The 60,948-nt window shown below is 38.9% G+C and overlaps 4 protein-coding genes across 11 annotated transcripts; 2 read left to right on the plus strand and 2 right to left on the minus strand.

The window, feature by feature from the left end:
* Nucleotides 1-16,172: 16,172 nt before the first annotated feature.
* Nucleotides 16,173-17,947, minus strand: LOC131322475 (F-box protein At3g07870-like). The gene has a single exon (XM_058353805.1). The coding sequence runs from the start codon at nt 17,827-17,829 to the stop codon at nt 16,573-16,575; it is 1,257 nt and encodes a 418-aa protein (XP_058209788.1). The 5' UTR covers nt 17,830-17,947; the 3' UTR covers nt 16,173-16,572.
* A 1,319-nt stretch (nt 17,948-19,266) lies between these two features.
* Nucleotides 19,267-23,365, plus strand: LOC131322322 (chaperone protein dnaJ 6-like). Of its 3 annotated transcripts, none has more exons than XM_058353611.1 (9): nt 19,267-19,394; nt 19,442-19,598; nt 21,829-21,927; nt 22,025-22,126; nt 22,204-22,263; nt 22,350-22,456; nt 22,537-22,619; nt 22,829-22,919; nt 23,028-23,365. In XM_058353611.1, exons 2-9 carry the CDS (start codon nt 19,500-19,502, stop codon nt 23,230-23,232), a joined length of 846 nt encoding a protein of 281 aa, XP_058209594.1. In that variant the 5' UTR covers nt 19,267-19,394; nt 19,442-19,499; the 3' UTR covers nt 23,233-23,365. The 3 variants fall into 3 exon arrangements, with proteins under 3 accessions (XP_058209594.1, XP_058209593.1, XP_058209595.1); XM_058353612.1 differs by having other exon boundaries at nt 19,335-19,397; nt 19,445-19,598; XM_058353610.1 differs by having other exon boundaries at nt 19,307-19,598.
* Nucleotides 23,366-28,926: 5,561 nt separating this feature from the next.
* On the plus strand, nt 28,927-35,961 carry LOC131322734 (target of rapamycin complex subunit LST8-1). Of its 2 annotated transcripts, none has more exons than XM_058354155.1 (11): nt 28,927-29,153; nt 29,232-29,358; nt 30,594-30,695; nt 31,033-31,145; nt 31,280-31,349; nt 32,983-33,060; nt 33,323-33,439; nt 33,537-33,631; nt 33,724-33,803; nt 33,904-33,963; nt 35,550-35,961. In XM_058354155.1, the coding sequence occupies exons 2-11, from the start codon at nt 29,248-29,250 to the stop codon at nt 35,672-35,674; spliced, it is 951 nt and encodes a 316-aa protein (XP_058210138.1). In that variant the 5' UTR covers nt 28,927-29,153; nt 29,232-29,247; the 3' UTR covers nt 35,675-35,961. The 2 variants fall into 2 exon arrangements, with proteins under 2 accessions (XP_058210138.1, XP_058210139.1); XM_058354156.1 differs by having other exon boundaries at nt 29,235-29,358.
* Nucleotides 35,962-42,268: 6,307 nt separating this feature from the next.
* On the minus strand, nt 42,269-58,174 carry LOC131322154 (26S proteasome regulatory subunit RPN13). 5 transcript variants are annotated; one of them, XM_058353363.1, is made up of 14 exons: nt 58,049-58,174; nt 56,418-56,505; nt 55,888-55,980; nt 55,680-55,739; nt 54,079-54,117; nt 53,912-53,986; nt 53,747-53,813; nt 52,623-52,704; nt 48,478-48,593; nt 48,349-48,372; nt 43,896-43,990; nt 43,739-43,816; nt 43,601-43,655; nt 42,269-42,801 (listed from the first exon to the last, which is right to left on the minus strand). In XM_058353363.1, exons 2-14 carry the CDS (start codon nt 56,454-56,456, stop codon nt 42,653-42,655), a joined length of 972 nt encoding a protein of 323 aa, XP_058209346.1. In that variant the 5' UTR covers nt 56,457-56,505; nt 58,049-58,174; the 3' UTR covers nt 42,269-42,652. The 5 variants fall into 5 exon arrangements, with proteins under 5 accessions (XP_058209346.1, XP_058209344.1, XP_058209345.1 ...); XM_058353361.1 differs by having other exon boundaries at nt 48,349-48,378; XM_058353362.1 differs by having other exon boundaries at nt 48,349-48,378; nt 56,418-56,492; nt 58,049-58,142.
* Between the last annotated feature and the right edge of the window lie 2,774 nt (nt 58,175-60,948).

A 60,948-nucleotide genomic window follows, 5' to 3' on the forward strand; every position in this document is an offset into this window, starting at 1 on the left:
ATTGGGAAATCATTACCAGCAAACGAAAAGGCTGAATCAATAAGATTTCTAAAGGAATATATTGATGTTTTTGCATGGGTGCCAGAGGAAATGCCCGGGGTGGATGCAGACGTGATCTGTCATCATTTAAACATTGACCCTCAACACAAGCCGATCATTCAGAAAAAACGAAGGGCTGCCGTGCAGCATGTAGATGCAGTGATTGAAGAGGTCGATCGTTTGTTGGAGGCCAAGGCAATACGTGAAGTCTATTACCCAGAATGGTTATCCAACACTGTTGTGGTAAAGAAGAAGAATGGGAAGTGGCGTGTCTGTGTGGACTTCACAGACCTGAACAAAGCATGTCCTAAGGACAGTTTTCCTTTGCCTAGGATTGACCAATTGGTTGATGCAACCTCTGGTTATGAGCGAATGAGTTTTCTCGATGCATATCGAGGATATCATCAGATTGCAATGTTTGAACCTGATCAAGAGAAGACTTCGTTCATCACACCACGAGGGTTATACTGTTACAGTGTCATGCCGTTTGGGCTAAGAAATGCTGGGGCTACATACCAAAGACTTGCAACCATTATGTTCAAGAAGCTCATCGGGAAGACTTTGGAAGTTTACATAGATGATATGGTGGTAAAGAGTCGAGAAAAGGGAGGGCATATTTCTGATCTAAAGGAAGTGTTCGAAATCCTGAGGAAGTATAAATTAAAGCTCAACGCCTCGAAGTGTGCGTTTGGAGTTGGTTCAGGAAAATTCCTGGGCCATTTGGTAACTTTGAGAGGGATAGAGGCAAATCCCGATCAGATTGATGCCTTACAAAGATTACAAAGTCCCAAAACTACCAAGGAAGTCCAGAGGCTGACTGGAATGGCAGCAGCACTTAACAGATTCATCAGCAGGTCAAGCGACAAATGCAGACCCTTCTTTCAGTTATTGAAAAAAAGGGAGGGATTTGAATGGGGAGCAGAATGTGAACAAGCTTTCCAGGACCTGAAGAAGTACCTGGCTGAGCCCCCACTGTTGTCAACTCCACAGCCTGGTGAGTCTTTAATTCTGTACTTAGCTGTTTCCGAGCACGCAGTAAGTGCAGTCTTGTTGAGGGATTTGGGGATCGAACAAATCCCCATTTATTATGTTAGCAAGACATTGTTGGATGCAGAGACGAGATATCTGCCTTTAGAAAGACTTGTCCTGGCACTTAGGACAGCAACCAGGAAATTGCCACACTACTTCCAAAGCCATAAGGTTGTGGTTTATACTGAGTATCCATTAAAATCACTGCTTCGAAAGGCAGATTTCTCGGGACGGATCTCGACATGGTCCGTAGAGCTGAGTCAGTATGATCTCGAGTATCAGCCACGCACAGCAATTAAAGGCCAAGTATTGGCTGATTTTGTGGCAGAGTTTTCCCCCACTGTTGCTCCCTTGCCTCCTACGAGAAAGGAACAGGCAGCTAAGACATCATCCTTGAAGGATCAGCCCATAGCCGAACAGGATCCCAAAGAATGGAAGTTATTCGTTGATGGATCAGCGTGTAATACTGGTTCTGGAATTGGAGTTGTCCTCTTTCCTCCTCAAGGAGTTATGATTGAACTCTCTGTTCGGCTTGGATTCAGTGCATCGAATAATGTGGCTGAATATGAAGCACTCTTGGCAGGATTAAGAAGTGCAAAAACCCTTAAGGCAGAACGGGTCAGGGTGTACTGTGATTCCCAGCTCGTTGTGAATCAACTGTCCGGCGAGTACGAGACTCGGAATGAAAAGATGGTAGCCTACGTGCAGGCAGCAAAAGACTTGCTCGATACCTTCGAGAGGGTATACATTGAGCAAATAAGTTCTGGACAGAATGCTCATGCAGATTCTTTAGCTTGGTTGGCTGCGGCAGTACCAACAGAGTTTAAAAGAAGGGTGGCAGTAGAATACCTCAATGAGCCGAGCATTGGGAGGAGTGTAGGCTTGGTCTTGGACGTGAACCAAGGGCCAAGTTGGATGGACCCAATAATGGAGTTCTTACGAGACGAGATACTCCCTTCTGATAAAAAGGAGGCCCACAAGATAAGAGTCAAATCTGCAAGGTTTTGGCTGTCCCCAGAGGGTAAGTTGTATAGGAAATCCTTTACGGGTCCCTATTTGCTATGCGTGCATCCTGAGATGGTACAGAAGTTCCTTCATGAAATCCACGAGGGAACATGTGGGAGTCATGCTGGAGGCAGGTCTATTGCCCACCGAGCAATTACTCAAGGCTACTGGTGGCCACACATGCAAGAAGATGCAAAGGTGTATGTAAAGATTTGTGAGAAATGTCAAAAGTTCTCACCAATGATTCGAACACCCGCCGAAGATCTGGTGCCATTAACAAGTCCCTGGCCTTTTGCTCAATGGGGGATGGATATCGTGGGTCCATTGCACAAAGCAACTGGGAATCGAAAATTCCTGCTTGTTGCAACTGACTATTTTACAAAGTGGATTGAGGCAGAACCACTGGCCAAAATCACTGAGCCTATGATAGAAAGATTCGTGTGGAAAAGCATCATCACTCGTTTTGGGGTCCCTTATTCATTGATTACAGACAATGGATCCCAATTTCAAAAGAAATTCAAGACTTTTTGTGCCCAATATGGAATAAGAAATTTTTATTCCACCCCAGCCTACCCTCAGAGTAATGGGCAAGCAGAGGCATCCAATAAAACTATCCTAGATGGGATAAAGAAGAGATTGGACAAAGCAAAGGGAAAATGGCCTGATGAGTTACCATTAGTTTTGTGGGCTCACCGAACAACGCCTAGGAGGTCTACGGGAGAGACCCCCTATTCGTTGGCATTTGGAACAGAGGCTGTCATACCTCTGGAAGTGGGTCTGCCGACCAACAGGACAGCTTTGGTTGAGAGTGGAGGCAATGACAGGGCCCTTGAAATCGAGCTTGATCTTGCCGAGGAGAAGAGAGAAAAGGCCTTGGTACATCTTGCTTCTTACCAAGAACAGCTGATGAAAAGCTACAACAAACATGTTCATCCTAGAGAATTTGGTGTTGGGGACCTTGTGCTACGAAAAGTGCTCGGCAACACCAAGGTTGCAAACGAAGGCAAGCTGGGAGCCAACTGGGAGGGCCCATATAGAGTAACTGAGATTATAGGCATAGGAGCCTATCGATTGGCAGATTTGGATGGTGATCCAATTCCAAGGCCTTGGAATGTTCATAATTTACGAAAGTTCTTTGTTTAGAAGTATTAAATCCTGTTTTGGATTTACACTACGTGATTGTGTGGGAATTACGAGTATAATTCCTTTGTTCTAGTTTTGATTATTTTTTAAAAAAAGGGTACGGGTAACGCCCTCTTGCGTTTTACAGATTATGAATAAAATCACTTCTTTCGAATAACTGTTGTGGTATTTAAATACGAACTACGAGTTTGGTTCTCCTTATTCGTATTGGGGAGCAGGGTATACCTTTTGAGTATGTGAAACTTAAAAGTTTTATACATTTTTAAGTACGTGGCACTTAACGAATACAAGTACGAAACACTTGTATAGAATCCCAAGTATGTGAAACCTGGGTATACATTTGAAGTACGTGATACTTAGCAAGTATGAAAATACTTGTGTGTTTTCTTTTAACAAATACAAGTACGAAATACTTGTATGAACGTTCAAAGTACGAGATACTTATATGGTGTTTTAAGTACGTGATACTTGAGAACCTATATTGGCTTGACTTAAATGTAAGCCACATTTAGTTCAGTACGTGAAACTGAAACACAAGTATACTTGTAAATTTTCAAGTCTGAAACACTTGTAAGATTTTCAAAACGTTAAGTACGTGAAACTTAAACACAAGTATGAAACACTTGTGTGAAGTTCTAAATACGTGATACTTAGGCGATTTTGTGTGAGTACGTGATACTTAAACAGTACGAGACACTGGGAAACAAATGTTTTTTAAGTACGTGAAACTTAAACAACATTAAGTACGTGAAACTTAACAGGCGTGAAAGATTTGCTAAAAAGTACGAAATACTTATGCAAACGAATGATGGTTAACAGTACGAAATACTTAGACTAAATAGCATCCGAACAGATGCAGCAAACAGGGAAGTCGAGCAAAACATTAAAGTTATGCCACGAAGGGCCAAATTCCTGTATTATCCAGAGCATTACCAAAAGAACGTACTGGTACCACGCAGGGTTTAAAAGCTACGGCCACGCAGGACCAGCTCAACTGTTTTAAAGAAAGTATTTTTTCAAAAACTTACCAAAGGTTTAGTCCAGGTTTTGGACATCTGAGTTTGCCCTGACAGGTTCTTCAGTCGTGACATCTCCTACAGTCACATTCTCCTCCAAATTGATAGGTTCAGGATTTGAATCTCGAACAGGAGACTGGACAGTCTGAGATCCAGAGGGAATATCTTCTTCTATTCCAGTAAAGTCTTCAATTTGTTGTTCAACATCATCTTCCAGAGGAACTTCTTGCTCTTGGGAAGCTGCAGCACGGCTGCTCGGTAGTTCATTGTCAATCCAGAGAGGAGAGTCCTCAGCAACGCCAACTTTTGTTAAACGAGTTTCCCAGCAAGCAATCCAAATCTGATCTTGGATAGCAGGAATCTGTTCGACATAGTTAGCAGTTGTGGTGTCGAATCCCTTCTGGTACCCATCTTCATATGCAGCTTTCTTGGCATTGTCAATCTCTGATAGAGCCTGGTTGAGACTCTCTTCGGCAACTTCAAGTTTTTCTTTGGTTTGGTTGAAATCAGACTTGGCTTTGTCTCTCTCTCTTTCCAACCTGGCGATTGTTCTGAGCATTCGGGTGTTGTCATTCATCAGCCTGACTCTTTCAGCATCAGCTTCTTGGTATTTCTTACCCAGAGTAACCATCTTTTGAATAAACTGAAAAACGAATTAAATAGTCAGAAACAGTTGTACCAGTACAAGTTCGATAGCAAATACACGTATCGACCTTACAAAGGAAAAAACAAGTACCTTGATGCCGCTGACAAGTCCAGTAGAAACGAGCCGATCAGGTACAGATGCATTTTCTTTTTGCATATCTACTGGGAGCAGCAATCCTTGAGCAAGAGCAAGTGCGGTTTCAGATGAACCAGCACTGTCCCCGACGTGAACGGGACGGTCCCCCCTAGTGAAAGGAGGAGTCCACGTCTGAGGGAGGACTTGAGTGGTTGGTGAGATGGGATGATGGGTTTCGGTATCTGCTTGAGAAGCAGTACCATCTTGATCATCTACCCTAGGGCGTTTGTCTCTATGAAGGTCGGCAGCCTCTGTGGTGGTGTCCACTTCTCGAGGAGAAGATGATGACCGTGCGGATCCCCCCCTATTACGACGAGATCGTGGGGGAGGGGCTCCAGTTGAGGCCACCCGCCCAGTCCCACGTCCCCGAGAAGAGACGGTGACGAGGGAGCTGAGATTTATGGGTTGGCGTGTCATAGTGCTCGGGATAGGAGGAGATAGAGAATAACCTGAGGATGAGGATTGGCTAGTTACACAGATCGGAGCTGGCTGTTCGGGTAATGGTAGAGGAAGCCTGACTCCGTGAGGATCTTCGAACTCTTACTCGTGGTAGCGGGATTCCTTCGGAAATTGGGACTTCACCCGGTTGGCCGGCTACTGTCACTCCAATGTTAGCTCTGGTACTCCTAAACTGGGAAGCAGTGGAGGTGGAAGCAGTACTAGTGCTGGGGTGAGCGAGCCTTCTGTCTATAACCCCTCTATATGAAGGGTCGTATCCCAAAAGAACTTCTGCGTTGCGACCCCGACCAGCTGTAGAAGTGCCAGGTTCGCCTGTGTATTTTAGAACCTTGTTGATGTCCTCTGTTCGGATGTTACTCGGAACGCGTCTGGGACGATAGTTAGCGTTTTCAGCTGTCAGATCACAATTGTAACAGCAGGATTAGACACATGTAAAGGCTATGAGAAAGCGGTAAACGAAAATATTACAAACTTATTGAAAGAGGAGTATTACGTGGGTATCCCCATATGTGGGGGCAGTGGAGTCCCACCACTTGACCATCCTCTCCTAATGGCTCGAAAGCTCCAATAACGTATAAGAAGTCAATCTCATGATCCCGAGCAGAATCCGGCAGGTTGAGCACGAGACGCTTTTCTGCCCTTCTTACTTTGAAATAAAAGGTGTTATATTCAGGGTTCAGTACAATACTGTACCACCACTGAATGTCCCAGATCCCTAGCTGGGTCCCTAGAATTCTATTTAAAGCAATTACTCCATTTATCAGCCTAAAAACATTTGTTGATACTTGCATAGGAGTAAGGCGGTACCAATTTAGGATCTGACGTAGGAGTGGATGTAGGGGAAAACGGACTCCACCTTCGACGATGGCCACGATAGGGATGCACATTCTATCCCAGGAGCCACCATCCCTATCTGCTCCTAAAGGGGCGAGTTCGAGCCCCACATTATCAGGAATATTATACTCAGACCTAAATGCCGCCATGGCAGTTGGGGTTTCACAGAGTTTCCTAAACTTACTGGGTCTAGGAGGGGTATCACGTTCATCCGCCATGGATATACTCGAAGAAAACGTAAATGAAAGAATGGGCGTGATTGAAACCCTAGAAGTGACCACAATCTGAGAATGAAATCTCAGATGAAAACCTAAGCAGAAGAAATGGAGTTAGAACGAGAATCTTACAACGATACCGTGATGATTTCTTGGAGTGCAATCGAATTTGCAGATGGCGGCAATGGCGGAAAGCTTAGGACTGGAAGTTCGAATGTTTTGGATAAACAACCAAAAAGAGCCCTTCTAGCGGTTTAAAGGTGAGAGACGGAGACGAAACGTCTCCTCTCACACCGTTACAGGAAAAAGTAACGGAAAGCCGAAACCGTTCTGACGCCGTTTCATAGAACGTCAGTTCGAAGTTAATGCTAGGCATACGAAAACGTGCCACGTGGAGTCGTTTATCCCGAAATGGTATAATGACATAGGCGCCAAAATGCATCAATGAAGTATTGAAATTATGACTGCACGGGATCAAAAGAGTTTGGTCTAGATAGAATTCTGTTTCTAAGCGTCATATATTACCCCCGAACAGTGGTAAATACATGAAGCTGGGGAGCAATTGTAGGGAGGTATTCCCGAGCAGATACATTTAGTTACCAAACACGTGATGTTTGGGAACACGTGGTAAATACGACTGGACTTATCGCCGAGCAGTACGGTGAACAGCGATATGGAACAGTGATATGAGAAGTCATGGCTATAAATAGACTGTTCGGTTATGATATAGCCGAACAGATGATGTAAAGAACCTAGCACGTGATACGAGTGATCACGGGTTGAAAGCAATGCAATCGATATCCGAATAAATGGTACGTGGGACCATAGTTTGAATATAGACAGGACAGTCATCATGCTAAACAAGTGTTCGGCAATATGGACCAGTAACATGAGAAGTCAATGGTCCAGGAAGGTTGTACGGGCTCAAGGACCAGTTACATGTGAGGTAACTGGTCCAAGCCGTCTGTTCGGCTACGAGACAGCCGAACAAGGAAGGAGCTCTAAATCGAGAGTAGGAGCAAAGGGAATACTCTGGAAGATTCCAGAATAGTCATGTCCCATAAAGGGATAAAGATCCCAAGAATATAGGATCTGAGAGAGATACCCAACGAATATGGGATGTTCGGCTCTTAAAGGAAAAGAATCCTAAAAGGACTCTTTTCCATAAACTGATAAAGGAAACGAGACTCCTTGATATCCTGGGTTTCCTATACGAGTTAGGAATCCTATAGTAACATGGATGCTTGGACAGTAAGCATCCATAAATCTATAAATATGAAGAGAACCTAGAGGAAAAAGGTACGCAATATTGCATTATTATTGCTTTCCTATTGATGATTAGGGCTGAGTTTTTTAGTACGTGATACTAACAAAAGCATCGGAGGGCCTTTGCCACGAGAGGCAAAGGTGCACTCACCCCCTGTCTATTTTGCAGATTAGGGTTCAGACGTCGAGCTAGGGTTCCGGTGAAGAGGCACGAATAAGCCGTTGCAATCCAGTTGATCCGAAGCATCAATTGTTTTCATCCCCCTACACATCCTCTTGATCAACATATCGCAGGTGATTAGATTATCTTCCTCTTTCAGCATTTAACGTTTAGAACTGAGAGTTTCTCATTCACTCCTACATCACCTTGAAGAATTGCCTGACATCCTAGTTCGATACCTTGCATTGCCGTTTAAAAACACTTGCCAAATCTTTATGTGGTTGCAGTGACAATCAGGTTTGGTTTGAGTTTCTCCTGTCTAACAGTACCCTTTTCGTTCATATCACCATATCCTTATCCCGCATCTGTACCTGTGCTTCATCAGTTGAAGCACCTCTGGCTCCTGTTGACGAGAATGTGTATTGTGTATTGGCTGTTTGTGTCAAGAACCAATATGTTGAAATAATGGTGAATTATCTTCCTTTCGCTTGATATCTCTCAAGTTCTTGCGTAGCGCATATTCATCGGGGACAGTCCATCTGTAAGCTGATACGAAAAATATCCGAGACTTTTGAGTAAGTCATACATTGTTAGTTACATAGTCATTAGAGGTTTGGTCTAAGTACAATTTTAGTTTAAGTTTCTGCTGCTAAAAAAAAAAAAACTACTACAATTGTAGTTAAGAAGTTCGATTCTTTCTGCTCTATTCAGGATGGCCATTTTCCCAACTCAAACTGGTGCTCTCTTTATTGTTTTCTTGCTCAAGTGTGTATGTTTTAGCAATAACAATGTATATGCCCAGTGATGTATGTGCCCTAGTAGTTGTTGCCAACAACCTTTCTGTTATCCTCCTCAAATCCTTACATCTCTATGAGCAAAACTCTATATGAAGGGCCCTGGGCCACTGGAAAATTACATAGTTGTTAACTTTAGGGCTCTCGGATCAGTCGAGATGTCGTGCAAATTGGCCAAGACACCCAGTTTAACAAAAAAACATACATTAAAATGTGCGCTCCCAAGACAGAAGTTGTGAGAACCATGCTTCCTATTTCTTTCGATTGTCCTCCCAAAAACGGCAACAAAAATAATCAGTTTAGTGTCCGGTGAAGTTCAGAATTTGAATCATGAGAGATGTTCCCCCACGGGGACAATCAAGCTCACAAACGAAAATCGATGGTGCATATTTTCCTGGCAACGCCTCCGGGTATAACTTTGCTCTTGGAACTTTGTACTACATACAAATACAATGAGGAAATCTGACTTTGACGGAGACCCTTAAAAAAACCTCTAAAAAACCCCCCAAGTTTCCAATCGAATTTTGATGATCTGAGCCGCTCAATATAATCAGAATGTGATTTTAAGGGTACTTGCGAAAAATCAGCAAAAAAAATGACCGGGAAGGGCTTCATCCGAACAGTTTTTTTATTGAACTTTATTGAACGGTTCAATAAAAAACTGTTCAAATCAAGCCCTTCTTGGAGTATTTTTTTGCAAATTTCTCGCAGATACCCTTAAAATCATGTTCTGAACACATTGAGCGGCTCGGATCATCAAAATTTGATCGGGAACTATGAGATTAAGATTTGAAGGGGTTTTTTAAAGGTTTTTTCAAGGGTCTCCGGAACCGTCCCGTATTTCTATAAGGTGATTTCTTTTGCCTTGAAATAAAGCCAATCCAATAATGACGAAGAAGCTCCATTAAAACCACTCGTCTTATAGGCGATTTATTCTTTGCCTTGAATATAGCTACCAACACAATTATATGGATTGCAATTGTGTAACAGCGAGACAATGTTGTCCTCATGTCCAGAAACACAGATGGAGGGGATGCGCAATGTACATTTTTGGGGAGTGTCCAGTAGACGTGTCTGCAGCATTATTGCTGTGAGCAACTATACATGAAGGGCCACAGGGCCACTGAAAACTCAAATTAGTCGAGATGTCATGCAAATTGGCCTGCACACCCAGATTTTTTTTAAAAAAATACACATGAACATGCATGCATCCGCACAGTTCATTTCTATCTCTAATTTTTAAAATCTAATTCATTCCTCCCAAATTGTACTATTTTATTTCCTCAAATATTATGTAAATATATTGAACTAGTCATTCTCGTAAATACCATTCCAGCACTAGTACTTTTAAAAGAAGTCGGATCACGGTCTCATATGCTATACATACCTCAAGGGGTAAAATTAAAATCAACAAACTTCTTCATATCTTGAAATGGAGACTCAAATTTAAGACACAATTCTGAAGAATTCAAGAATGCTTTTGAAGATATGAAGAGGATGGATGCTTTTGAAGATATGAAGAGGATGGTTGGAGATGCTCTCTCAGTGGGATGCTGGTTGATGCCTGTGGGGGTTTACTGTCACTTGGCATGAGCAAAAAGACTCTGGCTGTCCAAATCTACTCCAAGCAGACGAATCTCATAGAAAGGACGAATCTCAATCCTTAGGCTATGAGGAACAGTTTCTCGGAATCCCTTAAAGCTGATGAGCTTCCTTTGCCTTGCTTGAAGGTTGTGGACATGGAGTTGATGGATCTGAACCATATCCAAGTTGGGGGGACGACTGCTTGGTGCTGCTTCTAGTTTTAAACTGTTTTTAGTCTAAGCAGCTCAAAGAGGTCCCATCAAGATAAAGCCAAAACTAAGGTTAGGATTCACACAGAATAGCAGCACAGGAATTCAAAGTCATCACCCTTGAAGCAAGTCTATCTATGAGCCATTTACGTTATCAAGTTACAATTTGACAAATGCGACAAAGTGGTGCTCCTGTTGCTGTCCATAAATAGCAGAGCCATTTTTTGCCAAATTTGGTGGCAACTTAGGCTTTGCAAAATCTACCACATTATCCGGGCCAATAAAACTACAGTTTATCAGAAAAATGAGAGGGGTTGATTTTGAGACTGGTGCTAAAATGTCACTAAAATGGTACTACTACATTACGGAGTACTATTTTTTAGGTTTTTGACACTATAACAAACTCGTATTAATAAATATGACAAAGTCGTTTTGACACCAGAAGATGTACTTGCACTTTGCAGCTATAAGTCTTGCCTAACATTGTAACCTCCAAGGAGAGAGTCAAGAATGTATAACGGCCACTACCAGAGATGGATGAATTCCTCATTTAAACTGTTTCAGTCTCATCATTTGACTCATAGATAATAGGTTACACTGTCATAATCATGCAATACGCAACCGGTCTTTGTTTTCTTCCACACATGAACTTTGTTTATTTAGCACTCATACATGACATCAGTGGCTTGAAGAGGGTGGATTGAACTTTACCCATCATATGTGATCAATACAATGCATCTAAAAAATGCAAAACCTAACAGTAGAGAATATAAGCTGCTTTCAAAACTAAAGTAAGATCAAATATCTTTCCTTTTCCTCCTCTGCTCTTTTTGGTAGAGCTTCTTGGTTTCGGAGCTCCATTCTTTCATTCTGCATAAGATGACATCTAGTCTTCTATATGTTCCATCCAGTCTGCATATCTATCATTTTCCTCCTCCGATCTTTTTGATAGAGCTTCTTGATTTCTCAGCTCCATTCTTTCATTCTGCGTAAGATGCCATCCAGTCTTCTTCAACATCATTCTCTTCATTTAAGCTTCTCAGTTTCCTCAGCACCATTCTATTTGTTCTAAATAAGAAGTGATCCATCAGAAGTACCCATATGCACAGGTGCGCTCGCCCCCCTGTCAAGCAAGACAAGGCTTTCCACATATTTCCCTAGGTAAAATGAATCAATGGCCCAGTTTTGTGTTTTACAGCCATGGATTCCAAGATCCTTGACCTGTTTGTTTTTAGGGTCATAGGAAACCAAGGATACTGCCCTTGTCTCCATGACCAATTCACCATTCACCTTAAAGCCAACCGGCCAATGCAATACTCTACTATGGTCAACTCGGAACAATAAAGACCAAGACTCCTCCACACTATAATTTTTCATCATCCAAACCCAACAACCAGGAACTTCACCATCTCCGAAGTTGTAATCAATATAGATAACAGCAAGCGAGTTCTGCAAGACAGTCACCATGATCTCTGTTTGCATAGTTCCCGCCTCCGGTAACATCATCTCACCAAACACCTCATCCTTAATGCTGAATGTCAGGATACGGGAACGTTTCGCGTTGCTCCTCGGTTTTCTATAATCGGTTGCAACCCAATGTGCAATCCCATTCAAATAGGCATGTGATGCTCCCAAGGGGAGAGTATATATTAGGCCCTTAGGACTAATTTCTCGCCAAATGCCAGAGTTGAGAGAGTAAACCTCAACCCTGGGCTGATATAAATTGCCCTGTAGCGACATAATTGCAACCACCTTGTAATCATTCCTCAACTCATCAAACCCAAATCCAAAAGTATGAAACCAGGGCTGTTGTCCCGATGTAAAACTGACCCCCGGTCTTGGAACGCACTTTTCCCGACCAATGGGTTCCATAGAAGTAAATTATCCAAATGGTTTCCACACATTTCATCGAATAGACAGAGCAATCCGTTACAATTACCAACAATACGGAAACAAAAAACCGAGCTCTTGAACGGGAGTTCGGGTTTTGCGTTCTCGTCAAAAGCATTGTTGTTATCGAATCGGACCGAGTAATGCTCTATCAAAGAAAAAAGATTGTCATTCGGGCTCCGGGTGCAGTACCTAACGAGTGTATGGGGAGCTGCTAGTGATCTATGGAGGTGTTGAGAAATGAAATGAGGGTTTGTGATGAGAGAATACCATTCCTGGCAGACGCTCCTGAATCGCAGGAGGGACTTGACCGGTAGCCTCCTCAGGACGTTCATCCACACTTCCGGAGGCAGATAGTCGGACATTGTCTCTTTGGTCTTGGTATTCAATCGTCACAGAGTAGTAGTAAGCTTGAGCGAGGACCAAAACCCAAGAATCTAACGCCAGAAACCCCAAATCTTGTCAGAATGAATGTTGCAATGGAGAACCCAAAACCCAAGAATCTAACGCCAAAACCCCAGTTGCATCACAAAAAACCCTCTTGCAGATTATCCATACAGCAAGTTTATGTACTGCCCATCCTCCCCGACTTGCGGTGCTGTGCACTTTTGTGCAGTGAAATCGCAATCTCAGTTGTTGTTCAAAAGTATTTTTGATGGTTCAAATTTTAAGACAAACTCTTCGTTTGTTGTAGAATACGGATCGCAATCTCAGTTATTATTCAAAAGTGTTTTGGATGATTTGAATTTTAAAACAAATTCTTCGTTTGTTGTAAAATACAAACCAACAATAGCCGGACGGTCCAAATGGTGCACATCACCGTGCACAACACGCCCCCGTTCCTTTTTGGAAGGAGTAGTATTTTTGTTCACCCATTTTGAATATTACTACCATTTATTAGATTCGAGTCACATAAAAGTAGTATTATTTTTAAATTAATTATTCATCTAGACGAGATAAGTTTAAAAGATACTAAAAATTATGATCAAAAGTAAAAAATATCAATTGAAGTTGAAAAAAATACTTCCTCTGTCCCATTCTATTTGCTCACATTTCCTTTAAACCGTTCCAAATTATTTGCAATTTTTTAAAATTAAGGTGAAAGATTTAACACAAGACCAAACAAAACGGTATTTGTGAAAATTGAAATACTTTTCAACCCAAAAACTTTTCATCAATAGACAGAGAAAATTCAGAAAACAAATTGGGACAGAAGAAGTATCAAAGTTTCAAATAGTTGTCTTTTTTTTCTTTTTTTTGCCTATTGTGTCGTCCTATAGGAGTTTTTTTAAACTTCAGTCTACGTTTTTATACTTTTATGATTCCTTTCATTGAGACAAATAATTAATCCCAAGATTTGCAATGAAAAGATGAATAAAAATTATAAAACTTAAAAAATACTGACAAAAAATATTAGATAAAAAGTACTATAAAAAGCTCTCTCCTTAGATTCTCTCGCCTAAGTAAAATGTTTTTTGCTTCTTCATATAATTTTAAATCGTACATAGATGAATGGAGTATCGTTTTCCATTCAACTAAATGAATTAAAACTCATATGTTCTGCACTATAAGCCTTGGATCTTTGCCTGTAGAATTGGATAAGGAAATTCGATCTAGGATCATTTAACAACTTAACACCCCTCTGGGTGCAAAAAGTACAGTTCAGCTATTCCGTTCTTGGGCAAATTTTTTATCACCTCCATCACATCTTTGATCAGACTGCATATAGGCCAATGCTAAGTCCAAACTTTCCCAGAGATTCTACTGCAATGGCGCACGTATGGTGCATAGCCCAGTTTTTCTGCTATGTCATCTAATTCAAAGAGAGACATTTGGTCTAGATCACAATCAACAACATAGTGAACTTGGGGATTGGGTCTCGGATGGACATAGAATTATTCTTAACGTTGTAGATTATTTGGGTCTCGGGGTAGGAATTTGATGCCATCATTCTTTGTTCCTATTAATCTTTTTAAATTTCAGAGATCAATGAAATTTTTTTTTGCCTTTCAAAAAAGAACTTGACCTCCAAAATAGACAAATTTTGAGGAGTGTCTAAAAATCAAAACAAGAAGTTGCAAAAAAACCAAACGTTCGTAGAATGAGTACCAAGTGGGGACCAACCTTTCGAAACCAACATACATCTGCACTATTCTTCGAGAATGGAAACCAAAGTATGGAAACTAGCAACACAGCCAAAAACTGAAGTAAAATGCTGAATCGTCCACTCTTGTCGTTGACGCTAAACAATGGAGCCATGACAAAAAAACCACCATTTAAAAACACACCAAAGAAATACGCCTCTCACAAAATAAACTCTATCCGATTCCTAATAGACATGTATTTAAGTCTATTGGATAACCAAATTGAGGAAAACATACACCATGCGCACTTTTTTTTTTTTTTTTTTGAACAGCGAAGAAGAATTTTATTAATAGAAGAGGAAAGGATAGTACAGATAAAAGGCAAAGAGAAAGCATCACAACGCAAAGACAACATTCCAACTATGTTGGCACCTTGCCCCGTGACAATCATTTGTATCTGTTACAGCATGCGCACATAACAGATACATTAGCTTATTCATTCTTTTTGCTAGTCTAGATTGCTCAATTTCTCAAGTTAAACTGGTGTTTTATGCTTTTTAGTTTTTCTTGCTCAAGTGTGTGTGTGTGTGTGTCGTAGCAATAACAATGCATATGCCCAGTATCTGCCCTAGTAGTTGGCGGTAAGAACCTTTCTATTCTCCTCCTCAAATCCATATACAAACTTCTCTGTGAGCAACTATACATGAGAAGGGCTTTGGGGCCACTGGAAAACTACATTACATTTGTCAACTTTAGGGCTCTCTCGGATTAGTCGAGGTGTCATGCAAATTGGCCTGAACCATGCTTACTGTTTCATTTGATTGTCCTCTCAAAAACGATGATAATAAAAATACCCGGTTTAAACTTTGGTCAAGTTCAGAATTCGAATCATGTCTCTTCCAAAAGGAAAAAGAGAACTCAAATCATGAAGATGAAGATGCTGCATATTTCCTTGCAAACACCTTTTGGTAAATTTGCTCGTAGTTTCATATATTTCAATCTCCTTGCAGGCATGAAACAATCTATACACTGACAATAAAGGGATTGAACATGTTAAAACCATGTCCATTGGGCAATTTGTTCTTGCTTTTAAGAAAGAAAAAAAAAACCTAACACAATTATATGGAGACTGCATTGTCTAACAGCAAAACCAATTGTGAAACATCTCTTCATTTATATATCGGCTCTGGAAACTTATTCATTTCTCTCCAAAACTCAATTTTTTCAAGGTTTAATTTAGTTTCGTCCAATATTATGAACATGTATCAATCATTGGTCTCATTTCAAAGGCATCACCAACAGTAATAATTTTTAGAAATTTGAACCATTAATTGTATGCTCAAGGGGTAAATTTACTGATCAGCGCAAAAGAGGAACATCCATAGAAATATGGGAAGTGATTTTCATGCTCCTTTTTTTACAATCCACACTCCTATTTTTGTCTTTATCCACATTAATTTGCTATGTTGTCCTTTTTTCAATACACTTATTCACACATCCAAGGGCAACATCATAAATTCATGTGGATAAAGACAAAAAAAGAGAGTGTGGATTGTAAAACGGGGAGTGTGAAAATCATTTCCCTATATATAAGGATGGTTGGAGATGCTTTCTCAATGGGACAGGTCGATTCTTGTGGGGGAGTAGTCACTCAGCATGAACGATTACTCCAAGCAGAAGATTATCATACAAAGAAAAAAGTTGATATTGGCATACATAACTCGGGTACCACAATGTTCTAATGGAAACATATCAACCCTTGTGTTTCTGATTTGGCTTCTAAAGAAAACAAACAGAACACGACCAGCTTGTTCCCTTCAATACGAAAGACCGGTGAATTCATCTACAGATAAACTGTCTTTTTAGCATTCAAACAATGCATCTCACAACCGCAAAACCTAACAGTATAAAATATAAGCTGCTTTCCATACTAAAGTGAGGACACATATCTTTCCTTCTCTTCTTCAGCTGTTTTCAATAGAGCTTCTTGATTTCTGAGCTCCATTATCTTCATTCTGCATAAGATTCCATCAAGTCTTCTTGTTGTTCTACAAAAGCAGCGTATCAGTCTTCTTCTTCCCCCGTGAGAATCCTCAATATAACATCCACTGCCCTTTTGAACTCCGCAACAAATAGTGAATATTCATCAATGGTACCCGTATGCTCAGGAGCGCTCGCCTCCCTTTCCAGCAAAATAAGGCTCTCCACGTACTTCCCCATGTAAAATGAACGAGTGCGCCGTGCGTTTTCATTTTGTACTAGTTCACAGCCGTGGATTCCAAGATCCTTGACTTGTTTGCTTTCAGGGTCATAGGAAACCAAGGATGCCTCCCTTGTCTCCATGGCCAATTCACCATTCATCCTAAAGCCAACCGGCCAATCCAATACACTACTAGTGTCAACTCGGAATAGTAAAGTCCAAGACTCCTCCCCACCATACTTTTCCATCACCCAAACCCAACAACTGGGATGCTCACCATCTCCCAAGTCGTTAGCAATATTGACAAAAGAAAGTGAGTCCTGCAATACAGTCAGATACTCCATCGTGATCTCCGATAGCATACTTCTTGTCGCTGGTAATGTCATCTCACCAAACACCTCATCCTTGAAGCCAAACGTCACAATACAGGAATGTTTGGCATCGCTACTTTGTGTTCTAGGATCGGTTGCAACCCAATGTGCAACCCCATTTAAATAGGCCTGCGGGAATTTAAAGGGGACAGGACATCGAAGGGCCTCAGGACTAATCTCTCGCCACATGCCAGAGTTGAGAGAGTAAATCTCAACCCGAGGCTGAAATCCTTGGATGTCTAGCGCCAAAATCGCCACCACCTTGTGATCGTTTCTCAACTCATCAAACCCAAATCCAAAAGTTTGAAACCAGCCACCGGCTCCCAGTCCTGGAACGGCCAAGCTTTTCCCGACCAATGGGTTCCATAAAAGTAATTTAGGAAAAGAGTTTTCCGCCAGACAACCATAGAGACAGAGCAACCCGTTACAACTACCAAAGATATGGAACCGAGAACCCGGGTTCTTGGTTGGGGACTCGTGTTCTGCGTACTCATCAAAACCATGGCTGTTATCTAATCGGAACGAATAATGCTCTATCAGCGGACAATCAGGGGGATCCGGATTCTGGGTTATGTACCTAACGAGTGTGCGAGGGGTGGCCAGTGATGCGTCGAGGTGCTGAGAAATGAAATGAGGGTTTGTGATGAGAGAATACCATTCCTTGCATACGCTCCTGAATCGCAGGAGGGACTTGACCGGTAGCCTCTTCAGGACGTTTATCCACACTTCCGGAGGCAGATAGTCGGACATTTTCTTTGTTTTCTCTTCCGTCTGTCTTCTGTAGTGAAGGCTTGATCAATTCAAGGACCCTTTTTTCTGCAACAACTTTGACTGATAAAGACGAGATCTTTCTAAGGAGAAACCAAACCCAATGCTAATAATGTTTCTCAAGAACCCAGTTAGTTGCATTACCCAGATGGTAAATCCCGCCAGACAACTCAAATTTCCAATAGTACTTACTGTTGGAGGGTTTGTTTGGATGATGACATCATCAGTTGCAATTCTAGGAGTAAGATGGAAGCAAGAATATTGCTGGGAGCCTGGGCCGGTAGATGGCTGAAGCCGCTGAACTGAACCGTCGTTAATTCCCCTTATTACATTCTAGGCGTGTTTGGATATTAGAGCATGTACACCAATGAAAATGTAAAAATATTAATTAATAGTGCACTTTTTTCATTTTACCTACTCACATCTCTTTCAATACTATACTAATATTATCTATTTTACCTAACTCCAATTAAAATATATATTTTTCACTCATTTTTTTATTATCTTTATTGTTTAAAGAGAGGAGAAAGGAGGGAGGAGAGAGAGAAAGAAATAATAAAAAAAGAAAGGAGTATGAATAGTGCATAGGTAAAAATAGAGAACAACTATTCACAAATGCGAGGATCAAAAAAAACTATTCACAAATGCATTTTAACTCATCTTTTAGCTCATTTGGTGTAGACTATTTTTTATGTTTCTCTTAGGTAAAATAGCAAAAACTGTATTTTTGCTCATCTAGTGTACTTGCTCTTAGTAATTTATTTACAGTATATATATCTTTTAGTACTAGTATTTTAGATAGATTATGACTGGAATATATTTTACTCCCTTAAACTGTTTTCTTGTTCGTTTTGGGTTTTGAAGAAAGTTTAGAAAGAGATTTGAGTGGAAAAAGATAAATAGAGAAAATATATTGGGGATCGTGCGCAGAAATTTTAAAGCCCCAAACGAACAATTTCTTTAAGTTCTGCTTAAGATTTTTTGATTTTTTCTAGTTTTATTCTTATTAAAATAATTTTTTTTGTTGCGTTCTTGCTTTCAATCATCACTCTCTCTAATTTTATAATTTTGGGATGTTTCTAAGACTCTTTTCCGCGCGCTCTTATGCTCATGCTCGTTCATGCGAACACTGTGAGTTAGGTTCCAATTCTTCATTCCTATCTCCACCCAGCAAAAGATTTACTCCATTAATTCCTCCAAAACTCAAATTTCCTCCCATAAGCTGACCATTGGTTTCCTAATAACGGGGTTGGATTTTGAGTCATGCCAAAAAAAATTAATTTCTTGCGAAATTTTCTAGTCTCTGCATGATTACTGTCTGAATTAATTTTTTCCAATTTTATCTCGGATGTCCTCGAAGGGACATGAAAGAAGTGAATTAGTTTAAGTGTTCTTAAGTTGACTTAGACGACTGGATCCGTCAAATTTAAAAAAAAAAAGAAAAAGAAAGAAAAGAAACAGAAATCCCGTAAGTTGGATGTTCATCAGATGGCGGGACATTTATAAATTTCATCAGAGATATGGCGGGAACACAGCCTCGATAGTTTCTCCTTAACGAAACTACATAAAGAAATACTCCTACACACAAATACACAGCCAACTAGAATTGCTCTCCATATCGTCAATTTCGTCAGTTTCGCGTCTATCGTAAGATGGGGAAGAGAAAGAAAACTAGGGTTTCGGAAGAGGAAGAAAATCAAGACGACTTCAACCCATCTTCTTCTTCTTCAACCGAAAAGAGCTTGTACGAGGTATTGAACGGTTCTCTTTGTATAGATGAGATTACTCACTTGCCTGATCTTGGTAATTACCAACTCTCAAAACCGTTTCATAGACTAATGTTTTCCACAGAACATGATTAGGGTTTCTATGTGATTGAAGAGTGCGTGTCCCAAAATAGATTAAGGTGAAAAAGGATTAATGTAGCCGACCCTGATTTATTGGGGTAAGGCTCGGTTTTGGAGAAATGATAGTAAATCTTGCGAAGAAAGGCTTCCAATTTTTGCTGATACAGAAAGGGGCAGCCAATTTTCTGCACTCGCGTAGATACCCAAAAAAAAATGTGGATGACCCTGGAGGGTGCATCTGAGTTGTGATTCGGACCCAAAAAATTGGTTCTTTTCAAGAATGTTTGTTAGATTTAAAGATGCTGTTTGGTTTTTCAACTAGACAATGTTGATTGGGTGAATAAAGACAGATAATGAACTGTTTGATTGCTTTTCAAAGATGGTGTTGAGTTTCTGCCCGGGAGTCCAAGTGGTTATTGTGGTTTCTTGTTTAGTTGTTATTACCTGAATGTTTGGTTCAACTTCGGTTATTCTAGGAAATTGATCAAGAAGTTTCAAATATAGGCACCAAGAAAAAAGGCAAAGAGTTGTTGATATGTTACTAATTTGTCCTTTGGTTTGAACTATTTGATTGCTTCAATGCTTGTTTGGGCTGTGTAGTTTATGCTTGTGAGCTAAGATGGGTATTATTTTGAGTTGATGATACGTAATGTTTGGTTCAAGTGAGGTTATTCTATAAAATTGAGAAAGAGTTGCTGGACCACCCCACCATGTGCTGCCTTACGGGGATTAGAATCCCTCTCCATCTGCGATCCCAAATCTAGGCTTGGAAAGTCAAGGTTTTTTTTATGTTTAGTTTTGGTGTACTATGAAATTTCATATCCTTGATGGGCTTCAAGCATTTCCGTTTGCAAGATGTAACGGGTGTAGTGCAGTTAATCCTGTTATCTTGGATAATTCTGCCCTCAAGGTGTTCTTCAACAATTGTCAATGGAATAAGTTTGTACGAAGTCAATCGACTATTTTAATTCAGGAAAAAAAAAAAGGATGACCATTTGAGTCATGGTGTGACTAGTGGTGGAGCTCTACAAGTTCTCGAAAATTACAGATCTGTTTACAAGTTTCAACAGTCTACCTCCTTTTCTGTTTTTTCTCGTTATAATTTCTTCTAACCTCCTTAAATCTTTTATAGCTCCTATTTTGTCCTTGCAATTCGCTCCTTTCAATTTTTAGTGTGCTAAAGATTCCCCTTCTCATAGTTAGTCTCCATTCATACTACGCTCCCATTTTCTCTTTTTTTTTTTTGTTCCATACTATCTTTTATGTGCAACTGAATTGGTGATCCGTGTATTCCCACTTTTAGCTCCATCAGTAGTTTGTTCGTGCATATTAGACCTCTTGTAATTTCACTCGTGGAATATTGAACGGACAATATTACGTGCTATGGACAAGGATTTGTTCATCTTTGGGTTTAACCTCATTTCAAGTTAATTTTGTCCCTCCTGGATGGATGGCTCTGATGCGGTTACTGTATCTTCTGTTCTTGGTTGCAAGATAACTTATCATTTGAAGATGATTACATTGTTCTTTTTCCACAAATTCTAAGTAACATGCGGACTCTTCTTGTTAACTATAAACGGAACCAAATTGAGCCGTAAGTCCCAATCAATTGGGGTCAGGCGGTCAGCTACATCAGTTCATTTTCTCCATTGAGCTTTGTCAAGAGCAGTGTTTTACGACTCTTCTTGTTAACTATCACTAGGAAAAATTAGACCATACTTGATATATTACGTAAAGGTACCCAGCCTCACAATGTTTACAACCTTTACATAATTTTTGCTTGACTCTCGACTAAAATCCAATACAACTCAGGCCGGCCTGACACTCTTGACATAGTTGGAGGATCATCTCTTTTATGGCTGTCTTTATGATTATCAGTCAATAATTGGAGAAACCATGAGGATCCGGTGCTAATCTGTCTGTGGTAGTTGCCAAATAGAGTGTTTAAGGGTTGAAAGCATCTCATTATTTTTAATGTAGTGGTTTACTGGGTTTTGCCGTTGATTGATCAGAAGTGGAACACGTGTTATTGCATGGATGGTTCCTGTTTTCTTTTGGTTTCAAGTGCTCTCCACATTTGTCAAATTTGACTCGGAGCCAGTAAGTATTAAAAAAGTGATCAAATGCCTTGCAGGTGCTTGGCGTGGAAAAGACAGCATCTCAACAAGAGATAAAGAAAGCATATCATAAGTTGGCATTGCGATTACATCCGGATAAGAATCCTGGAGATGAGGTGAGAATTGATTTCCCATGGCCAAAAACTTAAAGTTTCCATGTGACTTTCCCCCTGATTTTTTCTGCATTACTAACCTTCATTGCATTATGTATAGGAGGCAAAAGAGAAGTTCCAGCAATTGCAGAAGGTGGTATCAATTCTTGGTGATGAGGAGAAAAGGGCACTCTATGATCAAACTGGTTGTGTTGATGATGCCGTGAGTAATTATCATCATCATTTTCTGCTGCATTTTTGTTGATCAAGAGGCAGCTGTCTCATTTCTTCCTTTGGCAGGACCTTGCAGGAGAGGTGGTTAACAATTTGAAGGAGTTTTTCCGAACTATGTACAGAAAGGTTGCTTTGGTTTCTTACAATTGTGTCTCTTTTCGAACTGCAGGTTATGATATTTGCTTTATATAAAACATCTACATTGTTTGCAGATCACTGAGGCTGATATTGAAGAGTTTGAAGCAAACTACAGAGGATCTGAATCAGAAAAAAAGGATTTGATTGACTTGTACAAGAAGTACAAGGGTAACATGAACAGGTGAATCCCTATTTGAGTGAAATAATAATATTTTCCTTCTATAGGCTTGCATTTTGTGCCTAAACTGTTTTCCTTATTAGACTTTTCTGTTCGATGCTCTGCTCGGATCCTAAGCTGGATTCACATCGATTCAAGGATGTTCTTGACAAGGCTATAGCTGCAGGTGAGAATTTGTATCAACTCTCCGTATACTCAGATTTGATAGCGGAAGTAGGAGACTTGTTTCCAATGATTACTTAGTAAAGAGCAAACCCCTTCCTCTTAGCATTCAAGATTAGCTTCTTCTATGGCCGGGGATTTTCCATTGGTATTGTTTTTTTGCTTGCGATTAGCCTTTATTTTGCTTCTATGTCTCTTATTTCTCTCATGTAGGAGAGCTGAAGTCACGGAAGGCATATCAGAAATGGGCTGAGCAAGTATCTGCAACAAAACCTCCTACTAGTCCTTTAAGACGCCGGAGGAAGTAAGTTATTTGTGTTTGAGTTTTGACTGCTACAAGCAACTTTTCCTCCTTCCTCTGCTGGACTGAACCGTAAATTACAATCCGGTCATAACGTAAATTCATTTGCAGGTCGAAGAAAGAGTCGGAGGATCTATATGCAATTATTTCTCAGCGTCGAGATAAGAGGAGAGAGCAATTTGATTCATTTTTCTCATCGATGGTGACAAAATATGGCAGAGGGGAAGCAGTTTCGGAACCAACTGAAGAAGAATTCGAAGCTGCCCAAAAGAAGCTTGAAAGTGGGAAGACCTCCAAAAAATCCCGCCGGAAGTAGTTTGATATCTAAAAAGGCAGTCTGATTCTGTTCTGTTTTGTGTAAACCTTCGACTAGTCCGAAACTTGTGTCCTTAGTTTTCAACTTGATGTTTATATTGCTGCACCATTCTATCATTAATTTTTGTTGTGTTTTTGTTTTCTGTTCACCCCACAGAGAATGAGAGGAAAATAGTGATAACAGATACTTCTGGGGACCAAGGCATTCATCTAGTGGGCTCGGTCGAGTCCGGTGATGTTTGAGTTCGAGTCTCATCATTGCGAATTACATCCTTTTAATTTCCCTATTTGCTTACTGATTGGTAAAATAATTGGTAGGATAAGATGAAAATAGTTTCGGAGTCTTGTGTCAATTTATTTCATCTACATAAAAAATCAGCTTGATCAGACAACCATAGCCGCATGAACAAAAAATAACAGTCTAAAGTTCCAAATGATCTTTTTTTTCTGTCTACAAATATGTTTTGCTCGTGCAATTATAAACATTCGGTCAAGCTGATTCTTTAAGTGATCATATTTTGATGAGTTCTACAAAATAAATAGTTCTAATTGTTATTACGAGTCCAGATGGAGTCCACAAAAAGCCAAATCGGATCGGACTGAACCCTAAGAAAACTGGATGGGAGCTTGGTCTCACATGATAGGAACATGTAGTTTTGTGCTATTTCATACTACTAAAAGAGAGGTTTCCTTATTGCTCAAAATTTTGTCAAAGGAATGAATCAGAGTAGGTTGAACTCGTTAAAAAAACACAAGATTTTAGGCGTTTACTAGAAGTTCCCCTGGTGACTTTGGGCATCTACTTCACAAATGAGTTTCTAGCATTAGAACTAACAAATTTAAGATTTGAGAGAACTTGACAGCTACCTTCGCACCTAATTTCAAATGAATATCAGAAACAAAAATGCTATGGACACAAAGGGAAGTGTACAAGTTCGGGCACATTTGACATTTGTGTTTGTAATTGTCCGAATGTCAATTAATCCCATGTTTACGGTGTGAGATCTCATGCATCAGAAAATCCAGACATATTTGTATCTAAATTTGTGCGCACTGTAATCGAAAGGTTACCTGCGAAATAAAGAAAAGGGAGAGGTATTGGGTTAAATTTTATCACGCCTACACTTGTGGACTTAGTTTTTTTCTTATAAATCACATTATACGATAATGACACTTGCTATCATCTACTCTATTGGAGGGTATATTCTACACATGTCATTCAAACACTTTATCAGATCCATAATTCTTACTATAATACAAAATTTGTACTCCCTCTGTCCCATTTTGTGTACTCGTGTTTCCTTAATGGATTGTCCCAAATTGTTTGCAATTTTCTATATTTGGAAACCACCAAAAGGGCAAAGTTCCAATTATACCCTTTTAGTGTAAAATTCTAACACAACTATTAAAGCAATTGTGTTGTTTTAGAGGGTATTTTGTGAAAATCAATACACTTTTCAACCAAAATCTTTTGAGCCAATATTATGGGGGACCCTGCTGTCCTTAGGGAATAACATGGGTATTGGTCTCATTCGGCGACAGTTAAGATTTCATCTCGGTTGAACAGTTCTTAGCCGTTTAGCCGAGATAAATCTGAGTCATCCATTGTCGAGCATAGACGGCTTGGATGGGGCCAACACTCATGTTGTCTCAGGGTCCTCGGGTTCAAGGAGAATTCCCGTAACGAGCAAGTAAATTGGGACGAAGGGAATATAATTTACAATTCAAAATTTATGATGTAAAAGATGTGAGGACTCCTGAACCTCCGGTGTTGGCCAACACCCATGTTGTTCCAAGGTCTCTAGGTTCAAGGAGAATTCTCGTAACGAGCAAGCAAATTGGGACGGGGAATATAATTTACAATTCAAAATTTATGATGTAAAAGAAGATTTGAGGTAGACTCCGGAACCTCCCGTGTTGCGGCTTCACATCGACCGGACAAGATTTGCACTTGCGTCACAGCTGCCTGATTTGCCATTCACAACCACATGGGAAGCAATGGGCTGTCTATGGACCCCATGATCGTGGGTAGCTAATTAAGCAATCCCCTCAACTTTTCTTTAAAGCGAAAACTTTACATCCTAGCATTGTTTCTACGATTTTTAGTCTTTGGATCACGAAAAAACTTCATCAACTACAACTATCAATGCTGATTTTCACTGAGCAAAAACGATTATATGCAGTGACAAATTAAGCGGATGACTTATTTCTATCTATAAATATAAGGGAGAAGTGATGACTCACATAATATTTGTTACGATTCCTCTACTGGGTAAACAAGAACGTCACAAGGTAATACCGCATGGTACTCCCAAACTGCTTTATTTTTATTTTTTATCCTAAACTGCTTTAATTAGGTTTCATGATGGTGACCCAAGGCCAACCTGTTCTCACATTTCGGTCCCACAAATCGTGACAGAAAAGGCATAGGACTAAACAATTAACGTTTCACCAAAGACGGTACTCTCCTATAAATTGAGATTCAGTCCTCCCCGACTGCTCCACAAGTCCTTCCTCCTCCTCCTCTCTCCCAAAACACATACCCAAAACAATGGCACACTTGGGCACCTCTGCAATTCAAATACTCGTTGCCGTGACAATGGCATTGCTCTGTGCATCCGTGGTCGTGGCGGCGGCTCAAGTCGGCTCGATCGCTCCTATCCCTGCATTGGAAACTGGAGTCGGATTCAAATTTCCAGTTTCCGGAACGTTGATTTGTTCGTCTGTGTTGTTCTCTCTCGCGGCTCTTTTCTTGCACTGAGATTTGTCATTTCTCTGTGTTGTGGTGATGGGAGATGATCGTGGTTATTGTATTGGATTTTGTTCTCTCTCGTAATGTATTGTACTGTATTTATCCACTTGATCGCATAAATAAACTTGTACACTTTTGAGCTCTTACTCCACTGCTTAATTTGAAATTCATGTGTGAATAATTTTAGTGGCAATCTGTTACTACTATATGCCCAAGGGCAGCCCAAGGATTTTATGGCACGATGGTCAAAAAATATTCACAACAAAAATAATTCTGTATTCGGAAAGCTACAATTGATTCCTTGTCAGGCTGTTTGGTTCGTTTGAGGTGGCATATGATTGTTGGTAATCATGGATGCCAACTTAGTTGGAATTCATTGGAAGGTGCGCGCTTCTCGTTGTGATGTTATCACGTCTAATCCTGTAACCTATTAATCTTTGTAACTTCTATTCAATTTAAATTAAATATTAATAAAAAATAAAAAGATATATGCATTACTTGATTTAAAAAGTAGATGGGAATAAAAAAATATAAAATATCCTGTACTTGGTGAAACAAGTTAGGCAAGATTGTAATATTCTAATACTACTTGGGGCAAGATATTGAGATGAGAGTATAATGTCACGAAGCAAAATTACCAAAACATTCAAAAATATATGCATATCTTTGTGGAGAATGCCAATTGAGTGAGGGAGTTAGGTAATCCTGATTGTCTCTACGTAAGTCCGCCCATGTATATGCCCCGTACCGTTTACACAATATGAAGATATGGATCAATATTAATTTCAGAGAAAGCAATAGTGCACCATTAAAAAAATGTTACTACTTGTTTTTCTCGTCGAGAAGAAATAATTCATCAAAAAAGTTATGATGAAAAATTAAATAAAAGAACGCTCCAAGTAACAATGCGGGCTCTGTTTAAGATAAATTAACTTAAACCAAATTCATCTGGGTGAATTATGGAGTTTCTATTAATTACGAATGGATTCCGTTTCTCTATTTTGCAATCCGACGGCAGAGAAGCTTCTACAGTCTCATCTCGTCTTTTCATTTCAACAATCAATGATTTAGATTTTAAAAAAACTATTCTTCCCGCGAAGAGTCTTTCAACAAAATCCAATATATAATATAAAAACAGTATGGTCATATTCACTTAGCATCTAATACAAGACCAAAAGCAAAATGAAAAGACCCAACAAACTACAAGACCAAACACAATAACTGAGTCACAAGAACCAGAGGTGAAATCAGTCCATGGATAGCTCGACCCTGAGGAACACGAAACACGTGAGGGTCGTGACAACTATCCTCTATAACCCAATCTCGTTTGCGCTTAGTTCGAGCGTAAGTGTGAAGGGTCTTGCCATTATCACAATGGACCTTTTGGTGGACCATGCACATCCGTTTCCACTCACCTGAATGTAAAATAGCCAAATAATCAATATCCTCCACCCTATGCCGCCAAAGAGCCAAAACTCTCCTAGAACACAAATTCCTAGTTCTTGAAACATTATCCACACGATCAAGCGTACGAGGAGTAATTGGATCAGGAGACTCACTACCGGCCAAAACGCATGGAGAAACAAAAAACCGTAGAGAAACCATTTCCATTGCGAATTATGGAGATTTATACATACACTCATGTACATACGCACTTTAGAGCCCGCTCGAGTCCTACAAAAAATATCTGAGCCGCTTAGGGCCCGTTCCAATTCGGAATAAGAACTTATTTTTTATCTAATAATAAGGTGTGTTCCACAAAAGGGTGAATAAGTACTTATTTTTTAAAAATGTACTTTCAAGCTCAAAAATCATGTGCTTACGCAAATAATTTTCCTATCATTATAGAGCTTGTTTGATAGATCTCATTGAGATCTTTAATACAGTGCAAAAAAAATTGAAAAATTATTTTTCATTTACATTATTTTTGAGTTTGAAATTGTGAAAATAAGCTGCTTATTTTGATTTTGTGGAACAAAGCTCCAAAATAAATACCTATAAAATAAGAAGGTTTCTGGAACGGGCTCTTATTTTGTTCAAAATAATTTGCTTATGATCCCTGTAAAAAATTACTCAATTTGATATCGGTAAAAGCATTAAGGGAACATCCACTTTTGCTACAGAATCCATACATGAATTCTAAAGCAAAGTTGGATATTTCGTAAACGTCTATACCGATATCGGGTTGAGTTGATTTTTTTACAAGGACTGTAAATAAATTATTTTAAACAAAATGAACGATTTGGATCATTTTTATAATCCAAAGTACATATGTACATGGTATACGTACATGAATGTATGTACTCATACACTTCCATATGGACTTGATGGTCAGGTTGAACCCATCCCCTAAGAGCATCTACACTTTTTACTCTAATTTGAACTCAAACTAAAATTTGAAAAAAAATCACCCAAAACACCACTCCACTCCTCACTTGAACTCATACCAAATTTGAGTTTTACTTGAATTGTTTTTTTCAAATTTGATTTGAACCAAATCCTTATTCAATTTTCGAATGTTGTATTTGGATGAGTTTTTGAGAAATTTTTTATGAGAGTAATGATTGAAAGTAGGGTTAATAAATGGAGAGAAATGAGAATAATGATTAGGGATAGAGACAATGAATGGAGAGTAATGATTGGAAGTAGGGATAATTAGTATTTTTTGAGTTAGAAATTTTTTTTCAAAAAGGAAACGAACAAGGCAAAAGACTATTTTCTCCTCCTCAAATTTACAACTATGCTATTAAAAAAACTTTTATTCAAATTTATGCCTAAATTTGCATTTGCCCATTAAATTGTTTTATACCAAATCAGATTTTTATCCAAATTTTAATTTAAATTTATTCCTACCTTTTGTATTTGCCCATTGAATTGTTTTATACCAAATCAAATTTTTATCCAAATTTTTATTCAACTTTAAATAAAAAATTGAGTAAGCAGGGGAGATGATGAAAGCCTCAAACCCACCACATGACCTGAACCGGCTCAAAAAAATACCTCGTTTCATTGTCTTCAAGATTGATACTATGCTTCATTCTCTCTCTGTTGAACACTCCAATAACCCCCGTCAAAACCCTAATCTTCATTGATGATTAACGATCCACACTTCACTGGAAAATATCCACCCTTTTGTCGTCAATCAACACACCAATGAATCCTTAACAGAGGTAAAAGTGTCAAGGTTTCTACTTCTTCCATATCTCTGTTTGTTATGGGTTTGAATTTATTATTGGATTGTTGATCAGTAGAAGAAGATTGAAGATGACCCAACAACCATCGGTGATCCTAGCAACTGCTAGCTACGATCGCTCGATTCGATTCTGGGAGGCCAAAAGCGGCCGGTGCTATCGAACTATCCAATACCCAGAAACTGTGAGTCTTTAAAAACCCTCAATTTATTCTTATTCATAGTCTCCCTTCCCATATGTACCAGTATAAACAGTCTTCTTGGATAGAGGGATGGAGGTGTTTGATCAGAAAAGAAATGAAAATTCAATCACTTGTTTGGATGAGTAAAAGAGGCGAAAAGGGTGGGGGAGTGAAAATCAAAGGCGGATACCAGGTCCTTTGGATTGTGATTATGAGTAAGTGAGAGAAAAGAAAAAATGGTGGGTTTCTCACCAAATTTTATTAAAAGTAATTATATTTAATGAGAAACAAATTGGAGCAATTAAGATCCATTCTTTTTTTCCCCTCTTTATTTGTCATGCTTTGTCGCGATTTCTCATACGGTTTAGTTATTCAGATAAATGAAGGGATTCTCCTTTCTTTTTTCTCCCTTTTCTCACCATCCAATGTAGGAGGACTTTTCTTTTTCTTTTTTTTCGAACCAATTGTTACAATGGATGGTGAGATTGGTGAGGATGTGCAATCCTTTCTTTTCTCACCAAACCCCTCCGTCCAAACGGACTGCAAGTGTTGAGTAGCAACCTCTAGTGGGGTGAGGAATGGAAGTAACCACTGGTCCACCCCGTGAGATGCGTTGGAAACCCGGTAGCTCACGATGTGAAGTCCAGGTTCTTCAAGAAGGATCTAGGTTCTTGCCACTAAGGTGGCCCCATTGTGTTGTCATTTAATTCTTGCTTTAGTCACATGTGTTTTAAGTACGGTTTTGATGCAGTTAAAAGGGATTCATTTATTGAACATTGTAATGTGTAGTGTAGTATTTGGGATTGAATCAAGTAATCAGTTCGAGTAATGTGGATGTTGAGTAGGCTGTTTTGTCTTGCTTGTTTGGCCTTAATTGGTCTTGGATGTTGAGTTTGAGGGTTGCCCCCCCTTGTTTCTCTCTTTGGGCTGTTTCTTAATACAAGAATCTGTTCCAAAAAAAAATTTGTCAAAAGATGAGGGAAGCTTGTGAGAATTTATGAGTGAAATATTTTCTTGAAAGCACTGAGCTAGCCCAGTTTCCTGAGTTTTATTTTGTATTCTTGTCTCTTGTGTTGTTTAATCACGGTCTTTATGAAGTCAAAGGGCATTCATTGGCTAGAACTTAATAGGTACTTGGTATTACATAGCATTTTTGTGGTTTATATGTGAGAAAAAAGGGGAACCATGTGACGATTTTGGTATTTACTTAATGAAATTTTGATTTATGATGTGTGCAGCAAGTTAATCGGCTTGAAATCACACCTGATAAAAGGTTCCTGGCTGCAGCTGGAAATCCCCATATCCGATTGTTCGATGTTGAATCAAACAACCCTCAGCCGGTATATCTTCTTCACTTCCTATTTTTTTTTCTTCTGTGGTCATGTATCAATATACACACACATCAGGAACACATACATTATATACTTTGCATAGAAACACATAAATGCATGCATAGGCATTTTCTTAATGTATTCAGTAGTAATTTATAAGATCACGACCCCTAATTATAAGGGGGAAAATTAGTACCGCTGGTTGGATCCAACCTATTCACGATAATAACAACTTGCAACCAAAATGATTAATAGTGAGTACTCATGTTAGTTTGCTAAAATATCTTCATTTATAAATGGTTTTCTGGCTTTTGTTGGCTGATTAGGAAGACTGTTTCCCTGGCAGGTGATGAACTATGAGTCACATACTAATAATGTTATGGCAGTGGGTTTCCAATGTGATGGGAAATGGATGTATTCTGGTTCTGAAGATGGGACAGTAAAGATTTGGGACTTGAGGTGGCTGAAAGATCACTATGCAAATAGAATATTCATTTTTTACTCTCTCTCTCTCTCTCTCTCTCTCTCTCTCTCTCTCTCTCTCTCTCTCTCGTTTTTGCTTTGATTGGATATAAACCGAGAGATATTCTCAGGGCACCCGGTTGTCAGAGGGAATATGAAAGCCGTGCAGCTGTCAACACTGTTGTTTTGCACCCAAATCAGGTACACTCTCTCTTTCAGTTGATGCATCTTTTTGCCACAGTTCTACAAGGACATGTTATAGTTCAGAAGCACGCAAAGGCAACAGAACTTGGAGTGTTATCATGGGTATATGTAGCAGTTGGTTGTTTATGGGGGATTGAAGTTTTCTTTTTCTTTTTCCTCTTGTGGAATTATTGGTAGTAAAATGTGGCCCTCTTGTATTGTCATATTAGTCTCAGTGACTTGAGAAGCTTTTGCTTATGGGGTTTGCCAACTTCATTGTATATGTTAGCTTCATGCACATACATTCTTGGGCCACTTAACCTTTTTAATCTTTTGGGGCAATTGGTGATCTAACTTGATTTCAAAGTTTTGGTTCCACAAGATCCTGTGTTCAAGTTTTGTTAGTCTGTTCTTCTTCTCCCCTTGTCATGCATGCTAGTTTGCACCTTATTCAAACTATTTGCCATCCCATGTTCGGGACAGGCTCGCTCAACTTGCTCTGCATATTTGCCTTTTCACAGGCGGCACAAAGTAGCACATGAGGGGAGTGTTATCTTGATATACGTTGCTTAGTCAATCTTTAACTGCTTAAGCTTTTGGGACGAATGGTGATCTAACTGTCTAATTAGCTCATTTTTAGGGAGCTGGAAAAGCATTTTCTAATGGCATTGATGTGACATGGCAGAATGTTTCATGTAATTGTGAAATGGTTTTGGGATAATAAAAAGAACTCTCAGGGGCTTTTGCAAATCAAGACTGAAATAGCGATGGCATTGTAGAACATTGAATTGACTTTTCCAATGTCTGTTTTCCTGATGTTTTTTTTTTCATGCACTGGCTTATGCTGACAACTTTTGGTTTATGATCTTGATAGTCACAATAGGGGTTTGATTTGGTGCCTGTCTTAAGATAATAGTCACTTTGATATGACTAGGATCATTGATTACTTCCTAAAACAATAGAATTGTTTATGATGCGGTGCGCATAGAGGAGGAGTTCCACCTCAAGCCTACTAGTCGGTCTTTTCGTAAAAAAGTGACCGAGGCCTTTGGTTTTGGGCCCACTTGGATTCAATCCGGAACGGCCCAACGGTCAGGACACATCGCCTCCGGCCATGTGCCGCGTGTTTTTTAACCTGTTTCGGCTGTTTAGGGCTCCCAATGGCCAATTTTGCCGTTTTAGGAAATAATCTTTTTGCTTATAACTTTTGATAGGAAAGTCCAATAACGTTCGTTCTTGTTGGAGAAGTTTTATGTTTTCTTATATTTTCAGAATATGTAATAATTTCGGAACTTTCCGAAATTAGTGTTTTTTCCTTTTCCTAGTAGGGTTAGGGTTTGTTTTCGTATTTATAGTGTTTTTTCCTTTTCCTAGTAGGGTTAGGGTTTGTTTTTGTATTTAAGGAGTTGTTAGCCTTAGGGCTGGTCAGTTTTTGATATTATTGAATGACAAAGAGTCTAGAGAGAGTTTCTCTATATCTATCCCGTTTGTGATTGTCCTTGTTGCACGTTAGTTCTTTGATTCATAGTTCTGCCCTGCATCAGTTTCCCTAATTATTAATTCTTCACTTTATTTCCTTCACGTAATTCATTTTGAAATGAACTGCTTTTGTCTGCTTATTGGTTTCATTCTCACGTTTCACGGTTTTCAGACCGAGCTTATATCAGGGGACCAAAATGGCAACATTCGTGTGTGGGATTTGACAGCAAATTCATGTAGCTGTGAGTTAGTAAGTGCTGGTACTCGTATTTTCAATTTTACGTTAATGGATCGGATTCAGAATCATCGTTTACACCACATAATGGCATGAGATTTCTGGTGTTGCTTCTTTTTGTTCCAACTTGGAGACATGTGCTTGGGTAGACTTGGAAATATAGGTTGTAAAAACGTGAGAGAGATTTCCCAGTCAATCTTGTCATGTTAAGTGAAAGCTTCGTTTTTATGCACGTGTATGGGAAAATCAGTAATTGATATCTATGGAGTTCACTCAGGTGCCGGAGGTGGATACAGCTGTGAGGTCTTTAACAGTAATGTGGGATGGAAGCTTGGTGGTTGCTGCAAACAATCGCGGAACATGTTATGTTTGGCGATTGTTGCAAGGAACACAGGTAGTCATTTGATCGATTTGGAGTTGTTCTATTATTTTGGTTTCCCTACCACCTCAACCTTTTGCAATTGTCGAATCTTATTTGTCTTTTACGGCAGACTATGACCAATTTTGAGCCGCTACATAAGTTACAAGCACATGATGGGTACATCCTCAAATGCCTCCTCTCACCTGAGTTGTGTGAGCCCAACCGGTTAGATTTCTTTCTGTCATATTTTCTCCCTATCTGTTTTAAATCGAGGATTAAAATAGTTCTATTCATCTCCTTCTGGATTATGTGTCTAGGTATTTGGCAACTGCATCTTCAGACAATACAGTTAAGATATGGAACGTAGGTGGTTTTACCTTGGAAAAAGTTCTAGTAGGTACGTAGCTTATGTTTTGACTAATTATATTCCTTGGAACAATAGAAACTCTCTTCTTCAAGCTCTATTCAATATTGATCTTATCTATGTATTTTCCCAGGACATCAACGCTGGGTGTGGGACTGTGTTTTTTCCGTGGACGGTGCTTTTCTCATCACAGGTACTTGAACTCTTTTAACTTCTGGGAAATCCTAAAAGGTGAATAGTCACCTCGTTACACACTGTATTCCTTATGAAGGTGCTGGAAACTAAAAAATTAGTACCACATTATTTAAGTCTTGATTACAAAACAACATAAAGAAGGTATCTAAACAGTTTTTTTTAGGGGTGTGCAAAAAATCCGTCAAACTGCGAAACCAGTCCAAACCAATCCAAGCCAAATGATTTGGTTTGGATTTTTAGTAGGGTGGTCTGGTTCTGGTTTAAAAAAATTAAAAACCGCGGTAAATGGTTTGGTTTGTGGATTTACGTTAATGGTTTTAGTTCCAAACCGATACAAACTGTACATTTATATATCTCATTTAATTTAGATACACCAAGTATACATGAGAGTTATATATAGTCAACTAATTTTCTAAATTACTAATCTATTCAATTCACCGTCCTATTCCCAACATCTATATATCACAACTTACTCCTATAATTAAATTCTCCATTTTACGAGTTGTATTCTGCCCGCATTTAATTCTATTTTGATTAAGGACTTTTCCTAGTTTTTATTAAGGACTTTTTCTAGTTTTGCTTGTTGTAATCCAGTGATGTTATCCAAAAAAAAAAAAAACTTATTCCTATAATTTTGGTACACCAAAAGTACATAGTATATAAATATATAATGCTTTATTTAGTGAATAGTGGTTCCACGGTTCAATTAATTCCTAAATTTTCCTATATTTCTATAAATGAAAATCAATTCTTAGTTATCTCCATAATTTTGAATACTTCAAATAGTTTACGAAGACGATATTTCAATGCTATTAAAAAAAAGATGATATTAAAAAGTTTTAAGTAAACCGTGGTTTGAAACCGAAACCAAACCGTAGACTAATGGTTTGGTCCTGTACTTTTTGTGTAGTGATTTGGTTCTTGGTTTACTATAAAACCAAACCAATCCTGTCCATGCTCACCCCTAGTTTTTTCAACTTTTTTTAAGTCAATTACTCGTACTCCCCCAACACCATAGCAACGGTAGAACTTGAGATGCCTAAATGAATCTCCTATTTAAGTTGCGTTAATGAACCTTCTGTATTATTTTACTGTTTGTAATTTTTTGTTTAGCTTTTCGTCTTGATTTTTAGAATTAATCAGTAGTCTTGACTAGAGGAATCAGAAAAGTATAAAAATATGGACCGAAGTTGAAAAAAGTTAAGATAGTATGACACTAAAGCCAAAAAAGATACTTGTTTCAAAAATTTTCCAGTCTTAAGTGAACATTGCTTTTGCTTTTGGTCGTAATTTATTACTTTTTAGACTCTTGTCGAGACGAATGACCAATAAAAAAGTTTGACGTGAATCTTACAAGAATTCAAAAAGACAAAAATAAGACCAAAACAATAATTTTAAGGAATAACAGAGCCTTATTAGACTCGTTCTCAGGCAAGCTCTTGGTGTTTAGCTTGTTCATATCCAATAGTTATTCTGTATGTTGGAATAAGGCCAAGAGGGTTGCCATGCATTGATCACCCCCTCCTACCTTATTCCGCCCCCAGCTAATGCTTATTCCCATATGCGGACTTTGTGTATATGCAGCTTCTTCTGATACAACGGCAAGACTGTGGTCAATGGCAACCGGTGAGAACCTTAAAGTGTATCAAGGGCATCACAAGGCTACCACTTGTTGTGCTCTCCACGATGGAGCTGAGCCTTCTTGCTGATTAAGGAATCTCAGTTTCAACACCTTGGTTAGTTTGTAAATTGTGTAGAACAACAGGCGTAAGTGTAATATTTTTCTTTTTTGTACCTAATTATTTTCGTTACGAGGATTGGAGTCATCAGCGGTAGTCAAACTCAATATTTCAATGACCAGTCATCCCGAATTAAGCCCCCTTTACCGCTAGGGTACCCCGTTCACATGCATCCTTTTATGCAGACGACATATTCACAATGATTGTCGTAGTTGGTTTTTTCTTTTTCCCCAATAGAACCCTTTCTTGTTTATTTATTTGGTTGAGTAGATTTAGTCATTTTGCAAGTAAGAGAAAGATATTCTTGAAAGTTTGGGATGTTGCAGGTCCAACCTGGATATCCTTTTTACTTGGCAAGAATCGTTTCGTTTTCACTTTTCATTACAGTAGAAGATTAAACCATTTATGGTCACAAAGCTGGAACACCGCACCAAAAATTTGACAAAAGGCCGACCTCCCATGGTAGCTCAAAGACGTCAGGTGGGATCGGTCCCGGAATCTCAGTATCCCACATCCACGGTCTTGAAGAATCCTCCGGTGCCTCCTCGGACGCGGGATGAAGAGGAGGCAAGTTTAGTTCTATTGCCCTTTCCTCATTGTTCCTCTCCTCTTTGTCAATGCAGCTACGCAATTCTTCCGCTTTCGGACCATCCAAAGGCGTTCTCTCCGCACCATCGGGTAATTGTGCAACACTTGTCCCACTCCAATGGGGCAGCTCTTCTGTTTTTTGGGCATACGACGGTGGTGTTCTTTCATCGACTAACTTTGGAAGCTCAATAGTAACAATTTTCTTTGTAAGCGTTTTCGTTCTCGCTTTCTTAGTTGTTGGCTCCCAAAGTGAGCACGAAAAAGGCCGGAGACTGTCATTGTTCGGTATCTTACGCGGTCTTCCACGCCCCTGCCGACATTCCAAGGTAGCCTCAGGAGGTATTCTTTCCCTAACATCTGATGATTCTGGAGTAGCTTCAGGATAGGACTCATGCGGGTTTCGAGCATTTGAAGGAGGTGTTCTTTCCTCAACTGACCCTGAAATATTGGAAGTAGCACATTCCTTCGGAAGAACCATACGCGTATTAGTTCTCGGTTTTTTAGCTATAGTCTGAGAAAGTGCACACAAAAGAGGTCGAACACTTTCATTGTTCGGTCTCTTCCGCGGTCTTCCTCGGCCACGCCGACGTTCCACGTTATCTTCAAGAAGTGTTCTTTCACCAACATCTAGCACCTTTGGAACACAAATAGTAATTAGTAACGCTTCCTTCCACAAGATAGATTACCGTACTAGTTCTTGGTATCATACTTACCGGCTGCAAATCGAAACTCGGAAGAGGTTGAAGATTTTCGTCATTCGGTCTCTTCCGCGGTCCGTCACAATCCCACCAATACTCCACGGCACCTTCAGGACGTGTTCTTCCGCCAGCATCGGATCCCGTTTGAACACCAAAAGTAATGCTTTCTTCCAAATGCGTCGTTGTCGTGTGTATTCTTGATTTTTGAGTTATCGGCTGAGGAAGGAAACTCGGAAGAGGTTGAAGACAATTGTCTGTCGGCCTTTTCCGAGGTCTTCCGCGGCCACGGCGGCATTCCATGTTTAATTCGAACGTTAATTCAAGTAGTTGCGAAGAAGAGTTTAGAGTTTAGATGGATATGAGATGAGATGAGATGGAAGGGAATGAAGGTTGAAGACTAAATAGGAAGTTTAATAACTCTCCATATCTGGAAAGGAAAGTGTTTCAATTGCTAAAGTTTGAACTGGGTTCACAATTAGGAATTGGAAATCCTACCTGGACTTGCTTTCCTCTCTAAAACAGAAACCAATTAACTTTAGAAAACAAAAGTCAAAGCATTAAGCATACATACCTATACCAGGACCCTTCTAATAAGGGCGTTCTTATTAGAGTTAAATGCGGAGTCACTGGTAGCCGTTGGATCGTGATTTCAATGGTTCAGATTTTAATGAAATTTTTTTCGGGAAAAAGTTAATTGTGACCGGTTATAAACCATCAGCAAATCCGGACCATTGAAATCACAATCCAACGGCTGACCACAGAAGTCCGCAAATAACGAAAATAAGGACGCCCTCATTAGAAGCGCCATGCATACATATATATAGATATGTGTGTGTATAGAGGGCTTCTACTAAGATCGACCTTAGACTGCCAAAATGCGGACTTGTGATCTCAGCCGGTGGATCGTGATTTCAATAGTCCGGACATAAATGGTTTATGACCATCAGCAGATCCGGATCATTAAAATCACGATCCAACGGCTGCCATCGATATCCGCATTTAAAGAAAATAAGGTCGACCTTATTAGAAGGCCCCTGTGTGTGTATGTATGTGTGTGTGTATATATATAGTAAGGGATTCCTTACTTTCCTACGGTGCGTACCTCGTATTTTGGTGCCCCGCACATTTTTAAGAATATAGGGGCCGGTTCCTCCCACACAAATTGTGACATTCCATCTCAGTTATTGAAATCAAAGGCTGAGATTAAAACTTTACAAAAACAATATCCCCCTCCCAAACATTCCCACACCCTAAAACTACTCATCTTCTTCCCCAATACATTCACACACCACCATCTCCAAACCGTAACCCTAGCTGCTGCCGCCGCAGCCGCCGTATATATGTATGTATCCTAGTCCGAACTAAAACAGATAAAATTAAGCGCAAACAAAAGCTTAGAACAGTCCCGGTTAAGTTCGGATTGTTCTTTGCTACGAACAATGGCTCCTACAGTTTGCACAACAAGTGCAGTGGGCCTCGGGGAGTTCTATTGAAATTTCATTTTCATGATTTGGACCGTTAAAATTTCTAAAATTCACTGGGTAGTTCATTCATAATTTGTAGAATTTGTTGATCGAATATTCGTTATTGAAAATAATGTACTCTTATTAGTCTTATATGATATGTGCATTGATAATGCGGTTATGAATGTCTGATGAGTATGTAGAAGCTTGAAGCTTCTGAATTTGGCTTATGTGAGGGTGTTATGTTCGGCCTTGTTTGTTTGTTTAGTTTTGTTGGGTTTTTGTTTTGATTGTCGAGTGGTTTCAGCTAGGGTTCCGGAAAAATTAGCCATAAGGATGGTAAAATAGTTTTTATTAAGAGGAGCAACATAATTTTTAGTGGAGGTCATTTAACTTTTTGAGTTTTTTAAAAATTGGGGATGGTTTTGCGCACCTCTGAGCCGTCGAATTGTGCATTTGACTACTCGTATCTCATATCGGCAATGAACAACTCTCGATCGTTAGTTGCCGATATGAGACCCGATCCATCGGATGGATGATCCGACGGCTCAGAAGTGCGCAGCACTGCACCAACTCAAAGTCCGTTTTTTAGCCATAGGGCCAAAACATATTTAGGTACTTTCATAGGCCATAACCCCGATTATATAAAATGAGGGAGTCGGTGGCCACTACCATATTTGGTCTTTGCCAAAATTGCCCCCGTCCCACCTAAATTTTTCTTACGTAATTTGTTATATAAAACCTGTGGTCAAAGTTTAAAAGATCTTAAACTTCACTTCTTACAGTAAGTTGACTTCTAATTTGATAGGATTATCTTAAAGGTCATTTTTCGACCTAAGACGTTTCCTTTGAAGAAGAATTAGGCCCCGTTTCAGAAACCTTTTTAAAAAATAAGCAGTTTATTTCATATTTTTAAACTAAAAAATAATGTAAATGAAAAATAATTTTTCAAATTTTTTTGCATCGTAGATGAGATCTTTCAAACAAGATCCATATTACATATTTTTATATTTCAATAAACTCATAATTTTTGAGCTTGAAATTGCCTTCTTAAAAAATAAGGGCTTTTTTTGCTTTGCGGAACGGACTCTTAGACTTCTCTGTCACCTTTGTTTGGATTGCAGAAAGCAATCCGTGTATCCTTTGAAGAAGAATTAGACTTCTCTATCATCTTTGTTTGGATTGCAGAGAGCAATTTGTGTATTCTTAATTGTCCATAAGTGTTTTTAATTGTTAGATTTAGTTGAATGTTTCTTCACGAGAAGAGTAGTTTCTTCTGCGGGGAAGAATCTTTATAAAATTTAGACTATTAATTGCGGAGATGAACGGTCAAGATGGGACTACATAGACTTCTTTGTAATTGGATTGCGGAGGAGCGGGATCCCCTTTAAAAATCAGACTTCGGACTTGGATTCAGTATAAAACTATAAGACGAATGGGAATAAATTTCAATGCTTCAAAAATAGTTCTTTCTAATCTTATCGAGCAAATTTATATTTAATGTTGTCCATTTCAATTTTTTCCTTTTTTGCTATTCATAGGAGTTTGTTCAAAAAAAATCAATTGACAGATAGGAGAGAAAAATGATAATGAGGTTTCTAGTTTAAAAACGAAATTACATTTCTATTCAATGTAAGCATTTACTCTATGCAATTTATCTACATGTCGTGTATCAACCTTTCTTAATTCTATTTGAAACTTACTATTAAGGCCCCGTTTTTCCACTAACAATTTTGCACTACAATTTAGATTCTTTTGTCAAATTGTTTATATTAACCCATAATTTCTTCATCTCCATTTCCCCCCTCTATTTTCTCCTTTGACCAGCCCATGTACCATCTACAACTTATGAGTGGAAACAACTTGACATTTTTGAACTATAAAAAGTAGTCCATAACTTTTTGGTTAACGAAAATGCCCCCTAAATCTTGAGTACGTTTCCGTTGCAAACTTTCATGTATAAAATTACTATAAACCTCAAATAATCTCTCCCGAGCGAGGTGGAATGTCACACTTTCGGTCAAAACCTGCTCTGATTGACTGATACCAATTAGGCAATTACCAACCGTGACCACCCAGATTTATGCATTGCCACAAAACAATCAAATTGTAGTACCATAAAATATGTCTCTAAAAAGTTTGGCGGTTAGTAGCTCTCACATGCCCCACCTTTCATCTCGCAGTGCAAACAGCGGACCCGAGCCCAATTCATTTTCGAGAAAATTACACACACACCCCCCCCCCCTCCCCCCCCCCCCCCGCCCGCATTTATATATTTTAGACATGAACATCTCATAACCTTCAAAAATGCTCAAAAGCACCCCCTCATCATAACTGTTAACCAATCAGTACCCTTCTGTTAAAAGAGCGTTAAGATGAGGACAATTTTTTGTAGATGAGGAGGTCAGTGTGGGTCAGCACTTTGCTCATTCCGTTAACTGAGTTAGCCAATTTTTTATTTTATATAGATGAAGGGGTCTAAATGGACAATTTTAAACATTAGAGGGTCTTTATGTTCAAAATGTATAGTATAGATGAGGGGGTCTCCTCGTAGTTTCACCTTCATTTACAAACAAACTGAGCTTTTTCAGGCCTAGCCAAGCTTTAGAGTATTGAGCTCAGCTAGTTTACTACACGAGCCTAAAACTTGAACTTGAACTCGAACTCGAGCTTGAGCTCAGCTCGGTTACTAAACTAGTCGATTCGTTTGCAGCCCTACTTCCATTGGCCCACGTCCCAATGTGACATCAACACATTGGTTGAACGGATCCCACATTTCAAAATCTAACCAATCTCAAGCATTAGGGCAACGGAGAAGAGCTGGTACAACCATATCATGGTTTTACATGCGTTGTTGCATGTTTCCATCAACTCGTCTACGCAAAGGACACACACAGACTAGCCTGGTAAAATGCAAACTTACACACCATGAAGTGGACAAAATGTTGCAGAAATGTGGCAATATGTTGTAAATTGGAACACAGTAGCAGTCCATTGACTTGGAGTCACAGACAAAACAAGGATACGTATCCATAGTCGTTAAAAACCAACGATACACGATACGTATTCTACAATTTGTATTGTCTCTTTCGGGGAACGATACGTATCCCATCATGTATCATTTTTGTATAAAAATCATACGATACAACCGCGTATCCTACGATTACTTATTCGAAAAAGTCGGATCTTATTTCAAGAAGCGGAACCCCAAATGCATTAATCTAAGTCTTTTGATCTAATCGTGGCATCTTTCAAACCCTTTGATAGAAATTCAACCTCAATTTTGATCTTGTATAAAAATAAGAACCATACTATGATTGTTTTTTGTCTTACTTTTCTTTTCCTAACAAAAGAAACATAAAGCCTTAATATAATAAGCCCCTTGAGAGATTTAAAATTTTGCATCTTAATTTTTTTTTAAATATAAGCATAGTTTGTTGGTATTATTAAGTGCATCTACTTTTTAATTATGATTAACGTTGTTAAAATATAAACTAAATTTAGTATTTTGACAAAACTCCAATTGACAAAACCCAAATATGATAGATATTATCAAAAGAGAAATAAATATCTAGTTTTTAAAAACTCTAAAATATCTAGCTCTACAAGCTCTAAAATATCCTTGTGAAATATCTAAAAAAAAATTGTGAGAATTAAACTCGTGCAATTCTAGAATTACCTCAAAATTTATTATGTATAAAAATATCTTTGCACTAGAGTCTTCCATGGAGTAGTACAAATAGGGATGGGATCTAACTATTTTGTACCCAACCAAAAAAAAGTCAATACAAATACTCTCCTACTCCACACTTGTCTTTAGTAGTCTCCATCTTCCAAAAATATTGTCCAACTACACAATAGAAACTTTTACTCTTCCAGCAAATGTATCTCAAAATACACGATACGTATCTCAACACGAACTAAGTGAAAAACAATACACGATACATATCCCAATTTAAAAACATTATACGTATCTATACCAGGCACCAATAAAATTGGTGATCCTCCAAAACATTTTCAACATCTCAATTTCCGAGCAATTATAGTGTATCAACTAACTGAGATTTAATTAGACAGGTGACAATTTGTAATAAAACCAATCCCTAATCGACTGCTGCTTCTCTTTGACTTCTGTGACAATGTGACTATAAGTAAATGAAACTCCATACTTCCACAACAAACACCAGCAGTGGCTTCAACTATCTTCCCTCATCCATAGGATCACCACGGTTACTAGTCTCGGCTATTAAATCCTTTTCGCCTTGTGTAGAATCCTCGGGCTCGGGTTCTGAAATCTTCGGGACAGAATCTTCTAGTGCCTCAAGGAAAGAGAGCACTGTAAACTTGTCTGTCAAAAGTGCAAAGATAATTTGGGATCATGAAAAAGCATTTTCAATGCATAAAAATGCAACAATTTATAATGATAGACCATGCACTAGTAGTCTTTTTGTAAACCCCTGAACCAAATATAGAGTCCAAGGGTCTCTCTCAGTGTCAAGATGCCACAAGTTTGATAACAGCATGATATTCGATTTCTAGAAAGGAAAAATAGAACGTAGCCAAAGAAAATGAAGTAAAAAAAAAGGGGTGTTTTTTGGTTCTATCACAAGTCTTTAAAAAAAAGAACTACTAATTTTACCAAACCAAACAAATTTTCCTTTTTCCGTTAACCCGAGAGAATCATTATGTACAAAAGTGTTTCATGTCATATCACTTCCCTTCCATTGACCATCCCCATAAACAAAAACAGTGCTAAGCCAAAAAGACATCAAAGTAAAGGAAAGGATATGATAATTGAAGCTAAAGTTATGGGCTTTTAACCAGTATTTGATCTGTGATTTACAGGTGTTTTTTAGAGCCAAGTTTGTTATTCCTCAAACTAACAAAGCCAGCCAAAGGCAAAATTACTTATCTAACTCCTTTTTCTTTCTAGAGACAACCCTAAAATAAATTGCATTCCTTTCCTCAGCAAGCCGCAGATTCAGGAAATCTCCAAGACTACCATAAGCGATATAATGAGTAAACTAATTATTTTCTTCCCCAAAATGAGTACCAAAAAGAAATGAGATAAGCTAATTTTCTATGCAACTGTTACTGGCTTAATGATACATCCAGTTATTGGGAGGTTGAAACCGTTGCTGGCTTACATTTACTTGGGTCAATTCCAAACTGTGTCAGATCTATCTGCCCGGTTCGAAGCACCTAAACAAAGAACAGATCACAAAAGCTCTTAAAATTGGACAATATTTCATTGGGAAGAACATAGAGGTGTATGAATGTCTCACATAAGTAAATGAATCCACTTGTTGGCGAAATGGAGGGCTCTGAAGTAAATCGATTAGCTCCTCTGAAGTCCATTGGCCCTATAGGTCACAACAATTATCAGAAAAAAACATCAACAGAAAATTTAATGAATCAAAAGAACCAAAAAAACATACTTACCTCGGGTAAATAGGACACCAGCCGCTCCTCCAATGGAATATTCTCCAGCAAAGGGAATATCCAATCAGGCTTCAAAATATCTCCTAATCCAAAACCTAAAGAGCAGTACAAATGTCCAGAGAATTACATTCTGGTAGTTTGTAAATTATCCATGCATAGGAGGTTAAGACCGCATAATCTTTTAAGTCAACATGATTCATAGTCTTGCAAAACAATTTATCGACTCTCTTACAGGTCATAAACAAAATATTTCTGAGAAAAAATTGAAATGTTTACAGTCCTCAAGTCTCTCATCCAACTCTAAATGCAGGATCTATAGAACAAGGATTACAATGTCATATGTCTAAGCATTGGATTCATCAAATCTCCCAAGACACCAGTCTCCAGCAGTGTCGTCAAAATATCGAATCCTACAATACATTTGGAGGTAAAATCAACAAGATCTCCAAAGGCATAATATGTATAAACAAATATTTGTATTCCATAATATGTATAACTATATTTGACAAATACTTACACTGGTTGACATATCTTAAGGGGCGCCATCCCGATACAATTCGTAAAATGAAGACAATAGTACACAATACGTATCCTGTTTTGACAACCTAGGTCACCAGACCCCACTAAATATTTGAATCGTCCTGGTAAGCTGTTGTTACCCAGAAGTGAATGGTGTTCTTAGGTACCATAGAGCACAAGCACCATGCCATATAGGTAACACCTAATTAGGAATCTTTATGGAAAGTATAAACCAAAACATACATGCTTTCTTGTGAATGTCCAACGAGAAAGGATGTATACCCGCCAAGTTCTCATTTTCAGCATGGAAAATCTAGTGCATTTTAGGACTGTATGCAACATAGGGTATGAGTCGTATGACGTGGGAAAAGGAATCTTAAAGCACACCCACATTCAGCATTTTGCTTCATGCATGTCAACTTGAAATTTGTTCATCTGTTGGTTAAATTGCATAATTGAAAAACAATGAGCACAAAACAAAGAAGGGAAAATCATTTGAAAGGAGCTTATTTGCTCAAACATGAAGCATGGGTCCTTCAAAAGACATTCGGTACCCGTAACAGGTTCTTTTTCTGTACTGGTACACAACATGCTAGTTTTACCTGGGTACATGCATGCACGCCCAACGGACTTTTTCCAAGTGTTTCCATACCCCAGAGGTACCAGTACATACCCAATCTCTATTCTACTCTACTCGTAATAGCAATTCCTACTATACTGAGATGAAGTCAGCTTGATGAGACCTTTTTCTTTATCGTAATTTAATGCTTCTAGTTCTACCGAACACATTCTTCATGGTGATTAATTGGTTTCCAACCTCCTGGCCTTCAACGATGATCTGTAAATTAGATCCTTGATCACTTAAACCTTCTTTTTTTTTAAATCTATTTGATTTTAATATGCTACATAAAATTCATTATTTCTAATAGGAAAAAATTATATTTCTGTGGACAAATCCCAATTGTACTTGCACCCTACTCTTGGTAAGTCTAGTCATATCAACGTACCTGGACACATGCTTCACAACTTTCTGAAAGTATCCAGAGGGTTAATAGCACGAAGAATATGAAAAACCAAAAGCAGCAGCTACTGGATGGAACATCATAGGGTGAGATCCACAACAGATACTTAGGTTCAATTTCGCAATTGAGATGAAATGATGAAACACAAACTTAAGCAAGTTCCACATAATTAACAAGTACAATTACTCTATTCCCCTGGCAAGCACTCCTCACTTCATTTTTTATGAATATTCTTTCCTACTCAATTTGGTGTGAACCGTGTGACATAAAATATATCAATTTTGAAAAAAAAGGAGTACACGTTTAACTTGCGTTTCACGTCATGCGGACCTTGAATTTCATTAATTCACAAATATAACTATATAAGTACCAACGGCGTGTTATTAAAAATTCTAACACTTCTTTGAGTGTTTTGAAACTTGGGGTCCCAATTAACCTCTTTTTTGTTTGGTTCTTCTATTAAAAAATAGTTGGTTAGAAATTATTAAGATGACGATTTGAGAAGTTCTCAGGTGCAGTGATTGAAAAGTGTGAGGCGAACGCGAGCCGACAAAGCCCATAAAAGACGAGGCGACGAGGCGAGCGCCTCATTGAAGCGAAGCTAGCATTTAAAAAGAAAAAGAAAAAGAAAGATATACTACATAATAACATAACCGACAGCCCCTGTTTTCACTATTTCTCCCCTCAATCAGTCTTTTGCAGCACCAATCTGCCTCCGGCAACTCTCGCCGGCCTTCGTCTGTCTCCGGCGACACTTGCCGGACCTAGCCTGTCTCCGGCGACACTCACCAGACCCTCGCCTGTCTCCGGAGACCCTCGTCGGACTCTCTTTTGTCTCCGGTGACCTTGCCGGACCTGTGTTTGCCCTTCGGTAACCTCTGTCAGTGCTATGAAGCAATTGTTTTGACTGTTTTGATCTCATATTTGCAACACCCAGCCACCGGTGACCATCGTCGGACTCTGTTTTGTCGCCACAAAGCTTCAGCAGATCTCTGGAAGCTTCCAGCAGCATCCCGACAGCTTTGAAAGCCCTAAACGGCGCCTAGTCACGATTTTTTAGAGCGTCATGCCTAGGCGAGCTTCTTACGCCTAGTCAGCCGCCTCCTTCAACCTCGCCTAGGCACGCTTTTTCAATCACTGATCAGGTGATTCATAGAACCGAGAGGGAAAGTTTCGGGTTGGTATTCAAGTCCTTATAATGAGATGGAGGGGCATTTGGCCAGATATGAAGTTTAGGAGTGGGTACGTTGGTATTAGGCTTAGTTGCAGGGAGCTTACAAAGTGGGTACACTCCTGACACAGGAGATTGAATCAGCGCTCTGGAGTAAGGAGCGTGCTCCCATCTCGCTCCTATCGAGACGGGAGCACGCTCCTAAATAGGATGGGAGCTTCCACACTAATCTCAAGGAAGAAATTCGGACTTCTCTTTGCAAACATATGCAAGTGAAAAGAAGAGAGATTTAGGACTAAGTTTCGTATTTGACTTATCGATGTGTTTAGTCCATAAATTTAATATAAAAACTATATTGGGCAGTCTTTTCTCACTCATGTTTATATATAGTATATACGTATATACACACTCCTTTCGGCGTTCCCAACTTATGATCTCCAACAAAACCCCAGCCCAACCAGCCCCCTGCCCGCTCCTGCTCTCGTTCCCTCTTCGTGCAACTTAGTATTCAGGTCCTTATATCTAGGGAGAGAAAATAAACCCCCGAGTAGGAAGTAGGAACCACAATGAAAAGCTAAGAGTACACAACAATAAAACCCCAAGGCCCAGCGACTAATCTTTAGGCCCAGATTAACCGGCCTAGGCACTAGGCGATGCTCGGGCCCCCAAGGCCCAGCGACTTTTAGAACACTACTACAGAGGCGACCCTTGCTGCTAGGTGAAGGCCCAACCATACAGAAAGGAACTTGGTGACTAATGCTCAACAGTTGAAAGGGACATTCAATATTAACACGGTCAAGCGACCTTGACCGGATTGGCTCAAGGAGAAACCCAAGCACCAAACCCACAGTGACTCTTAAATGCAATGTTGGGTCCAACATGGCAAAATCCCAAGACTTGATTGGTTACTCAACATCTGGGTGGTATGGCAGCAAAATTGATTGAAAATAACACCTATTACCGTTGTGATACATGGTGTTCTAACTTGAAATTTCAGATACTGTTTACTTTCGGGCTATGAGATCTGTTAACTTTACTTTGAGATGCACAAATTTTTTTCCACCAAATTGATCTCAAGTAGTACCTCTAGTTCAAGTTCGCTCATAGTACACCATTATGCTCTTTTTATAAGTTATTATAGATCTCTTGTTTTGAACCCATACTCTACTATGCATGCTTTACCATTTACTCAACTGTAAGATGATGTAGCATTTAAAATTTCAGATGAGTAATTGAAAGCTAGCGAGGTGGTTAGTTACACTGGGGGACCCATTGTGAGTTACCTCTGAGGATTATACATGTGACATTTCTTCGAGACTGGATCTTGTTTCAGCTTGATTTTTGTATCACCGATCATTATGCGACATTGCAGATTACGTATTTTGGAACAGTTGGCAGTTTAGTAACTTGTTTGCCCGACAATTTCAGTTTTTGATTCTCCACTGATTCATATCTTGCATGGGTTAGCATTTAATGCATACTTAGCTGTTTGGCTTGCCCTTAGAATTTCATGATCCATACAATAAAGGCTTTGGGTTGTGATATAACGTTCAAAATTTCGAGCCTAACAAATGTTAAGACATGATGAATAAATTTATGGTCCCAGAGAATCTAAGAATATATTGCATTGCCAAAAAGTACATGGTATGTACAATTCCCACGTGAGCATATGTTTGCCTGAAGTTCTCCATTTCTACTATAAAACAGAGGCAATCAAACATTAAAATCGTGCGACTTATACCTGCATCTGGATCTTCAACTTCACCTACAACACAATAACCAGGAAACAACAGTTTGTTAGAAGCTCAAGCAATCCATAGCAAAAGGATATAGCAAAAAGCTTTCCCTTAAAGGAAGAACTGAGTTGCACCTGCGGGCCCAATATTACTCAATATTCTCTGCAGATCTGCCAATTTTACAGGTCCCGAAGAGGTTACATCACTAGTTACTTCTGTGCCCATGCTTGAACCAACCAAATTTCCAGCCCTATAATTGTTTCAAATAAAAAAGAAGAAGAAAGGAATAAGGTAGTTTATATCAAGACAAGGTCCAGATATGGCAAGTCATATCTCGGAAAGATTATGCACAATGGAGAAGGAAATATGCAAGTCGGAGATGTAAGAGAAAATAGTATGCGTACATCAGGACATGCAAACTACCCACGAACAGAAAACACCTCCATTTTACGAAAATCATTATCGCTAGGCACAATAACAACAAAATAAAATATACATACACCTGTTACAAAGGTAGTGTAAGTGGATATGGAAAACTCTTGGAGCATACAAGGTTCTGAAAAACACAAATCTGATGCCAACTGTTAAAGAGTATAAGAACAGGCCTAAATTGCGCAATTCGGAATGTTAGGCCTCACGGGCCACATGTCGACCCTTTCTTCACAGAAGGAAGCACAGCCTAAATCTCTGAACTCAAATCCTTAGTTGCACGAAGCGGAAGCGGGGGGCAGGAGCGTGGGAGCGAGGGAATACAAAAGCTCCCAAGGTTGGGAGCGTGAAAGGAGTGTGTACATATGTTATGAAAATAATGTAGCATAGAGTATTCACTTTAAAATTATAATCATTTTAGGAAGTAAAAATATAGGCCAAGTTCTCCATAAGTGTAAGAAATGGGCTAGTGTTAGATATCATATTACTTGGGCTAGATATATGAGTTCATCAAAGACCAATTAATAAAGCCAAGTGATAAGTCCCTATTTTTCTATACAAAGATCATACAAAAACTTCCATCTTTGTCAGGAGCGGGCTCCCAAGGTGGGAGCGGCACCACTTTAGGAGCTCCCTACAACTGAGCTCAAATCAACTGATTCAAGCACTATTTTGCTCACAATCCTAGTACCTACAGAGTACAGAGCAATCATGCCCATGAATCCATTGGTCAATTATTTACACCAATGATAACTCTTGCATAACTAGTTGTACTTACAAAAAGAAATGCATCGCAAGCTTGGTTATACATCCAAATGAACAATGAAGAATGAACATCTAATCTCCAATTAACTTTAAAAAGGAGCTCCCGGACTACATTTCAACAATTTATGCAAGTGCCAAAGCTTAAAAAGCTTGATTGAAATGCAATACAATGTTAATGGTTTAGAGCCGCCAAACCGTTAATCAGATAAAGAAATTGAAAGGGTCCTTTTCCAATTGTGAATCCTATCGAACTGTGAATCACTTTAATTTGGTCACGTCTTCTGGAATATACTGAAGAACATGTTGAGATTCATATCTATTGTGGAAACTTTATATCCATCTCAAAATTAATTGGCAATGGTAGAGAGGTCCCTCATGTTATTAAGTGATCACTCATTCCACTCCCAAGCAATATGGGACTCTATTTTCTTAACATCCCCCTCACATGCAGCCGCGTTTGAGGCCTGTCACGTGAAGCCTCTTTTTGGGTCTATCATCATGCAGTCTTTTTGTTGGTCTATCATAGTGGGGTGTGGATTGTGAATTTTATAAAATGTGAGATCGAATAGGCCCTTCTCTGATATCATGTGAAAACTTTATGTCCATCTCAAAACCAATTGGCAATGAGTTGAGAGGCCCCTCATGTTATTAAGTGATGAGTGATCGCACATTCTACTCCCAAGCAATGTGGGACTATGTTTTCTTAAGAGATTTTTACCTCTAAGTAAAGAAAAATGACTTATTTCCCATTAAGGGATAAACTCATTTTTTATTTACCTCTATGTACAACCTCATTGATAAGAGTACCCTTTAACACACAATATTACACTATTATTGGGGGTTTATGCTCTTTCATAGGGTTTTAGGATTCACTTTCCTATCATAGGGTTTTAGCAGTTTAGGCACTTTCATAGGGTTTTAGGGTTTAGGCACTTTCATAGGGTTTAGGGTTTTAGGCACTTTCATAGGGTTTAGTAGTATAGGCACTTTTATAGGGTTTTAGTATGTTAGATTTTTCAGGTATGGAATTAGGCTTGTTTCACACACACACACACACACACACACACACACACACACACAAAAAAAAAGAGTTGCACGTGCTTTTTTAGAAGTGGCTTGGACTTGCGCATGTAATGGGTCCAAAATTTGGACCCAGCGGTAAAATCCCATTTTCTTAACATCTATTATGCCTTTGCATGACAAAGATATATTGTAAAGGTAATTATGTAAGGCCTAAATTAATACGAAGCTTGTCTTGAGGGATGAATTGAGGATCACGCAGACTAATAGGGAAGACCCTTGATTGAACTGCAAAAAATACGGATTCTGGTTCCTTATGAAAGAAAAAGGGTTCAAATCACCCTTTTTAGTTCATTAGTATTTAGGACAATTATATTCCACATTTTGTCTTGGCCTCTTTTCACTTCATTAGCTATTTTGCCATGATTATTGATCCATACACGTGCGAACTTATGGAAAGAACAATCTAAGAAACATTAAACGATAAGATAAAAATTCATATTTCGAATCAATGAAATCCTATATACAATATTATACCCACTCCAAGATTCTCAACTTCATAAATTTTCAGCATTAACATTTGTATTTTGTACCAAAACTGGAGTCTATCTATACTTGTGTGAAAAAGGCGGAATGAATGTTATGAGAAAATAACTAAAAAGATCCAATATTTTCAAACTTTTTATGCTTTTATCTTCATCAAATGGGTGGATAACAGATATTTTGCAGTTCATGTAATCCTACTAATCTCCTCAAAAGGTTTCCAAAACCGAAATCTCCACACTTCTTCAAACATCTAACTTTAAACAAGTCCTTTCGTTGAAACATGTCGATAAAGTGAACCATTTTTGAGGTGTATCTAATCCAACTGCATGATACATGTAGTGAATCATAAAATTTTCATCTTCTAGTGATTAAAATGGACAGCAAGGTGTATCGAATCGTACGATACACATCATGCCTCGTATCATTGTGATAACAGACCTGGTTATAACTCAATCCTTGGTTGAAATCCAAGAAAGAGGCACAACCAATATAATGCATCTTACAAAGTGCTCAAACAAAATGTCTGATGCATCTAAAACACAACCCTGGCCACTATATTTCTTAGTTGCACGGAGTGGGAGCACAGATGGGGGGGAGAGGCTGGGAGCATATAGAAGGTCCAAAGGTAGGAGTTGCATATGTTATTTGAGTAAAGAAATATTTTCAAAATGTGAACAAATATCAAAAGTGGTCAGCTTTATGTCCATTGCAACTTTCATCAAACCAAACCAAACAGAGCCTTACGTCCCAAGCCTTATGTCCCAATCACTTGGACCTTCTATATGCAACTTTCATCCATGAAAAAAAAAACAATTTAACACTACGTAAATATTGAATGCTAGTGCTCCATTCTCATAATTGAACAATTCATGATTAAGATTTGCACCATAAAATTTGATACACCAAGCAATCAATTCGGTTCTGTGGGGTGTATCGCTGAAAGTATGAATCATATTAGAATGCAAATTGGTTCATTACACTAAGTAGGTGTCAACAATCCTTGAGAAGAAGCCAAGTACAACTTTAATCACATGCACACACACAAATATGTATGTGTATGTGCATACATATATATAAGTACACACACACACAAATAGAGAGTAAGAGAGAGAGAGAGGAGTGCAATTTTGTTCACCCTCCTTAAAAGAGGGTGAACATTACCCTCCTTATTGGTTGAAATGGTGTGGATCCCACCACAAAGTGATATCATGCTTACCATGCAAAACACTTTTTGGTAAGCATGATATCACTTTGTGGTGGGATTCACACTATTTCAACCAATAGAAAGGAGGGTAATGTTCACCCTCTTTTAAGGAGGGTGAACAAAACTCAACTCGAGAGAGAGAGAGAGTGAAGTGAAGAATCAAATACTTCTCCACTTGAAGGCTAAAGCATTAACTAGCTTCTTCACCAAAACTTTCCGTGAAGATTACAGCATCCAATACTTCTTCACACACAAAGGTCTTTCATGAAAAAACCCTGACAAAGTGCAGAAACAGTAATTCACCTGAAGAATTACCTTGATGAGATATCGTCATCAGCTATGTCTTCGGAACTCTGTAACGGAACAGAAGCGTCGGGCTCTTCCTCACCAAGAAACTCTACAAATCAGAAATCCAAACATTAATCCTAAGTTGGTTGGGGGAGATAATCTCACAACTAAACCTGATCAAGGTTCTAAAATATCACACTCAGTTAAAGAGTCGCTCCAAAAGCAGTGTTCTAAAAGGCGGCCAGCCGCCTAGGCCGATTAGTCCCTGCCTAGGCACTAAGCGGTGGTCCGACGCCTAGATTAGACAGCCGACTAGTCGAGCGCCTAGTCCCCACCTAGGCACTAGGCGCCCCTTCTCCGCCCGACTAGTGCCTAGCAATTTTTAGAACATTGTCCAAAAGCAAATAAAACCACGAAATTTGAAGAGAGAAAAAAACAAAACAAAATCCAAAAGTAATCGTGGATTTTAAGCATTCTTGGAGTTCAAATTTTCCTACAAAATAAAACACAGCCACTAAAAGCAAGGTTTCTTGCAAAGGGATTGCACAGTCAAAGGGGACAGTGTTACAGTAAAAGAAAGAGGAGAGGAAATCGGTATTTGGACCATCTCCAGGTCGGTAGACGTTGGGACTTGAAAGTTCACAACGTAATTAGGAAGACAAGATCAACATGACTAAAATATAGCATGTGAGCACATCATTTTCACAAAACCCTCATGAAAGGTCATTCTTGAAAGCGACTTCTACCGGAAGTCTTCTTCAATTAACCAGCTAACAAGAAGATGAGTGTCGATAAAAAAAAAAAACAAGTAGATGAGTTATGCACACAATCTAATCACTGCACAGATGATTAGGTAAATGGTTATTTTCAAGAGTATTTGCAACTTTATCAACCATGGCAACGCCAAGGTGTAGAGTGGAATTTTTTTTTTTATTCGGCTAGAGTGGACTTTGTTAGAACTGCAACTTAAACAAAACCTACAACATAAACAAATGCAAGTGCAAGGACACATGAAAAAGAGGTCCCGTAACCAATGAAAAATTACAACTTCAGATAGCGCAGAGGGGTAAACAAGGATCCATGTAGCTGTTTTTCCATATGCCAAGACAAGGTATCAGAATTTCATGAAATGTAAATTTGAATTCGTATACCTAACGGCCGGTTGATGTAGAAGTTGACCAAGTCACATAACTGTGAATCACCTTCTGGGTTTGGCTCCTGAACCCAGTTCAGATAATAATGGTTAGAACTCACACTCAATACAGGTTATCTAGTGCACAAAACGATGCGGAAAAAAAGTTGAGTTGTAGCCTGACCTGCATCCAAAAGAAGAACTTCCTATCATCGGTATTGAACTTTAAGATGTAAACCCTTCCAGATGCTTGTGTAACCTGAGTAAAAATATTTATGCAACAATTGTCACAGAGCAACACAAAAAAGATATCAGGCAAATGGCTAAAATAATCAATACCCAATTACATACCTTCTCAAAAACTGCTTCCTCAGGGAAAACAATTTGATCCTATTTACTATGTCAAAGAAAACCACAAAGGTAGCCATGCAAGAGATACAACAGGAATATGAAGAGCACTGCTAATGTTGAGAAAGTAAAATGACACACAATCAAAAGCACGTGCTCATTATTGCTTTTAGGATTTGAACAGTCTATAAATACGACTTTAAGTCTCTCATTTGAGGGGAGGAAGAGATGTGGGAACCTTCAGACTTAGTTAAGAGCTGCCACTGCAGCCATGTATCCTTGCTCCTCTCTGCTCACTATTCTTCTCCCTGTGGATTCCTAAGAAGCATGGATACGGACATGGACACTACATGAATACGAGGGCACGTGAGTTTTCCAAAAACTAGGACACGGACACGTTTGGGGATGTGCTAAGTACATACATAAACATATATTTGTGTATACATACTATTCATATATCATTGAAAATATTATTTTTTCCAAATTAAAGATGAAAAAATACTACAAAAATGAAAACAGCTGATTGTTATTTCATCCTTAGGTTATTCAATAATTTGGTTCAGATTTCAAATATGATATTTTTTACCCGTTTCAAGTTTTAAAAATTACATTGTGTCCGGTACATGTCAAAGCGTGTCGAAAATGTGTCCAACTCAGAAATAATAAGTAATAATAAGTAAATGCTCGGACACATATTTCATGTGTCAGGAATGTGTCCAAGCGTGTCTGCGTTTGACGAGACTGTACGTGCTTCTTAGGCCGATTCAAAGCCCCCTGTGAAATTCTATAGTTCTCTCCCCCCTTCCTTTACTTTCTATCTATTATCCATGTGGTTTCAAGCCCTTAGTGGGACTAGGGTTTCAATGCATCTTGGCAATATTTAGATGAAAGAAAAGAATTGAAGTGTTTCACTTTTATTAGAGTGTCCAGGTTTAATTGATTCCAAGAAAAGCTTCTCACAGATAGTTTCCAACTGCATTTATTGTCCTACACTCCTCAAATTTGATGATCCTACACCCCTTATTCTCAAGCTAAAAGTTCTTTATAAATGCCCCATATGGCTCTTGAAAGATCATCCAACAATATGAAGAACTTCCTGACTCCCCCAACACCAACAGCACTTAAATCTCCAGTTCTCATATTTCTGTTTGACCAAAAAAATAAGTTTCTCCAGTTCTCTAAGCTATCACACTCCACTTCCTTAAAGGCGGTGTGCCAGCTTACAATATACGGTTTCCCCATATGGTGCAAAAGGATTCTAAATATTGACAATTTGATGATCCTACACCCCGTGCCATCAAGCTAAAAGTTTTTCACCAATGCCCCAAATGGATCTTGGAAGATCATCCAACAATAAGAACTTTCTTTTTTCCCCATCCATTTTCCCATGTCAGTTACTAAATTCGATGCTCCCATACGGTGCAAAAGCATTCCAAACATAGAGAATGAGTTGTCTTAATATTGAGTACACAATTTAGTAATAAATGCACGACTTTACACATAAGTTTATACAATAATCAGATAACCTAAAAGCCCACAATAAAATGAAAAAATCAGCCAAGCCATAACAAAGCATATCAAGGGACAAAAAAGAATTAGGATACATCTTCGACAACGTTACGAGTGCGATCAAGCCATTGAAAATGGACCAATCCCTCTTCACCCTAATAGAGAAAAGGAACTTTAACTTCACTTTACAAGTCTAAAATTGGACAATCACAAATGGTTGCTCAGACATGCTTGAGAGTGCTCCTAGGAACCAAATTAAAAAGAGGAGTGAAGAAACCATAGCTCATGGTTAATTGCTCATACCCTTCCCATGCGAACAAGCCCTTTATGTGGATCTGGAACAACACGTTTTCCCTCCATAATCATTCTACCAGCACGAAATTCCATAAAGATTTCCTGTCCATTAAGGTAGCTAATAATTCAAACATCCGATGTCAATCTATAAAATTTAAGGACCCAAGAAGAAAGGAAAAAAGTGAAACGATAGCGAACGAGAAGAGGAGGGACTGCAACAAAATCCGAATGATAAGCAATCCATAACTTAGTATGGGTGCTGAGTGTTGTAATCAAGACACAGGCATAAGCTAGGGTTGCAATTTAGACTTATCATAGAACTTATTATCCAAAGTACCAGCTAGTAAGTATGCATCTTACCATAGCTCATTATGAATGTCCAAAGACACATTGCTAATTACACAACATCTTTCATGCCAAAAATATGAAGAAAATAAGTGAATCCAACCTGATTCAAACCCAAAAAAACATGGGAAAAAATTCAAGAAGAAACTCAAAAATAAGTGTTGACAAGTTCATTTAGGGTCATATATCCATACCTGCATTGCAGGAAAAGCCTCTGTTGCTGATGAACCCATTAGTCCACTGCTTTTTGCTTTCCTCACCACAAACTACTACGCAAGATAACTGAAAATAGTACCATCAAAACTTCATACGGTTATAAGTAAATCAAGGATAACGAAAGGTAAAGCACATCTCCAACCCTGGCACCTCTCTCCACTCGAGTCCTCGACCCAAACCTATATCAAAATGAGTTTTACACAAACGAAGGAGACTCTTTTCTTCCCTCAATCTTTTTCAAGGCCCATTTGTGACTCTCAAAATGCTAACTACACCATTAGTGAAGCGCTTACTCACATTTATGCTTATAACAGTGTTACTAATTGGGGCGAATCATAAAAAATGAAGCTTTTATTCAAATTTGACTCAATTGAGTACAATGTTTCCATGCAATGCTACTACCCAAGCAAATTATGCTTTGGTAAGAACATCCTGAAACATGGTACACTTCCATTCCAAAATGGTACATTTAGTGATCCAAAGCCATCCCCAAAGTTTCTCGCAAGAGAGAGAAAAAAAAACACAGTCTATTAAGGTAAAACCTCTAGCGAGAACAGAATATTGGTGACAGAAAATGTAATGAATTCGGCCATTATGTTCCTCTAAATGTGTTTAGAATGACTAATTTTCAAAAATAGTATTTAGTTTTGCTGGATGTTTATTCCTATGAAGGGTAAGTTGAAATTTTGTTATCTAGAAGCCTACCCCTAGCGGACCACAATTAGACATGTGTTGCTTCCGTTCCCGATCCTCGTACCGATATGATCCACGTTCCAGATAAGTCCCAGAGACCCCAACTAGCGCGGACACGGATACGGATAAGGACATGGACATGGTAATTCTAAAAAAAATGGGGATACGGACACGAGACACCGGACACGGAAATTCTAAAAAAATGGGAATACGGACACGAGACACCAGACATGGAAATTCTAAAAAAATGGGGATACGGACACGACGGGGACACGTCATGTGTGTGTGTATAATTTTCTTTTTTTTTTCTTCCATGCTTAAATTGCAAAATGTAAACAATGAGCATTCATAGTCATAGATTTAATACAACCCAATCGAAGGAGAAAGCATCCATAGTTCCATAAACTAAGCAACCATGCGTCCAAATATCAATTAGACCCAACTTCCATCACTTCCTCCATAACATAATTGTGCCATATCTGTACTTGTAACAGTCTCACAGGGCCCTACCCTTCTCCTTTAATTTTCAACAAATGAGCTTTCACCCTTGTATATGAACCATGTTTTGTTACACCACAAAAGTTGCACTTCCATTTGAAATTTCCTCCTTTTCCACCAAATTTTTACAATCTAGTTACCAATTTCCAAAGTATCTGATCCCTCCACCGTGGTTTTGGATGCGCTACTAGCACTCGTTGGGGAAGACACGTTCCATATGAATGTATGGTATTAACATGGTTCAAATGAATAAAAAACCTGTATGCAGTACTAGTATGTCTGTCTATATATTTCTGCTTTCTCTTGTATACATACATATACATGCATGCAAATACAGACACGAAGAGAGAGACAGAGAGAGGAGAGGCAGAGAGAGAGGAAGAGAGAGAGAGAGAGAGAGAGAGAGAGAGAGAGATACCCGAGAGAGGTGAGACGAGAGAGAGGGAGACTGAGAGAGCTCTTCTTCTGGTCGACCTAGGGCTTGGAAGAATGAATCGACTGAACGGTCTGTACCAGTCGATGTAGGAATGTATTTAGTTTAACCGAAATGTTTTGAATAATTTCATATTGACCTCAAAAAATTAAAAATATTAGAGTTTGACCCCAATCGTGTCCGGGACTCGATTCCACCAATATCAAAACAAACCCAAAAACCCAACCATACAAATTTCAAAGTGCACATTGTGTGCATACCAACTGGGACTGTTAAACCTTGGCTAAGTGACCTTGGCCTAAAATTTAGGGTATGCTCCCTCTTGAGTTTTCAAGTTCGATTCTCCTCGCCAGCAACTCTTTGGGCCATCTCACCCCACGCGTAAGCCTGTGAAACGATTATGGGAGGAGATGTAAGAATTAGTCCAAGTTGTGCACGAGCTGACCCGGAATACAATACATTACAAAATAAAATAAAATAACAGGGACTATTCAATGTGTCAAACTAAACACCTAAGGTAATCAATAGAAAGTTTTAATAATGGCATAGGGCACTGAGAGAAAAAATCGTCCGTACGAAACAAACGAGGGCAAAAGTAACTTAACCAATTAGAATGTTCCAATTTAGGTTGTATAAAACCCTAGTTTGATTACGGGCAGGATAGAGGTGGAATAAAGATTAACAAAGAGGATTAAGGTCTGTTGACCTAAACTTTTAGTGTATGCGTGCAATCGAATATGTGTACGTGTCACAGTGTTAGTCTGTATCTATGCATGTGTACGTGTGCAATCGAATCTTACGATAACAAAAAAAATTTGAAGACCTGCTGACTGATACGGAGAGAGATAGAGAGAGATGCAATTTATGTCCCTCCTAGAAAGCAGGATTTTCCTAGTGGACTTTCTATTTTTTTATGCTATAAGTAGCATTGGTGGTTGGGTGGCCCTAATGCCACGACTACTTTTGTTGAAGCCACGACACTTTTCTATTCTTGACAACTTTAACCCTTCTCTCTCTCTCTCTCTCTCTCTCTCTCTCTCTCTCTCTCTCTCTCTCTCTCTCTCTCTCTCTCACATTGCCTATCATTTACAAATCAAAATATGCCCCTACACGCATATCTCTTTTCACAAATCCATCTCTTCCTAATCAGAAACCTACTCCTCACGTTCCCTCCCTCCTCCTCTTTTCCTTTGTGCATGCCCTCACAAATCTGATCAACCACTGTCGCGTTCATCAATCTCAAAAACTTGCCCGAATTCTCTAGGGATATACCTCACAAAAAATCGCCAAAAGCCCACCTCATCTTGTACAAATACCGGCTGCTTTGTTGATGATGTTGGATCAACCTTATTCGATATATCCTTTGGGCTTTGATACTCACATTTCGGAATGACGCGATTAGCGAAATGTTGTGGGGAAAAAATCGTACCCATTGGTGGAAGTCACCGATTTGATTTTAATTCCGAATCTCTGATTGTGATTCAATTGTTGGGGGAAAAATAAGTAGTCATCTGTGGAACAAAACTCGTTTAAAACTTTTGTTTTTGTTTTAAGGCTTCAAGCAATATGTACTGTAAATTGAAATGGAGGCAGAGCTGAGGAGAGGTGGATTTGTGGTGGTCTACTGGAGGGAGGACGCCCAAGGTTTGAATTGGTGAAACTTCAAAAATATGCACGCTAACTGTGATCTGGGTTCCAAATGGTGAAGAAGAAAGGAGAAGGAGAGAGAGAGAGAGCAGGGTTAAAGTTGTCAAGAACAGGAAAGTGTCGTGGCTCCAACAAAAGTAGTCGTGGCATTAGGACCACCCTTGGTGGTTAGTAGTTAAATTTACGACTAACCATAAATCTGTGTAATCAACCTGAAACCTTACCCCTGCACGCTTAGGTTCCCCTCCCATGCCGGTAGGCCAAAGGACCGTTCACATAGCGGACTAAAGAATGGGATATTAATTTATTATTACCACTACAACAGTAGGGGGAAAAAATAACAGAGCGTGGGATATTAATTTATTACCACTACGTTACCACTACAACAGTGGGGGAAAAAATAACAGAGCATGGGATATTAATTTATTACCACTACGTTACCACTACAAGAGTGGGGGGGAAAAATAACAGTTGCTCTAATCCTAGTTGTCCAACTCACTCTGAGTAAAGTAAACCCCCGTTTAGTTGCTGCAAGAGGGAAAGAAAAGTAAGAAAATGAACTTTCCTACTGACACAGCAAATTTACGCACAGATTACGTTGTGGCTCTTGTGAGGTCTATTACGGGTTCCACACAAATATCCGAGCTGTTTATTATGTTTAAAACATTTTTTCAAGGGCCCTCGAAAAAAAATCAGCTCAATCTAATATCTATAAGTGCTTAATCTAATCGTCTAACTTTTCATTTAGATTTTTGGAAAATGAAAAGTTAGACGATTAGATCAAGAATTTATAGGTATCAAATTGAGCAGGGTTTATTTTTTTATTTTTGCGAAAGCCCCTAAAAAAATGTTGTAAACATAATGAACGGCTCGGATCATTTGTGTAAGATCCATAGTAGATCCCATAACGATCTGTGCACAAATTTGCTATGTCCACTGACTTTTCGTAAGAAAATTACTTCTTCTTCTTTTTTGTATTTTATCCGTTTAGTTAGTTACGGAACCCATGTCTTTAATTTTCTTACCAGGATTGGTTTTTCTTCAAAACTTGTCCAGGGGAAAATACAATTTTTTTGAAAATTCACACTTTTTACGGTAGTTCTCGACATAATTAAATAGCTACACTTTACTGCTGTAATTGTTCAACTTCAAGAATTTGTGGCCTAAATTCTTGATAAGTGAAAGGAGCCTTGAGAAATAGGAGTATGAAACACTCCAATAGTCAAGCTTAAATTTGC

Source organism: Rhododendron vialii, chromosome 4a (genome assembly GCF_030253575.1).
Source record: "Rhododendron vialii isolate Sample 1 chromosome 4a, ASM3025357v1".
NCBI classification, from domain to species: domain Eukaryota; kingdom Viridiplantae; phylum Streptophyta; class Magnoliopsida; order Ericales; family Ericaceae; genus Rhododendron; species Rhododendron vialii.

What these genes read in the sequence shown, in the direction of transcription:
- LOC131322475 (XM_058353805.1), bottom strand. Translation starts at nt 17,829, where the DNA reads ATGTCCGACTATCTGCCTCCGGAAGTGTGGATAAACGTCCTGAAGAGG.
- LOC131322322 (XM_058353611.1), top strand. Translation starts at nt 19,500, where the DNA reads ATGGGGAAGAGAAAGAAAACTAGGGTTTCGGAAGAGGAAGAAAATCAA. An exon ending in TCCGAACTATGTACAGAAAG is followed by an intron (nt 22,264 to 22,349) that starts GTTGCTTTGGTT and finishes CATTGTTTGCAG; the next exon opens with ATCACTGAGGCTGATATTGA. An exon ending in CCTTTAAGACGCCGGAGGAA is followed by an intron (nt 22,920 to 23,027) that starts GTAAGTTATTTG and finishes ATTCATTTGCAG; the next exon opens with GTCGAAGAAAGAGTCGGAGG.
- LOC131322734 (XM_058354155.1), top strand. Translation starts at nt 29,248, where the DNA reads ATGACCCAACAACCATCGGTGATCCTAGCAACTGCTAGCTACGATCGC. An exon ending in CTTGGAAAAAGTTCTAGTAG is followed by an intron (nt 33,804 to 33,903) that starts GTACGTAGCTTA and finishes GTATTTTCCCAG; the next exon opens with GACATCAACGCTGGGTGTGG. An exon ending in CGGTGCTTTTCTCATCACAG is followed by an intron (nt 33,964 to 35,549) that starts GTACTTGAACTC and finishes GTGTATATGCAG; the next exon opens with CTTCTTCTGATACAACGGCA.
- LOC131322154 (XM_058353361.1), bottom strand. Translation starts at nt 56,456, where the DNA reads ATGGGTTCATCAGCAACAGAGGCTTTTCCTGCAATGCAG. An exon ending in AGGAAGCAGTTTTTGAGAAG is followed by an intron (nt 53,987 to 54,078) that starts GTATGTAATTGG and finishes ATTTTTACTCAG; the next exon opens with GTTACACAAGCATCTGGAAG. An exon ending in GAGTAATATTGGGCCCGCAG is followed by an intron (nt 48,379 to 48,477) that starts GTGCAACTCAGT and finishes CTGGTTATTGTG; the next exon opens with TTGTAGGTGAAGTTGAAGAT.